Source organism: Melanaphis sacchari, unplaced genomic scaffold (genome assembly GCF_002803265.2).
Source record: "Melanaphis sacchari strain LSU unplaced genomic scaffold, SCAv2.0 Contig146_pilon_pilon, whole genome shotgun sequence".
Classification (NCBI taxonomy): domain Eukaryota; kingdom Metazoa; phylum Arthropoda; class Insecta; order Hemiptera; family Aphididae; genus Melanaphis; species Melanaphis sacchari.
Window position 1 is genome coordinate 328875 of NW_020270633.1, and position 72089 is coordinate 400963.

The window sequence follows — 72089 nt, forward strand, 5'->3', positions numbered from 1 at the left end:
AATTTATTGTTGTATATAAAAAACGATGTTGAGCAATTATAGATGGCCAGCCCATATTACGAGTACCTACTATAAGTGTAACTTATAATATATTATTTATATTTCTAAAAAAATAATTGATTTCACTTCCAGAAATAGAGAAGATTTAATAAATTTTTGTCAAAAATATAACATTAGAAAATATAATAGTATACGTTAACAATTTCATGTACCATGAATAATATTTATAAATTACAAAAAAAAAAATAACTAAAATCGTAATTCTTCGTTTAAAAATCTAATTTTATCCAACTTAAAATATTTATAAAATTAAACTAGGTTTGTATATTTTTAAAATGTTTTGGTTATAGTATAAATTACTTATGAAGAACTTTGTATTATATTTTCAAGCTATTTGATCCAGCAAAATCATTGTTATTGATATTTATAGAAAAGAAACCTAAAAAGATATCACATTTTAAATAACTATAAATAGTTTAAAATGAGTCAGAATATTTTATAAGTTATATCATATTTACAAAATGATAATACAAAAATGTTGTGAATATTTCAAGTATCTAAAGTTATTCATTTTTTGAATTACAAAAAATAAAACAAATTAAATATTTTTCAAATATTGATTTTGCTTAGAAATTTCTAGTTTTCTTAGAATAAAGTTTAACATTTTTCCAATCAATTTAAAAAATACTGGACGTTTTTACTTTTAACTCTTCCTAAACTATCAATTAAATCTAATTTGATATGAATTTTTCATTAATTTTTAAAATATTTGAAGTAGTTTTAAAAGGAAATTACAGACACTTGTATCGAAAATCAAATAAATAACCTTACATACATCGTTGTATAATCAATAGGTATATTCATTGCTCTTCTCAGAATTTAAAAAAGATAATATAAATAATTTTAATCAAGAACTAAAAAGTTTTACAGATAAATTCGTTTGATTATATAATGTATTGATTTAAAACTTTTTTGTTCTGAACTAAATACATTTTTTTTCGGAGAAACATTGGATTAAACAAAAGATTTTATGTGATTTTATAGGTAAACGAACACTTTATTCTATCTTTTGTTTAAGTCGCATACCGCGGACACTTTGTACGGTAAAAGTAAATTGGTAAAACGTAAAATCGATCGTGGACATTTTGAACGATATAAATAAACCGAGGAATATATTTTACAAGATAAGATAAAATTAAATTGCTCAAAACTTTAGATCGCGAATTGTGATCGTAATCAATATGAGACATGAGTTTGGTGACACAATAGAGTATATACATACACTCTAAAATAAACTATGTACCAAAACCAAACTACTAAACTAAATCCAAACATTTTTAAATATGATTATGAATATACTATTTTAAGAATAAATAAATCAAATGTTCGTTGGAAGTGTTCAAAAGTGACTTGTATGGATAAAGTTACTACAAACCTTTATGAACCGATATGTTATAACTGTTATAAGTTATAAATCATATAATATATCATAATATAACATCAGAATATTTTTTTTAAATACTTTTTCATGTTTATGTCATAGTTTGAACTGTTAATAAAATTAACTGATCAAGAACTAGAAAAAGATTGTTTTTCTCTCTCACTGTCTTTTAAAAATATTTTTTGTAATTTAAAAATTAAGTTTTTAAATTTGTTCGATTTAAAGTATTGAATTTTAACATTAAGTTATATTTATATTATGTTTTTAATTATTAATTATTATGTTTAAGCCAGTTTAGCGGTAATCAAATCTTCATATCTACAACACAGTTTGCATAAGATTACAGGAGGTAGCGGTTAATTAATTCTTTAGCTATTTTAATTTTGATCTTTAATACTCGTATATATGTTTTGTTATTGATCAATTTAAAAAAAAAAACACAATCCGAGTGATAAAAATACATTATTTAAGCTGAAAAATCTTGCACTAACTAATACGAAAAGCTGAGCTATTAATAGTAGAGAAACTGTTTACAATTTTTTTCTACCTGAATTAGTACCAACTGTCTGTGGTTTCAATTTTTATTTTTTTCTGTAGCCGTTCAAAATACGTGCCTTACAACTGATTTTATATACAAAATAATTTGGTGGTACTGTTATTTACAGAATTTTTTAATTTTTAATATTTATCATAGTAATAATTATTTTAATAGTATAGTAATTAATAATATTGTACTTTAATAATAATTGTTATTCTATGAATTTAAAATGTTCATTACAAAATGAATCAACATTTTGAATTTTATAATCCAAATTATGTTTTATTTTTGTTGTTATTATTTTCTCGTACAAATATACAATATTATATTATTTATTTACATTTTACATCGAGAAAGAGTGTTGTAATTTAAGGTATGCGTAAAAAATGTACTTACGTGTAAAAATATTCATAATAACGTTTGTGCTCACGCTGAAAAGTAGACGCCATTTTATACGCTCGTGAGAGTTGTCGACGACATAAATATAATGCATTGGGCGGGATTAAGGTAAAACAGTATAGCTCGTTTTGGTTGGCCTACCACAGAGTTGTATGTTACGGTCTGACGGTGGCTAATATCATATACGGTCTTAATATTTATGCATAATATAGACAGTGTACTATTATTTTATGTTGTACCTACTACTCACGTAGTATCGCATGTAGCCATTTTACTTTTTTTCCGCTTCGAGTAATCGAAATTCAAAAATATTGAAAACTACGCGCACATAATAGTACTAAATTATACATATATATACATACACACACAATAGATAAATGTATAATATTATATATATGATGCATATATATATATCAGTGACTATTATACATTACTTTTATATATGAGAGTGGGATGGTTAGAGGAAATCTAATCTATGAACGAAAACGATATTTTCATGTTTAGTTATTTATGATACTTTTAAAAATAAGTCATTATATTAATGTAGTCTATGAAAAATAAGTTTAGGTATGAGATTCAAGCCCTCCAAATTCAAAGACTTAGTTATGTCCATAAATGATGCATTTATTGATAATTTTACGATATTGTTATGTTAATAACAGTCACACGTTTCCAACTTTCATTGTTTACTAAAACTGTATGGTCCTAGCTGATATAATGTGATGGTTAGATCAGCGATTAGATGTAAATGTCTACAATAATATGTTGTTAATATAAACATTAATATATAAGTGAATAGGGTAATTCATTTATCTATAAACACTCTCATTATTTGAAAATTCATTACTGTTTTTATTTTTCTTGCATAATTTCTAGTCGAAATAAAACAATATATTTTTTAATACGTTTTATCACTATAAGTAAAAAAAAACTTTACTAAAATTTAATTTTTATAAATTAAAATCTCAGTAAAAAATGTATGCTAATAATTTGTAAACGAATTCAAGCCATTTTATTTGGTTATTTCTGCATATTTATCAATTATGAAACCTGCCAAATTTTTTTAGTCAATTGAATTTTATTATTTTTTTTTTTATAAATGCCAATGAAAGTTTTTACTATACAATTTAATCGAAGTAGGATATGGTAAAGTGAAGATCCTTTCAGTATGTTAATTTTTTAGTTATATAATAAATATAGCTCAGCGCAATTCAGACACACCAAAAATAAATATTATGTCATGCGACATAGTTGTTATGATTTTTAATTTTTATCTGTCGCACGCGATTCATGAATACATCGATTCAATAGTACGTAAATTGGTGGTTAAAAATATCGAATGTTGTATAATAAAATCCCTACTCGAATAATAAATTAGATAAAATGTTTTAACCTGGAAAAAACTACATTTTTTATGTACATGCATTATAATGTAGGTATAATAATTAAATAATATGTAGGTGTACACTGTTATATCATACTATATATAGATTACTGTGGTAACAGAATAGAAACGATATTTTTCCTATATTTATATTTATTATTTTATTTTTTTTAATGCATTATAGCTGGCTGAAGTTACTTTTTATTATTTTTAAACTTTCATACAGTGAATTCTATGCTAAAATTATTGAAATAACAATATATGTATTTTATTTTTTTACAAAACCATTTTATTTATGATAACATTATAATGTTTTACACAACAATATAGTTACACTGTATAGCATTTTTTACTCGTACAACTATACAGGTAATAGTAACTATAACTGTAACTATAACTTTTACTATAAAGGTAATAGTATTTATAGACATTGCAGTTGATAAACAATACTATTTTGTATTAAATGCGGCTATAGTGAAACACAACACGTTTTCCAACCTTTCGTCATCGGCGTCTCCATTTCCGCGTCTGGTTGATCAACTAGTATATCGATACGTATCTCGTTCCTTTGATCAGGCACCGCCGTTCCGTGACCTAAGACAGTTACTGGTACCATCGTTTCATCTCTAACTACATCCCCGTAAGACGAACTCAAAGAACTACAATAAGTCGACGTCCAATCACCGACTTGCTCGGACGACTGTTCGCCAAAGTTCGACGATGGATGGTTGAAGGTATTACGATGATAACTATTGCCGAACGGTCGCTGAAACTCAGGACAGCGGACACCGGATGGGCTGTTATCATTCTGATTGAAACGAAATATAGAGCGTGTCCGTCGTTTGTTCAATATTTTCGGTCTTGCGGTATCGAATACGTCACCGATTGTTGGTTTGTAGATTAACGAGTAGAACTCCACAAACCAATAAAAAAGAGCCAACAAAAAGAGGACCAATGAGAGCCCAATGGCTAACTTCTCTTGTATAATCCAGACTAGATCCTCTTGGCCGGCAAGATCGCGTACAGAATATGAATGCTGCATGATTATATCTATGTCTGTTGTTCGATTTTATTATTGTCGCAGAAAAAATAATTTGAAGAGACGTCCTAATTTTTACAATAATGATCATACCAAATAATACCTATAATAATACACACAGAAAAAACCTTGGTAACGCGCATATGTATATAAAAATATTAAAAATGACTACATATTAATGAATATTATAAATTTATAGCCATGTAACTAAATTTTATTTTCATTTTATTTTATTTTTTAAAGAAAAAGGTAAAACTATTTCACTAACATTTAATTGCAGTGTAATAGTTATAATTTATAAATAATTATAATTAAATATTATGACGTATAGTATAAAATATAAATTTATCTACTCAACTGCTATAATAGTTCTGAATTATTGTATGTTCAACATTTATTTTACTACAGATGATTACTAACGGTGTTTATTTATTTTTATATCAAATCAATTTATAATGAGAATAATATATTCAATCAAAAATATTGCCTATATTTACAGCCTGTAGGTTCATAGACACTTTTATAGCAGTATTATCCGCCAATGTATTAATGAAAAAAAAATACTGTATTTATCTATGAGAAATGTAACATACATATCGTATATAGATGTATAAAGTGAGTAGTGTTTTTAGGAGGAGGGGTGTATTGGGGATTAAAACTCCTTCCAATTTGATGAAAAATGACGTAATATTTTAAAACTGCTTTGAAAATTGAATAATGTATTATGTTTTCTTTAGAAAAGGCTAATTCAATTAGCCATGTTATCAATCAATCGGAAAGATTGCATTGAAAGTAATCAAGTATTGGACAAATCGGCAGTAAAAAAAAAAAAAATACGTTTACCTTTAATATTAAAAGATTAAAGTTTTTTTTTTTTTTTTGTTATGTATCTATAACAATTTACTAGTATATAAAATTAATTAAATTTATACGAGAAATTAATTAGTAAATTTAAGTGTTAAATTAGTTTTAATTTATTCAGTCAAATTGTTTATACTTAATTTTTGTTATAATTATAATACAAATTTAAGTAGCAATCTTAAAGATTTTTAATTTCCGCTCTTAAGGTTAATAATTAGGTATGGATCAATTATATAATGTCTAATATAATATATAATTTATGATATTTGTGGAGAAAAAATATTGTCAAGAGTCAAGACACCCTCCAAAAAAAAAAAAAAACTAAAAATACGCCACTGTATATAGTACTGGCGCATTGATGTCCTTTAGCAGTTTTAAAACGTAATTTTACTGTTTCACATCATGCGGATGGTGGTTCAAAGAGAATATAAATACGACCGCGTCGCATCTAGCAACGTATCATTATTTTAATATCATCATTATTATTACTATACGAAAAGGTTAAAACCGTTGTTGTTTTTTCATCCCTTCGTTAAAATATTTTTTTCAATGAAGTCGGCTAAGGGAAAGTGGGGATAAAATCACGCGTGCAAAATGAAATGGCAATGGAAATAAAAATAATACCATGCTGCAACTTTATTATTATAAACAATAATAAAAATAATGTATCGTTTGCTACGAGTATATAATTCTTTATTTTGGTCATTCATGTTATAATTTATGACATAAGTTTAGACTTATTGGGTGCCAATATGTTCCATTTGCATAAATTAAATAACCAACAGGTTTCGACGTAACCCAATAAAATATTTGAAAAATTGTTTTATACTTCCAAATTACGATTAAGTATATCAAACAACGAAATATTTATCAATAACGCTATGATAATGCACTATTATTAAAATCGATGTATTCAAATTTGTTCAAAATGTATTTTGATTTTAGTTTGAACAGGGCTTGCATTTGAAAAAAAAATTGTTATACGTTATTTACAATTAAAACGTTATACACATTTTGCGTTTATCGTTATTTAAAACTAAAATATTTATCATATTTTATAATTTATTAATTAAATAATTGAAATTAATTTTTTTTTAATGATATACTATACTCGTATATAACGTTTTACATTATATTTTATTTGATGACATATCATATATTTTGTTAATCGTTATGTTTTGTTTTGTGTTATTTAATTATTTATGATTATCGTTTTCCGTTATCATTACGCTTATAAATTTCAATCGTTTTTTGTCAAATATAACGTTATTATAACGTTTACAAGCCCTGAGTTTGAATAATTTTTATTATTATTTCTTATAATATATTTTATCCATTTCTGATAGTTAATCAGAAGTATATTATGTAGGTATATTGTAATAAATCAATAAACGAGGAAGAGTTGTAAATAAACACTCAATGATGTAGGTTTTTCAAAATCAAATCCCGGGAAATGAGAAGATAAATCAAAGTAAAATAAATAACAGACAAAACCACGATAATTAATTTACCATATCGTCAAATACGATCGCAATAATTATAACAATATGATTATCTTTATTATATATGCCTACATGACCAATCCGGATGGTGTAGACTACATAATAATCGTTCCGGTACAGTGCAGCGCCATAATATAGGTACACATTTCAAATTTGATATTATTACATAGTATACAATATTATACACGTCTATGCAAAAACAATGCGAACTAAATATTGTATTAATGTATTATTCACTCAGTGTGTAATAATAATACTGATAATAATAATAATAATACAGTGCGGCGACGACTGGCTCATGCTCGTTCGAGTTCATAATATTATAGGCATAACATAATAACATTAAGTGTATTAATGATTAACGCCTATTATAGGTATATACAGGATGATTTACGGAATGTAAATTTTCGTTAAAAATTGTTTATCCGAAGATTTTTTGAAAAAATTTATTTATGTTAATCAAGATCCTAAGGAGTTTAGGTTTTGAGTTATTTAATTTTTTGTACTAAGGATAAAAGTTCTACAATAATGAATTTGAAAGATAAAAAAATTATGTTTTAAATATTTTAGTACCTAATTAAATATTATATTTCTATGAACATATTTTAATAACCTATAAAAATGTATTGTCCTATAGTATAATAACATATTCTATGTCCAATATTACTTATAGAATTTTTTAATTCATATATATACCTATTTTAAATTATTGTTAAATCATTTTTAAAAGCAATTATCTTTAATATTTCAGAAACTAAATGTTTGAATTTCGATCTTATTATAATATTATAACATTTAAAAAAAAATCATCTGCTAATAAAGGTTTTCAGTATTAAAAAGGTTGGTTATTATTTTTAAGAACAAGTTTGTATTGCTACATAATATTCCTTAATTAGTATACAAATCCAAATAATTAAAAATATGATCCTTAAGTACCCTTTGAAGTATAAAAATTAAAATTTCTAATTAATACAGGAATAAATTGATTAGGTTGGTGAGTAAATTCGGTAGATTATCATTTATATGCACAGATTTTACATTATTTAAAAACAATATGTGTGGCGAGGGTGATGTATCAACATTTTTAATTATTAAAATGTGAAATTGTAATATATTATATTATATGTCATGACTCGCGGTGGAAATAATCGGCATGGCTGAATCTGCAGTGTGATAATATTTTTGACATTGTTTGGTTAAAAAAAAAAAAACAATTACATTTTAATTTATACTCAATTGTTACAGAATTCAAACAGATATTTTAAACGATATGCCCATACATCAAAATATTATACGTGATGTGTAAAAGTATACATGGTATGTAGTTTTTATAGTGACTAACAATAAACTAGATACTTTATACTAATACTAGAATATCAATTGTATGTAAATTGTCAAAGGATTATGATTTATCAAATTAAAAAAAAAAAATAAACTATTAATTTTGTTCGATTTAAATATTATTGCCATCCATCCACGTTTAATTTTAGTTGGTTTGATATATGCTCTACGATAGTTGTAAACGTATATTACGTATTTTTTATTTCATGATTCAATATCTGGACTTCTGCATATTATCCTTTGTCCGACGTTTGTACATCATGATAACAACAATAAAATCAGCAATACAGTGATAATGATTGGAACCACCTTTTAGTTTCAAGATCCAAAAACAAGAGAAATAGTAAAAAAAAAAGAAGAAAAATCATACTCACGTGTAAATGTCAAAAATAAATCCCATGTTTCCATTGTCAAAGGCCGTGAAAGCGGGTGAAGCACAGTAGGTACAGCGGCGATGAAAAGTCTGTCAATTATTATTTCAGTATTATACCTACGCGTGTCGCACCTTATATTATTATTATACACGTCGAGAAAAATAACGAGACGACAGTCACCCGCTTTCTCGTACACACGATAGTCGGGTCGTCCCGCGAGTATATATACGACCAACGATTCTGGAAAGATCAAACGAGCACGTCACACTAATATAATATTATGTGTAATAATAAAAAAACCTACCCACCTCGCCTACACCTGTCCCACCCTATCTACCTGTCTTTCGTTTGCCTCCTTTTATTTACCCTCGAGGGTTGTATTTTATAATGTATACACATCGTGCGTTTTCCGGAAACAAAAGCTCCGGCGGCGCGATCGCACGACTACATATAACAATACTGCAGTCAGTCGATTACCGAAATTCATTTGTTGAATTCGTTGACTCGTCGTTTCCGATTCTGGTCTTAAATTACAATAGTATAGTACAAGAAACGTGTACACCATTATAATATGTTATAGGTATCCTGAGAAGACAATCATACAATTTTATTGTTTTCAGATCGTTTGTAGAAGTTAAGCCAGTACTTCAATAAATACAAATAAAATATTTAAATGTGCTTGCAGAGTGATTCATTACACAAAGGGTGATTTCAAGTCAGCGACGACACTTTGATTATTGATCTGTCGTTACATCACAAAATAATTATGATTTTTAAAAACCGATTTTCATAAACCGTAATATTATGGTATGATAGAAAAGTATAAAAGACTTTTTTGACCCCGGTGTGCGTTTTTTTAAAATTTTTAGTATCATTTATTAAAATTATTTTAAAAAATATTTCATTCATTACCGTTAAGTTATAATCGGTAAATAATAGCGACTAATGACTAACAAAAATAATAATAATGTTTGTAAAAAAACAATTAATGTCGCTAGTAATAAATTCGATACCGGAAACACGGCATTATTCAAAGACAATGCGACGACGACTAAATTATATATTTATTTATGTAATAGTAAATTTCAGTTTAAAAGCTAATCCGTGGACGATGGGATTTTAAATTCGAATTGTTATGCATATATTTTATGCAAAACAATAAAATTGTCTCTAGAAATAGCGTTTTAGCCGTTTGCAGAAATTGCCTACACAGTTACATCGATATTGATCGCGAATGGTTTAAAATAATTGTTTTTGAACATTATACTACAATTCAATATATTATTTTAGGATATTTTATGCTTAGTTTATAAACTGTCTAATACATATTACAATATTATAACAATATAACAATATGCGTACGTAGGTAAATAATATCAAACGTTCAGCTCATTTTTTTTATCAAATTATATCATACTTAGAGGTACTTGAGACATATAATGTAAATATTATTTTAATATGTGTAGATCATTATATGAAATCAAAACAGTGTAGATAATATCCAAGTAACTGCAAGGTCTGACATAAAATATTATACCTAAAGATAACAGTGGAAGTGAATGAAACGTTCAAATACTGTTTATACAGTACCAAAATTATCCATATTTGAGTAAAAATTATTTATTTTAATGTGCAGCACATAGAATATTATTCTGCATCAATTTTTCAATGAATGGCGTCGATTTTCGTCCGGTTTATAATTAAAGGAACGCGCGTGGCTTTGACGTTTGGATTTTGGACAACAATATAATTTAATTATTAATATTTTCATTGATTTAAAATATGCCGTATACTATACATCATTACTAACAGTGAATTTATTATTTTAGTTGTGTCGATTAACATTTCAAAAGAAAGTAATTAAATTTATTTTCATATACTTTGCAATTAATATAATAAGAAATGTAGTCACGGTGGCAGGCAATTCGTTAGTTGTAGTAATAATAATATTGCAGTATTACCTATGTTTTATACAATTGTAAGGTGTAATATAATTATTAAAATGTAATGTCATCGAATTTTTAAATAAATATTACAGTCATATTTTATGATAAAAATATACTATGGCAATAATATAATATGACATTATAACGACTAGAATAATTTAAATTCTTTAAAATAAATATACATATACGATATTAAATCATAACAAAATACAGAATTATAATATACAAGCAATTTAAATAGAATATTATAACGATTTCATATTAAAGACGTTTGGTTTGGTGTATACGGTTATTTAATGTTTCAAGCAATAATTTAAAATGGATATAACACTGATCGAATTTAAATTAGTTTTAATGGAGTTGATATTTGATTTTTATAAAAAAAACCATTTGAACTTCTCACATAAACCTCTTAATTTCTTAACCATGCAGTGGTATGGAACGCTCAAAATTATTTATTAGTTTATTAAATATTATTATGGTTCTCCAGAGACTCCTCGCAATTTTTTGTCACTATCGTGTAGATTAAATTACACACGTACGGTTCTGAATACATTTGGTTTTTAGAATATAATTAAGATAATTGATACTTATACATGATTTTTTACGACAACATTATTATATTGTTATATAATATATTCACACGACTACACATAGTACACAGTATTATATAATATTGATAAATGTTTATAAAATGTATATTATTTATAGATAGTATATTGGGTCGGGGAAAGTTTGGAAACGCATTTCAATATTATTTGCACACATAGTTTTAAATTTGAATGCGTAGTTTTTCAAACTTTCTAGTCACAATAGATTATTTGTGTATCTATGTGCATTATATCTGTACACAAACGACGAACACGGCGCATTTAACGTCAGTCATTATAAAATATAATATAAAACTCTCCTGTATTTATTCCAAGAATTTATCGAATAATATGTTTTTATTTTGAACACGTAGGCAGTCAATAAATCAACCGATTCTAATTAGTTATAAAATTACAAACTTTTACAAAACTATTTTATTTGATTCTACTTATACAAATAATTACTGTTTCAAATATGCGCATATAGTTATTTTAAACAACAAAGATATTTTCATCCTAACTCTATTTCATAGTTTCATGTCACACGAAAATATTATCGAAAATATGACAAAATTATTGTCAATTTATTAGTAACCGATTTTTTTCGCCGCTCAAAACTCAAAATTTATTTAGCGAAAAATAATAGATGGGTAATTACAATAAGTAGTAATTAGGTATTGTATATCTATATTCGCATCAATAATAATATCTATATTGCAGTTTAATATCGGCACATATACCTAGATTTTATAGCTTCAAAATTGAGTTGTTGAAATGGAATGTACCGTTATCTTATGATTAAAATCGATTTTAAAAGGGTATTTATTGCAAAGAAATACGATATTATACGATTTACTTTACGACTGTTATCGTGAGAAGACATGGACATCTAATTATCATTTAGGTCATAAAGGTACATTAATATATTAGAGGCAATTATGATAATTTAAAAACTACAAATGGTTTTCAATTATAATGCACTTACTATCATATCATATATGTTCTACTACGCTAATTATCGTCTTGCAGGCATACTGACCATTATCGGACATATCGGACACCACAGTCGAATGACGATTTCAATACAGTTTGCTTACCGTTCTAAGTCAAATAAATGATAGTGAATATGTTTCTAGTACTATTGCGATCCGTACTATTCCTGTTTGCAGCGCACGCGGTCATCTGCACAGCTATTGCCGGTCGGAGCCATAATCGGCACGTGAGTTTTTTAGATTCGCTTCACTTGTTCCCACGACCAGCGTATTTACCGATTATGCCTTACTACGAGGTCGATATTCCACAACAGGAAGGAAAATTTTTCGGCGTAATGGCAGCCACTCGATATGAAACCGTGAGTATAACGTTTAAAGACTACAAATGGTCGGGTTGATCGTAGTGGTGTTTATTGACGTTCATATTAGACGGAGATATTCCATAGAACGCACTTCAAACAGTACTTGTATAAGTTGATAAAACAACGAAATATTATGATCATTATTGAGCTGGAATTACAACCGAAGTTTGAAATATAAATTGTTTCATTCCGATGATATGAAATTGTTCGTATATTGGATTTTTGAAGTTTGTGTAAATAAATATGATAAACAGTATATATTCATTAAACACACATTTGTAGTTTATTCGCAAACATGTTAGATATTGTATGCTTTTATGCATGAATTTCAAATTTTTTGAATAATTTTGCTTATGTTACTGTCTTGGAAACAGTATATAATAACATCAATGACAGTGCATGATTAATAAATATATCATATATTATAATATATACCTATTGTATTCTATATCGATTTCCGAGTGATCCATGTTACGGAAGACACTTATTATTTTAAAAACTATTGATGTTTTTGAAATTTTTTTTTACTTAATTTTAAATCATTAAAAAGAATATTTTTAATAAAAAATTTAGTATTATACCTTTTTTACACTAAACTACCGTCATTTTTTTGATAGTTAATAAATAAAAGAGTTTATTAGTTATGACCATTTAAAGTTTTTTATTTTACTGGGTATATCTGTTATACACTCCATTTGGCTCATCTTAATTTTAAATACTAATAATTCACAAACTATCAATCTTGAATTTAATTTTTAATACATCGAAGCACGTAAAAAAATAAATCTGTTATGTAAAAATGAATTAAAAATAAAAAAAATCATCAAAAAAATTTCTCTAAAAAATCATTTTTGTATAACAGATTATTTTTAGTGTACTTTGATATATAAAAATCAAATTGTAAATTGGTAGCTTGTGAATTATTAGTATTTAAAGTTTAAATAAGTGAAATAAAGAGATATAACAGATATACTCCGTAAAATGTTTAACTTAAAGTAATAATAACTAATATACTACTTTACTTTTTTATTATCAAAAAACTGACGATAATTCAGCGTACAAAAAGATATAATACAATTTTTTATGAAAATTTTATTTTTTTAACGACTTAGAACTATGAAAAATATAAATATTTTCAAAAAAGTAAGTATTTTTAGAAACAATGGATCACATGATATATATATATATATATATATATATATAGTACTATACAGTTTCAGTCGCGCTTTGAACACAAATTTGAAAATGACATGTCGTTATATTATTATGATTATTACCTGTAGTACTATATAATAACACTATACGGTTCCTGTCCGATTAGTCGCGGCGAGGGGCACGGGATGATTTCACTTTCGTGTCCAAGGATCAAGGCCGATCCGGTGGTGATCCACCGAAAATCAATAATCAAAAACGTGATCCGATCCAGTCACGGATCTTTAAAGCGGCCGTTACATAACCGCTTAATTCGTTTGTTGACACAACGATAATAATAACAATAATGAGCATTTCAGATTACTGTCAGAGAAACCGTGCGTCCGGTATGCTTGTATGTTGATGGGAACGTGCCGTCTTGCGATCACGTGATCCACAGCAATCATAAGAACCGCCCGCAGAAAGTTCCTGGACCAGCCAATTCTCGGCGTCCACCGGTCGTCGATTATGAGACGTATTTCATTGAACCTAGCAAACCGAATGCGAAAATCGAGTGAGTCTCTAACAAAATATCATCAATATCACGATAAATTAATTGTCCCTTAAAAAATATGTTCAGATTTCAAAATGATAAATTGTTTAATAAAGTAAAATAGTGAATATCATTACACTTTAAAGTTAAGTCAAGTACCAATCAAAACAGTAGATTATCACTTATCAATCAGATGTTTTTACATTAATTAATGTCTACGAATGTTCAATATGTCTCATTTATCCCCCGCCCAGCGATGATTATACGTCCGGAACGATAACCAAACTAGTGTCAGAGGTGATAGAAAAACTGTAGAAACTCATCTGGTTTATTTGACAACTGATAAACCATACTAACTACAACAAAAACCGATAATGATTTTTGAAACTCGGATATTTTTATTAAATACATTGTATTAATATACGTATAAAACATAAGGTGTTAATACACATTACATAAAATAACGATTATTAATTTAAACATATTGTTTCGCATGGTCTTGTATGATGTTGGGTTAAATAGTCGAAAACAAAAATACTAAATTGTATCATAATATAAAATAAAATAAATCCCCGTTTCTGCAGAACTATATGAAACGCAATTATAGTGGGCATAGGTATGCATACTATTGATTCGAGTTACGCAGTATTATATAGCTATAAGAATAAACCGAAACAAGAGTGATGGCTATTTATGGAATCGCGGCTAGAAGTACAGAGTGTACGTCCGATTCTAAGCGGAATTCAGTACATCCGATCTCGTAATTTACCGAAATAGCTGCTCGTATGGTACCAATAATGAGGCTATAATCGAGCTACATAATCCATCATATAGGTACGCTTTCACTTGTTATTACATTAAGAATGCCGTACAAGGACATGTTCAAACGTGATTTCATCAGAATTCTGAGGATTTAAATTGCCCCGAACTTATGAATAAAATAGGTGTACTTTATTCTTTGCGATATGTTAGTTTCTCTGTTAATTTACCAAGACTCAAGATTTCGACAGAGTTTTCATAAACTATTAAAGTCTTAAAAATTTTAAATTGTCTAACGAAAAACTCATTTCAATGCGCAATGGATAGCTAGGAAGTATTTCGTGCTTATAAACTGACCAAAGAGTATTACTAGTAATTAATAAATAATTACTTTTAGCCAGTAAAAGACGTTTTTGAAAAAAAATACTATATGACTTATTATTTATTAAAAAAAGAAAACCTATCAAATTTTAATGTATTTCATTCGAAAAAATAATGGTATAAATCAGCGGTTCTCAAACTTTTTATTTCGCGCACCATTTAAGTATATTATCAATCAGTCGCGTACCATTGATGATTAAAAATCCTACGACCATGCGGCCTTCCGCAGTTCCGCGTACCATCATGTAGTCTTTCGCGTACCACAGTTTGAGAACCGCTGGTATAAATAATTATCACCCATGAGTCTACCCTCTGATTATATTTGTTTTTTACCTGATATTGATACGAGTACGATATAAAAATAATTACAATACTGTATTTTAATATGAATCACACATAATGATATTATGTTTTTTTCTTTTTTTTTGGCAATAGTAGACTTTCAAGCTTGATATACTATGCCTATACTGTACTGCGCCTGTATTAAAATCGTTCAGTGTGTTGGCTCTTCTGTCCCACATCCAGCAACATAACTTTAATGTGTGAACAGTGTTCACTGAACACATAAATTTATTCGAGTACATTATTGTGATTATTTCATTTGTTGTGTTCACACGTTTACATAATACATTATATTATATGGTATCATATGTATTATTTAACAAAACGTATCGTTCTCTCCTGCTAGAGTAGATCGTATACGTGACGTTAACTTTTAATCAAAAAAGTTAAAAACGAATTAATGCGCGTAACGATAAAACTACATTATTACTACACACACGCACATATTATTATATAATATATAGATCAGGGGCACAGCTTGTGGGCGGACGTGATGTGTGCGAGTAAATTATTATCATTCACCATTTGCAGAGTGTACGCGGCAGACGAAGGGATGCCACCCTTATTTCTAATATTATACGAGCGCGAAAAACCGATAACGTCCGAAGCTATAACAGCGTTATCGTTATTTTAAAATAATATAACTTTCAGCGTAATCCGATACAGCTGGCCTTCATCGATACGTCATTACTGCTATTATAGATTATATACCGTTGTCCATCAATCGGGTGAAACGCGGTAGACATTTTTCTTACAGCCAAAGCTCAACAATTGTAAGGGGGAAGAAAAATATATAGATTTAAATAACCACTGCTTCGTACACATCAATGTAGTATACGAAATATACGTAACAGTATTATAATTATTTACATACGTTTTTGAATAACCGTTATACATTTTTGTGATTTACATACAATTTTACACATACAAGGGTCAAACGAGGACACCGTCGGGTCACCCACCCTTTGATTTACATGGTCGTGTATACTGTATAGTGTGTTGTATGATCCGTATATCATTTTAATTCGTAATACGATGGAAAATCATTTGAAAACAAATAAATAAAACAAGTTATAATGCGTATACAATTAGTAGACGTACTACAATTTTATGTCTGTAGAAATAGTTTTGAATATGTGCCATTTTTATTTGGTGAGACCAATTTAGACGGAAATGGTTCTCGGCTATTCGCATAAGTTATGTAATTGCACTATAAGATTATTGTATTGATACAAAAATGAGATGCTAGTGTACGCGTTCTTTTATTCAATAGTATAATATTATAAAATATCAACATTTTCATAAAATTGTTCATTTATTTTTCTTTTACTTTATTTTTGGGCGTAAAGTAAGAATTTTATTTAGAATAAATGTCATTATTGCTTTAAGTTGATTCGAGATCGATCGATGTATAGGTTATGTACAATTAGTTAAGTAATTATGTGATCAGCCATTTTTTAATTTTTGTGAATGAAGAGAATCTATTATCAATAGTTAGATCCCAGCTAAATTTTTCTTTAATTCGTAAAAATAGATATCGTTTTCAATTTTTCTTTTAAACTTTGAACAATAAAATTATATTAATCTGTATAATATATTCATGACTTGTAAATATAATTTTTTTTTTTAAACGCCCTGGGGCTTTATTATTTAAACGACCCGAAGGTCTTTATAAATATGTTTAACAATTATATATATTTTACATACTAGATATAAATTATATATACTTTACATTTTGATGGAGTAACTTCCAATGAAGTTGCTCTTGCCTTAATCTTAAATCTTAAACTAAGTCGTATGGTTTCAAACGCTTAAGGCGTCTGATGTCCTTGGAGTTATCTAATAATTGGATGGCCAATGGATTGACATGGTGATCTAGCCTCGTCTCGTGCTTGCGAGCAAACCTTTGGATTTCGTTTGCTATTGTAGGCAGCATCATATCACGGTGAATTCACGATTCGAACCATCACTGCAGCCTACCGGTTTGAAAGAAATATCATTTGACACACTATATATTATGCATACATGACTCGTATGGATTGTATGCGAGTTCTTTTGATTTTGAGTTTATGATGTATGAAAATACATCACATTATGAACAATGCAGGATTTTATTAAATTGTATCGATAAATTATGTTCGATAGACGACTGTCGTCCTTTACCTTAAGTTACTATTATTTCCTTTATTTATTTTTTTTTTACTGACACGCATACTATTTCATTGCGTCGTCAATAGTATTAAACATTAATCAAATACGCCTATAGCCATAAAAATGGTATATCCCATAATATCTTTAACGAAATCCGTTTCTGAATCGATACATTTTTAAAAATAGGTAAATAAAACGATCTGTCAGCGTAGTTACAAAACTACTCGCTTCACTACTCGTAGCGGTTTTATCAAGTACGGTTATATGTTGTACTTATAGTATATATATCGTAAGTGTATAATATATTATATGTATTACATTATTATATTATCAGACGTGAAATGCCATGACAGTAACTACCAATTCTGTAATAAAACGAAACCCACCCTTACGGAAACCTTAAAGTAGTATTGACATAATTTCAGCGAACGTGAGTGATATCGGTAACACTTAGAGGTTTCTCCGTGACAATACCTACCTATATATAGTGTAATACGTTTTATAAAACCGACGAAATCGACGTTTACAGGATAACCGAAATACCATACAGGGGCGCGTTCCTGTTGACGGACGCTACGGTGGAGGCGGACGGTCAACTTCAAGCAGCCGAAGAAGACGCGTCCGAGGCGGTGGGCCACGAGACGCCGGCGCTGCAGCAAGCCGTCCGGCCAGTGGCGGAGGACGTGCAGGAGCGGCGCACCGCCGCTGCCGCGCACGCGGACCGACGGCAGCTTCTGCAGAACGCGTTCGGAGCGGCCAGCGCGGCCGTCGCCGCCGGCGTGGCCAACGTGGGCGGCGTGGTCGGCATGGCCGGCGCGGTGGCCAACGCGGCCGTTGGCCGGCAGCAGGTCACCGTGTACGTGACGCGCGTGGACCGCGTGGTCGACGATCGGATCACGGCCACGCTGGTGCCCAAGAACTGCATGCCCGCCCGCGTGGACGCGTTGAGGCGGTGCAACGGCGCGGTCGATCCGTACTCGGCCGCGCTTCCGGAACCCGCGTACATGCTGCCGCAGCAGCCGGCGTACATGCAGGACGAGCCCGCCGTGGCCGTGGACATCGTGTCAAAGGTCGGCGGCCTCGTCCGGGACTTTGTCCACGCTCAGTCCGTCGCCACGGGCGGCGGCGGTGGCCTGCGCCGTTACCGGCGTGCTCCCGAAACCGACGTCATCGCTCGACAGCCACAATAATAATATAGCATATTAATGGTGGCGCGCCGCCGAAGCGGTTGTACACGCCGCGCGAATTTCACATTATTATTATAATATTTTATTTATTAAAGAAAACATAAAATTTTTTTCTAGACGATATAGTTATGGCGATTTAAAAATTTGTTGTCTCCGCGTCTTGCCGTCTCGTAGAGCACAAACTATTATAATATATGGCGCTGAGTTAATATAATATCTCTGGTGTCGCATAAGTATTGTTATGTCATATTATCATATTATATTATTAGTAAACAATAAACAGAATATCTACGATTACTATAATAATCATTATTGTTTTTAGGATGTGTTATTCGCCAAGCGTGCTCCTTGTCGTTATAATATAATATATTATGTTACTCGTATAATAAATAAAATAATATCCGTAGGCGGATGATTTTGTACGGCCGTACGACTTTCTGCATGCATCTCACAGGCCCAGCAATAATTCCAGCACCAATCACAACCCAGGATAGGCATGCACCACTTCGACAGAATCGTGGTGTATCAAAATATTGTATTATTATCCGGTTTTAGTGTCGACGTCCTTACTACCGCCCCCGTAGAGCGTTCGTCCGTTAGAAAAAACGAAAATGAAAAAATGAAAATAAAAACCTAAACCGAAACTCTTGGAAAGGGTTAGTGGAAGTCCATATTGTATACAACGACGATATAGGACAGGCTGCAGTATTTGCAGATCTATAGCAATAATATACGGTAGGTAGTACATCTGTCGTATACGATCGTTATGCTATATATATAACTTTTACATACAGCCACAGCAGCTCATTATATATTCACTCGGGCGAATACGACCCCGCCATCGAAAACTTTGTGAAATATACCCTATATCCTCCGATGTATATGAGTGGGTTGTCGGGGTGAAGGGAGTGGCCGTGGTTGTGGGAACAAAAAACAAATAATAATACCCGAAATTTCGATATATTTGTATATGGACAACTGAATGCTGAATTCAAAAACTCTCACACAGTTTCCCGGTACACCTATATATAATATAATATTTTTGCTTATACGTCTTATGTTCCGCGCATGGACCTCTAAATTATAATAAAAATGTTTCGTTGTAATGAATTGATATTACAGGGGAGGCTAAATCAAACGATCAACTGCGATCTCCTGCGTTCGATATAACGGTATAATATTATGTTGAAAACCAAATTTTTCGAAAACCCTAAGCAGATATTTGTATAAGCATTTTTTTCAATACCTAATTGTTCGACAAGGAATGTAATAAATAAAGAGAGTAAATATTGTTCGACGAAGAAGATTTATTTTATTTTTCTGAAATGTTATTTATACTCTTTAAACAAAATATTTATTTTTTTTTTTATCATAACAAAGATAATAATAATATGACGTCTGATCTTAGTTCATTTTTGATGGGAAATAAGCGGAGGTCGGACAAAAAATATGAAGAAGTCATTTATAGATACAAAATTATGTTATTTATTTCTAAGAAAACTCATTGAAATTTTAATGTTTGTTTAGTATTTTTCGACTTTATTAGAGGTACATCAAATAAATTTTTACTGGCTAGTCTTAGTACGGTTGCCAATCATAAGTTATTATATTTACTTTCTTGTACACGATAGTCGAAAGCACACAATAACTTCAAAAGTATTAACTAGTCATGTTGAAAGTCTGTGTTAATTTTTTACTATTAATATTGTTTTTTCTGTTTTAATATAAATGATTTTTTTTTTTTTTAATTAAAATTTTTTTTTTTATGAGTAGCAGACGATCATTATATTTTATGGTGAAAAACATTGTAAAATTGTTTATAGGCACTACATAAATTATAGCCTTTACTCTCTAACATTTCAATGTTAGAGAAATATTGTCAAGACGAATCTAATGTGCATTATTGTTTTATATTTTCATATTGTCTCTAATTATTGTATAGTATAATACTGTACTATTAGTACTTAATAAACATCACTTCATTGTGATAATGACATCTTCATCATCACACTATAAAGAGTATAGAGTACAATTGTACATGAATAAATGATACACGAGACGATTTTCACAAGTTACTTGATAATAAACAACGATACTTGCTGATATCGTATACGTATATACAGAAGCAATACACTGTTAAGTGTTGAAATTATAGACGATCGTGAAACAAATTTCACAGAGAATACCTAGATTAGTTTTAACTTTTAACTGCGGTCGTGTTTCAGTATACTATCACAATATTATGGGCATAACTAGGAAGTGGGCTTAAAGATCTATAGTATTTCCAGACTTAAAATTAGCACTTTCAATATTTTATACAAAGATATTAAATAGTAAACATTTTTTTTCCCGAATTTCAAATTTCAATTCAATATTTTAGCATTCATATTTTGAAATATTTATTATTTTAGAATAATTATAGAATGATTTTATAATAATAATGTTTACCACAGTTCATATTGTCAATTATTATTAAAAAACAACAAAAAAGACGGTCTTCTTACTTTTATAAATCATTTCAAACAAGGTTGTAACTGAAAAACATTTTGGAGGAAAGAGGGCATTATTTTTAAATACCCTTTTCTTTTAACGTACAAATATAAAACCTCTTTATTTTCGTTATTAAAAACATAACTCGTCATTCCAATAATGAATTTACAGTAAAATTAATAATTTATACATTACACATTTTGACTACTTAAATTAGTAAAATATTTCTATCTTTTTGAAGAACAATTTATTTAGTATTTCTTCTGGATTCACTTTAATACTTTCATAGACACTTAATAAGGCTAGGTCATTTAATTAGTTTTATCTAAAAACGTTGCATACAATTTTTTCGCTCGTTTCCACGTTGATAGTGTTCTATCAGACGTTGCAGTTGAAACTGGAAATAACTAGTATCTTGATTTCAACCTTAATAATTATTTATTCGTTTCCTGAATTTAACAATTATTTTATTTTCATTTTGATTCCAAATTTTTAGTTTGCATAATAGATAATAAATCTATATTTATTTGTTTTTGAACAGAGGTGATATTATCAATCTAAAATAAATAAAAAAATATTATTTAAGTGATATATAGTGTGATAATTATTAGGTAAAATAATGAATTTGTAATATTTCCATTTTATATATTAATAAATAGTACAATTTTAATTTATCTTTTGACGTTTCGTAAAATCATTTTGTATTTAAATTCTTTTACTAATTTTCAAAAATGTATGTTGATAAAATCAACAGTAAAATAAACGTTAGAAAAGAGTTCTTTAATACACTTTACAATACTACAATCGTTAGTCATAATTTTCTTAAATAATTTGATTTTTGTACCCAACCTTCATTTTTATAGGTTCAGATAATTGGCAATATCTGTGAAAATCACCTATTATTCTCTTTTGTATGTAATATTTTACTAACTTATATTTTATCTATTAATCCTAATCTAAAATTACGACGTCGAAATAATAAGATGAAATGTATCATTTTATACTATTTTTAGAATTTAATTAATATTTTAAGAATAATATAAAATTATTCTTAAATATAATTTATTCAATAAACTATATTAATTACTAAAATTTTTCTACTTTTAAAAAATTTCATGAGAAGAGGAGTCCGGGTGTTGATTTCAAATTACTATCATACGTGAGTACAGTTTTTTTAAACATGTTGTGAATTGGAAATTAGTTAAGGATGTGTATATTACAACAATGGTTTATCTATTTTAAATATTTAACAAAGTATTATAAGAATTTAAATATAATCTAAATTCAGTTAGTTTTAGACAAACACGTACACTTTAAAAATAAGAAAAATAGTAAAATATTAAATAATAGAAATTGGAATCTACATAATATATTTATTACTAATTTATTATGTTCTTTTTTATTACTATTTAATAGATTTATCAGTGTATATAATATGAATTTGTAATAAAGAGAAAGATATACCTATAGAAAAAAAAAATACTAATATACAAATAATATAATAAATACTGAATTTTTTTTGTAATTTATAGCTAGTTTTTTTTTTTTTTTTTTTTTTAAGGACCCTTGGGTAAAAGTTAATTGATTTGATCGGTATTTATTAGCTGTTGAAAATTTTAAAATAGTAAATCATTCATTTTTATAATGGTATTTACAATATTAAATGTATTAATAATAGCGCATAAATTAATAAATTATAAATAAGTTTAATATAAAAATGATAAGGTACAGTTTCATAACGCAATTGTAAACGGAAATCATAGATAAAGGTAGAAGTTAGTTACATAGTTTGTTTCAGTTTTGTTTATACATATATTTTATGTCATTAAAATATTAAATAATAAGAAAAAAAGTAAATTATAATTATAAAATGTTATTCTTTAAAATAAATTCAGTTAAAATAATTATAGTAATCATGTATTTTTATGTTTGTTGTGCATTTTAAATAATTATACTTATTATTTCTATATCTATGGCTACACAGTATAAAATATAATCTGATCGGTTTTCTCTTACAAATTATTTTATTTTATGCATTATATTATCTCTCAAGTTTTACTTATGGCATTACACATAGGTAAAATGGTTTGGCTGTAATTAGATATTTATTTTAGATATTGGTTTTTCTATATTATGGTGAATCATAAAAATATAATAAACAATATCAATAGAAATGAAAACTTTTTAAATTGTAACTTTTATTTGAAACAGAAAGAAAGAAATTAATAAATAAAATAAAACTTTACTTAATGTTTTTAGAAAAATAATCTAAGTCAATAATTATTATATGTTTATACAAGCCATAAAATATATTTATATATATGATGAACAATTTTAGTGTACATTTATTATTTTCTACTGACAAGCTACTAATGCAGTTAAACTGTACTTTTAAATGTTCTTTCGAATAAATAATAATGCAAGTAGTTTATGACTTTATTAGAAAATAATAAACGTTATTTTATAATATTTGTTTTAAAAATTGTACTGTATTATATTATATTTATGAACAACACTCATTTTTCAAAGATTGTTTTTATCATATAATTATCGGACGCTGTATCGCTGTCACTTATCACTTTGCAATTAATTAAAATTTTTTTTTAGTATAAGCTCGACGCTTACAATATTGTTATATTACTCATGCTACTATAACGGCTTGATTAAAAAGAAAGTAGGAAAAAATATTTCTAGAGTTAAAAATACAAAGGTAAAGAGAGAACAATTATTATTTTTTTTCTTTATATATATATATATGTATATATTTTGTTTGTGTAAAATTTCTGGTTAAATTATTATCAAATTTTTATTTCAACAGTTGAGTTCAGAGGAGGATTTAATACAAATTAATTTGTGCTTGTATTCTAAGCAATCTAAACGACCCTTACTACGATCCGAAAAGAATTTTTGTTATCTCAATTTTACTATGTTATTATACACCTACTATAATTCTATCGATTATAAAAAATAGTAGTTTAAAGTTAGTAATTTTTCAAAATTTCTAAAATAAATTATAGATTTTAAAATAAGAAATAAAATAAACTGTTATACAATCTAAGTAAAAAATCGTGTACGTATTTAGGGTCTTACTATAAAAGCACTATAATTATTACTCTATAGTAACTACATTTAAAATAGCCAATAATTGAATTCTAAGTAGATACAAAGAGATAACAAACTAAGATTTTATTTTAAAACATACAATTAAAAATATGATAACACTATCGTAACATATGAACTTATTATTTTTTTAAATTCTTAAAAAAAAAAAAATCATTTTAAATTCAAGTTAGTAGGAAAAGCATAGTTAATAATATTAATAAATAATAATAAATAAAAATATAATTAGTATTGTATAGAATGATTAAGTAATTATTTGATTGTGTCGTATGGAATATTGAATTTTGAAATCGATTGATGGTTAATTAATATTTCATCATGGAATTCACGTAAGCCTACCGAAGCAGAACCTATTTATTGTAAAGTCGCTAACAATCCTCGGTGACCCGTCTTTAATTATAATAGGTATGTAGGAATAAACAATATCACAAATGTATGTACGTACAAATGTTAACCTTAATCGAATGACGAGCTACAGAAATAATTATCGTAATCAGTCAAATTGACAGACATATAAGCGCACCATATATATATATATATAATAATGAATATATATCGTATGTGGTATATGAAGTGGTCACATTTGCGCAAATGTACTCACTATAAATTATGGTCGTACATAATGCACTGCAGTTGTGACGGTAAATGGAACGATAGGGTTAGGAAATGATTTACAAGTTTCATACATCGTTATAGTAACTTACAGGTCTGTCGTTACATAATATTACATGTAATACCAAGAGCAGTGAATTTGTTGCATAATATGCAACTTGTTTTCTACCTACCCAGATTTAATATCACCCGAATAAATTATATGAAAAAAATATTTGTTTCAGTCGACTGGTAATCAAAAATAATATGAGGATTTTTTTATTGTTACAATTTTATTGAATGCATAAATTAAACAAATACAAAGCAATTAAGCCGAGAATGATTAAAATAAGTTTGAAATTTAAATACTACTATATGCAGCAGCTAGTGAATGTTCGCTGTATCATCATCTCTATTTATATACACCGTAAGCAAATAACATTTTAGTACGTGAGCACGGTACCAGTCAAATGGATTTTCATTAAATTACAGTGCATTATCGTTATTATGAAATCGATATCGGAACAAAATCGTAATGTTTGTACTGTTCTTACTTTAGTTTTCAAAATTACAAATATTGTGCAAAATTATGATAATGACACATAATATTTTAATCTCGTATAAATGCGGTATTACAAATAATATCTGCAGTGGTTGAATAACACACTGAAGTTTTGTATAATTTTAAAAAATAACAATTTTTCAAAGAAGTTTTTATTTTAGAAAATTCTACGTATATTATCCAAAAGCATTTGAAATCTTCTTTATATTTTTAATCTAATATAGAGGAGCGTTACTTAATTAAAAATTCTTTGGTAGAAAAAAAAATATATGCAAATAATTTGTATTTTGTTTATTTTTTCAAAAGTTAAAAATTGTTTATGGTTTTGGTGATTAAAAAAAAATTGCAAAAACAACTCATCTATGAAAAAAAAAAATCGAAGTTATCAGTTGACAGTTATCACACTATCTCAGAATATACTTTTTTGTATTAATTAGTAAACAAGAATTAGAATGGTTTTTATCAAAATATTATTCACTATTTTTTGTAACTTTACCATATACTAAAAGTCATAACTTACGTCTTTAAAAATGAATCTTTTTCTTTAAGACTTGGAATGATAAATATAAAATAGGTAAAATTATTCCATTTTTAAATTTTAAGTATTTTTTTGTAGTAGTAAAACGATACTATTGTTATCACAAAAAAAAAAAAAAATGTATGGGTAACAAAAATGTATCTCTCAGTACTACTATATCTCTTTACTACTTAGTAATGCATAAGTTATGATCATTTGATAAAATCATTATCAAATCATACTATTAATGGAAACATTTTACATTTTTAATTTTATGACACGAAAAACAATATTTTTATTATTATTTCGATAAAAATATTTTGCACGAGTGAAATGTTTTTTTTTTTTACAAAGCGTTTCAATTTTTGATAAAATGATATATTGTGATATGAGCGATGTGCGATATCTGTACCTGACTTTTCTATAAACTTGAATGAGTATATGAATAAAATATTATAATTTAAATATTACGTAGTATAAAATATTTACTGTAATAAAAACTGAAAAGTAACAGAAAAATACCATACTATGTGATATTAGCTACTAAAAAATAGACAACAAATTGAAATGTGATTGACAATATTATAAATATAAGAATAAAATTATATTATTACATAAATCTTTGTATACTTCATAAAATATGAGCAATTTCTATAAAATATAATTATAAAATAGAGATATACGTTTTTCAGTAATTTTATATAAATATAAAAATATTATAACTTATTTTCTCACCATGGTTATCTACTATATTATCACCTATCATCATAATAGATAAAGTTACTTTAAAGTGTAGTTCAGTCTGTAGTATACACTCATACAAAGTTTAAATTCATCAATGTCCATACAATAATATACAAATACGATTGAATAATACGTAACTTGACAGTTGCTACTATGCTATAATATATTTTACTAGATGTTGATAAAAAAAAAAAAATATATATATATAATTTAAAATTATTTAAAAATGTATTTCTGATGTATTACTTTTTATGAAAGAATTCAAAACGTATGCATCTATCTATTTTTAATTATTATTTTTATAAACTTGAATCTATTATCAAAATCATCTGTTATACCGATGAGTTATTTATTATTCTACAAAAACTTGTAATTTTATTGAATTATTAAAAACTTGGTGTATTTTTTGTAATAAAACACCAAAGGCGACCCGAGGGTATTATAATAATATTAATATAATCTAGAGTTGACAATTTTTGATAATAAACGTCGTCCATTTTTATAAAATACTCCGTTCAGACGAGAAAAAATTCACCGACACTTTTAATAGTTAACGATTTTGCATGTTCAAAACGTTTGCGCTAGAATAATCGCGAGTCAAAGGTTTAGTCGGAAATCATTGTTCTCGAGTGATTGTATACACCACAGTGTAGTAATAACACGACACAGTCAGTAACGGTACCTCTGACGATTATTTCCTTCCGGCCCATGTCTCTATACTTTAAAGAGGGAATAGTAGGTCGGAAATAAAAAAAAAAAAACCACACAAAAAATTCTAAAAACTTTAGACGCGCGTCTTCGACAACAACGTTTTATGATCACAGAATACGTGTTTTTGCGTTTGTATACGAGTGGGCAGATGCGAGGGGTAGACGGAACAGAGGTGTGTGGAAGCGGCCAAAAGAAGCCTAAGCGCATTAATATTCCGTTGGTGGAAGCAGCGGTGGGTGGCAAAAACTTTCTACCCACACACACACACGCACATCGAGAAACGCGCTTTGCAGTGAGACGGTGGTGGTCCAGATGGCGATGATAATGCGAACCGATTTGCTCAACGAAATTGTTGTATGCAGTGTAACTATATCGAGTATGTATAGGGTAGACGAAGAGAAGCAAGAATGGATTTACAAAAAAAAAAAAAAAATCAAATAAAAAATGATGAAAAATATAACAATAATAAGACTAACCAGATCCTATGATTATAATATATACATAAATATATTATTAATAACAATAGTAATACCATAGTATTGTATATTATTTTTTTTTTTATGTTTGACATCGTATAATAACAGCGACAGCCTATATAAAATTGTGTATTATTATCCGTTACCCGTAACCCGTTCTGCATTCATTAACGACAGAATGAAAAGCTTCGTCATTATACCGACATAACATACTTGCGTATTATATATAAATATTAACGGGATCAATAATAATGTAATATTTTTAGAATAACTAATAAAGTATTATATCACGCGTGTCGATTTCTTCCAAACGATTTCATATTCACGTACGGCGATTTTTCGCATCGACCGATCTATATCGTATCACATTACCGGAAGTCCAACCAGATTTATACAATACAAAATTGGTCATTTTTGAGTTACACGTGTTTTCCGATACCTATACATAATATTATGACATGTGTATAACGCATACTAAAATCAACGCAATTATACAATTTTTTAGTATTGAATTATTCTGTATTCAGTATGTTTAAGTGCCAATGCAATAGTAATTTCCAAAATTATACAGCCATATATTTAAATATAATGAATTAAATATACTGTTAATATAATTAGAGCCACGACTGGAGATTTCCACGTTACAGAAGTTAATGGCGTTTTCCCAAAAAGACATTGATATGTAGAAGCTATTAAATGATTAGGTTATAACATATTAACATATTATATTATAAAGTTATGACAATTTTACATTCAATTTTTTTGTAAAAATAATGTATAATATGTCTGTTATGGCAGCGTTATCGTATTTACATTTCATATTAATGGTTGTAGGCTATTCAAATCAAAATATTCAGAAATTAAAGCGTAATACAATACGTAATGTACAACCAGAAATGTCTAGAGTTAATTTGGCGTTTAAATGTTTGAAGTAAAGTTTTAAAGATGTTAGATTAAAACTAAATATAAAATGGATACCGGATGATTAATATTGAATTTTATCTAAAGTATAAGTTATGATCGTTTTAACTACTTTGTTCTAAACATGTTAAATAGTAATAATTACTTATATATCTATAATAATTTTGTATTTGCATAATATTTTAAATTTTAATACGAAATTGATCGTGATTTCGGTCGATGTTTTCTCCGCACATGATCATTTCATTCTATCTACGAGTCGAGCAATGTAGTAAAAAGGTTATATGGAGAAAGTGTGCAGTCGTAATGCGATTTTCCGATTGGTAATTATGCGAGGACTTGCGCCAACCCTGCTGATCACTGTACTGTATAATATAAAGGCAGCCAGTGTTAATTTTCTGTGCAGGATGAAAACCACGTATCTCCGTTGGTTTTTGTTCCGAATATCTATACCTATATATATATGAATATTTATGCAGGATAGTAGTGTTATTCTCGCATGGTTGTTTTTTTCACTTCGTTTCACCCTCATGATTTTTTACGATCGTATCGGCGATTATCGCCTTCCCGTTTTACTATCGTTCCACAGTGGGTTTTCGCCGCAAAAGACGAGTATCCACCCGGGAAAAACGAAAAAGTTTTATTCTTGCAGACGATCTATATAAAATAGGTATATACTCGTACACAAGACCTTATATACATATAAAGTACATAAAGCTGACCGAGTCCTTGTCGTTATGTATATAGGTGTAATCGTACCCGGAGGAGCGAAATGTTATAATATATGCACACGGAAACGGTTAAAAATGTGTTTTACGAGAGAAAGAGATTCGATCATTCGGCTTGCGATTGGAACGGCTGCGTACCTACATAAAGTTTTAGTCAGAAATGAAAAAGGTCGTCATAACATTAAACTGCTGCAACGACTTCGAATTATACCGTATTCGGTCAATGATCGACGCATACTGTGCATCGTTTGAAAAAAAAAAAAAAAAAAAAAAAACTAAAATCCAGATTTCTTTAGGATGGAACGCGATCGAAAAACATATGTCTGTTGAAGCCAAACAATGGTAGAATCAGAAAAGAAATAGTAACTAGTAAGTATATAAAATGACACAAAAATGGATAACTAAGCAACATTTTTACAGAGTCCATAAATACATTCTTAATTTTTATCAGCAACTATGAGGGGGAAAAAGTAGCTTGTACCTAATTAAAATATTTTTAACGTAAAAAGAAGTATTCCATCGTCTCTAATCTAACTTAAATAGGTACTGTATTATTTTGGTACGATTCTCGGTAATACCATATTATAATATAATATCTAAACATTCACATGATTTATTACATTATGTGGTATTAAACCATGACAGTTATACGTGATTGTTGATATGAATAAAATAATTACTTTAAGTCTAAAAAAAATCTATTGCTCATCCACGACGAACATCATTAAAAGGCTGGAGATAAAAATACGACCTCTCCGAACTTCGGTGTGATAACTAGATAAATTTTCTGATTTATTAGTTTACTGTTGTGCAGCATTTTCCTACCAAAAAAATAAATACAAGTGTACAATTTTTTATTCATGTTTTAGATTCGTCTATTTAAAATAATTATATTTTAATACATCAAAAAAAAAAAATTATAAATATATGTAAGTTTATTGACTTATTGTATTGCGTATGGGAATATAATATAAACTTAATCGTTTGAGACTGCATTTTCAATTTTTACTTCTTTTTTTCCTCTTTGGAGATATATACATGTAGTATGTTTTCGATGTACATTCAATTTAATTATTTATGTATTAAAATGTTTAGTTATAACTTATAATAATTAAGATAAGTGCAATGCTTTACGAATGCTGTTTAGTCGCCGGCGGTGCGAGTAGTATAACATTGAATTTATTATAGAATGTATTAAGTTGTAGATTTTAAATTTTTATATTCATCGTCACGAAAATGTGAAAAGAGTATTAAAGAAACGACTTTTATTCAAATTATATGATATGATTATATAATATTTTTAATAATTATTATAGCCCATAGGTATATCATGCATCATTGGTCACCGCGATTGTTAACAATGATATCCGATATATTGGGTATAATAGCGGTGTACATTTCATTTCCGTGGTAAGGCTAGTTTTTTTAACACGGCCGAAAAAATGAAAATCCGTTTGCTTTGGGGGGTTAACGATAAAACAACGGTGCTTTGCGTTTACAGTATATAATAATAATATATACGCACACATATAAACCGTTGCGGAAAAGAGGCAAAATAATAAATATTTCCGAGCACGTAAAACCGGATTTTCGGTTCCCGCGGCGACAATTCACCCCTTCCTCGTATCCTCCCCATAACCCATCACAGCAAAGCCACCGTCACATCCGGGGCATTTTATTTTATTTTTTTAAATATCCCGCCGCACTCGTCCCGCATAAACGACCATACATAAACCGAATGGCCCTCCATATCCCGGGCAGGCGAGCTGCTGCGATCACGCGCCCCCCCGCCAACTGCTGCAGGTTGTTTTTCTTCTTCAACCCCATGGACAAGAATATGCGGGGTATTTGAGACGAGCAAACATTTATGGGGCTTGTACGCAAGTGTGTGCAGCGTGTATTTCTTTTTCGCGTTTCGCGCCCGACGGCAATCGCGCGCGCCGGAAGCGACTGTATATATCCCGGAACGTAGTGTGTACAAATAAAACGTTACATTTCCACCAGGAACCGTTTTATTATTGTTATTAGTTTTAGTAGCGGCGAAAGAGCGAGACATCATGCCCACCCTTCATTTCTTCTCACCCACACATCATCGCCGAGGACCTAATGTCTCGGAATGCGCGTCTCGCAAGGAGGTGACGCGTACGTGTATATAAATAAATTATAATATATATGTATGTATGTATATAAAATAAAATATATACTTATATACAAGTAAATACATACCTATAACAAACTATGTACATATACTTCCGTACACGTAGGTGAAGAGTGAATCTTATGTGGAAAAAAAAACTAGACCGGAGTAAAGTATGTTCATGCGAAAAAAAAAAATACTTTTCTGTGTTTACAAATTGAACAGGCAGCATTTTTTTATGTTATTTTTTTCTCTTCCAAAACACCTGTATATAATATTATATACATACGTATATATGGTGCGTTCGCGTCAAAGGCTTACGCTGGAAGTATTTAGCGAATAAAGTCAGCGAATCCGGAAACGGGCCAGAGGTGGATGGTAAATTGTGTTAGTGGCGTAAGAAGCGTATACGCTATGTAATGCGCACGATTCGGGATCGACGTGAAAACTTTGTAAGCGCCCCAGGGTAACGCATTAAATGCGCGTACGGTATACATACACACACGCACACAAATATCTATCTATCTATATTCTATATTATATATATATATATGTACGTATATAGTAGGTACATACTTTGTCTTACACAGCCCGGATTCTTGCATGTCGCCACTGCTATTATCGCACACGAATTATACACATAAAGATATTATTATCTTTATATTTACACTGTATAGACTTTTGAAAGCGAATAAACAACGACGCGCGTGCGGATGTGTGTGATTTTCTATACGCATTGCATATTATATTACGTATTGTGGACTTACCGTTATTAAATATTAAACTTTTATAATATACGAGGTGTATGCAGATACGAATATGTATAATGTATGTATATATGAATGAATTGATTTTTTTTTCAACGTAAGACACCCTTTTTCAACCATTTTTGCTCTACATTTTAATATTACACAATGTTAAAAAAGTATATTATATTTTATGTTTTATTATAATTGTTTAATTTGTAGATTTGTGGAGTAGTATAATTTCAAATAACTTAACCGCTACTGTAACATACTTGTACTTATAGTAGTCTAAAACATTCGATACTTAAAAAAATATTTAGATATTAAATATTACAAAATAATTAAAATACGACAAGAATTAGGTGTTAAAGTTGACGATCTCATTTAAAATGTTTACTTTTATGTCGACAATTTACAAACAATAAATTATGAGTGGCTATGTAAAAAAGTTATTACAAATTCTTCTATCAACAAAACTAATGAAATAGTTTTGTGAAAATTTCAAGCAGATGATCAAATTTTTAATTTCATTGAGAGTGTCGTGAATTCAGATAAGGCTGTCAATATTATCTTCGATAATTTTTAAATAGTTTGAAATGTTTGAATTTATCAGAAAATCTTCCTCATCAATTGATAATAAAAAAAGAAATTGTGTAATTATTTTATTGAAAAACATGAATCCACTAAGATTTTTAAGTGGTACCAGATTGCAAGTGAAAGGTTATAAAAATAATATTATGAAAACGAAAATTTAAACTGGCCCTGCGGCCGGCGAGGATGCACTAATACTACGAATTCTGATAATTCTGACAGATTACCATTCCAATTTGAAAGAATACAATTTCCATTAAAAAATTGTTTTGAAAAAACGATAAATAATGCTCAAAGGAAATCATTTAAATTCGTTGGAGTTAAATTGAAAAAGAGTTGTATTGTCTTTGCCAACTTTATGTTGCTTCATCTCAAGTCGGTAAAAAAAAAAAAAAAAATTATAATTCATTCTACTTTTGCCCGAAAAAAGAACAGCATATTATGTCATGTATTCAGAGGTTTTAATTTGATCTATTTTCACTAAACTAAAAAAAGTTGATTATATTAATTTATTTCGTTTTTCACGAAAATGTATAGAGTAATGTATAGTGTATACATAAGAAAAAATATGTATTATATAAGTAAATTTTTTATTAATCACAATTTCTAATTTATTTAAACTTTTTTTAAAACTAATTTTGTTTAATTATTATGTTACTTTTGAAGTAAACAATAGCGTTAAAGAGAGTAAAATAAAAATGCATTCCAATTTATATAAATAAAGTGAAAATGAGAATTTTTTTATACCGATGAACTCTTGAACCACTCATCTAATCGTCGCGTATTTTTTATTTAACGATAGAGTGAATTGCAGGAATATGGCATTTAATATTAATACATTGAACAGAGATGTGCTGTAATAAATCGCTTTTAATAGTTGTATCGTTTTTTGTAAATTTCAACCAGTCTCATATTGTTATATAACAATAATTGCTGCTATTACTCGTAAATTAAATTAAACTAATATTTGCCTTTGTGTTAAAATAAAAAACGCACCGTGAATATTTATATTTTGTATGAAAAAATCCAATGTTGATTAAAAGTTCATTTACGCTATCATAAATTAAATGAATAATGTAAAAGTGGTGATATATAGGTATATTGTAAATCAAGAATGTTAAAATAAATATTACACTTTTTAATTACAATATAAAATTGTTAAAAACATTTATCTTGTGTTAAAAATTTTCAAAATTAGATAAAATCTATAGTGTAGTGATATGATATAGGTATACTTCAAAATATCCTCGTAAAAATAAATAATAATAAAATATAGTTGTTAAACAAAAAACTTATTGGTATAAAATTATTAAAAATACTATATTACAATTTACAGTATTTAAAAATAAAATTATAAATAAATAATAAAATATGTTTTTTGTTAATTATTTTAAGATCTCAATTAAGTAATAAAAATACCAAATTATGTTAAATATATTTGATACATTTATTGTTTTTAGTTTAATTTTAACCTTTTACAACTGCATTTAATTATTTGTTAACATTCTTAGATTTTCACCTTTTTTTTTTTAATGAGATCCTCTAGCTGTCTGTTGTTCAAATTCACTTTTTGCAGACCTTGTTTTTAGTTTTAACACGTCGAAAAATTTTTACTCTGTTATTTGATTAGTCGTCAGTGTAAAATCAAATGATATGTCCTATCCCTCTATCTCTCTACTGAACTTTTTTATCATAGGTGAGCATTGTATCACTGCATTAAATATAATTTATCAGTTGATTATTCTATGATGAACTACTCATAATTATAAAAACAATTGAAATTTTTGAAATTTTTGTTTAACATAATAATTGTAAGAAATAAAAAACAAAAATATTGTATTTTTACTATTTTTTATCGTTTTATTTTTTTAAGTTAAGTAACTTATTTACACAATAAAATAAATTTTTAATTTCATATTTTGAAACAGAAAATTATTTGAAGTATTTACGCATGTGTAAATCAAATTTTGGAAAAGTAGTTATATATAACCTATTCAGCTATAGGTGTTTAAAGTTTAGATGAGCAGGATAAAGTGGCATAGGGGAACCCATAAATTATTAGTCCACTTTTCGACTCATCTTAACTATATTACCTGCATAAAAACACAAAGTTAAAATTTTTAATAATATTGCTTAAAAATATTTTTTTCACAAAAATTTTAATTTACATTTTATTTTTATTTACTTATTAAGCTACTTAAAAAAAGTTATCAGTTTCTTTGTTCTCTCGTTGTATGCGCTTTTTTATCGATGTATAAATTCTATACTATACACTGGCACTCGAGTCGGCCTTGTTTGTAATAAATCAATGCATAAACTTGCATAGATTCAATGTATAGTTTAAATATTTTGCCTGAATAACATGCGTAATGACGGAGATAATAATAATCAGCCATTAAAAAGGTGAATATAATATATTTAATAAACGTGTATTCATATAAAAGACTATTTTCTTCTGAGAACGAATGTTCTTCAGAGAGTTACAAATTCACATTTTACTATTATTTATTATGCGTAAAATTTACTATAGCTAAAACTCTAAAAACGGAATTATTTTTCTTACACTGAATAATGATTAAATAATTATCACCTTTTTACTATTACCCGTTACTTTGAAATATTACCCTTTATTTTTACACTTTAAAAATGTAACAAATTATTCTAATACACATCGGTTAATAATATTATAACCTGATGTGTATTATAAATTAAATTTACTATTTTTATGTGAACTAACAAAAATTTCTTAATCATCTAACTACCCTTATTTTAAATAAAATATTTCAGATGTTTAAATTATTTGTAAAAAAATGACAAATTATACAATTAAAATCAATTAAATAATATGAGCATTATTTTTTAGTTCAGTTAAATTTGAATTCGATATTTTGAAAAGTTTGAATATAGTACTTAAGTAAAATATTATTTAAAACTCAAATTATGTTTACTATATTTTCTAAAAAAGTGTTTGGTGTACATATATTTTGAAAATTTTATAAAATTGACATAAATACGAAGATTTTTGTAATGTATCGAATTGATATTATTCTGATTTGTTGATTTATATTAAAATGTAATCTATTTTTCCATTTATTTGAAGAAACTGCAATAAAAGTTGTCAATAAAATGCTATTAAATTAATAAAAATAATTGAACTGAAAAATAAACAAATTTTGATATTTATACTTTATTTAAATTTATAAACCGTATGAAATTATTATTTGTATTACGTAACAATTTTAAGATATAAATACAATTTGTTTTACTTATAGTCGATAAGTGTATTTTATATAGTTAGTTTATATAAAACACTCTCCAACTGATTAACATGAACAGTTCTTGTAAGTAGATTAAATTATTTTATAGGTTAAAGAAAGTAAGTTTCTTACAAATGTCATATACATATAACAAGTCAACAAGATAGTAATTGGTTAAATTTGATATATGTTTAAGTTGTTTAACGATTTAATATCCTTACAGACATTTAACATACTCATTTATTTTTATTTATTCTTTATTTTGAATTAAGCTAATTTAATTTTGTATAACTGGGTTTTATTGTTGAAATAATCTGGTTTATATTAATAATATCTTTAATCTTGATGTAAAAAATGAAATTATTTTGTTGTATAATTACATATTAGACGATAAAAATATGAAAAATAAATTAAATCGTTGTACAGATTTGTCTGTGTTTAAGAAAAAATACACTTTCCATACATGTAAAAAAGCAATTATTATCATTAAAATAAAATAGTTAAAATATAATGTTCACAAAAAGTTAAGTTAAGTTTGAATGACAAATAGTTTATTAAAAAAAAAAAAAAATTATTTTTAGATATTATTTTATTACTAATATTGTCAGATTTCTCATATCAATGTTTCTATCAATTTATTATAAACCGCAGAAAAATTCTAGAAGCTATACACAATTAATCTTTTTTTTTTATTAGATAAAATAGAATATTTAAAATCTGTAATACTATTAATCTAGGTGTATGAAGAAGCTAAAAAAAAATGGTAAGTATTACTATACAGAAAATACAATGTATTATCAATAACAATTTTGTAATAGTGATTCAAGTAAATCATTATTTTAGTATATATAAAATACAATATAACATATTAAGTGTATTTGGTTGTCATAAAAATAAAATAATAAACTTCATATTGCCTTAAGTAAAATTCAATTGAATATTTTCTTCCATAATATTTCAATTTTTAAATTCCTAAGGGGGATAGTAAATGTTTATTAAACAAAATAGTTAGGAAATTGTTCATAATATAAGCACTCGTTGGCGATTCTGGTTTGGATACTTTTTATTACAAATAAAAATACTCTTCAGTTCAAGAATTTAATAAAAGTTTAAATGAACTCAAATAATACTACCAAAATCGGTTTTTAAGCTAAATGATTATTTTTCTTGTATTAAAATGTCTATAGATTAAAATATTATTATCGAACACCATTATGCTAAATTAAAATTATTTCAAGACATTATTAGTGTGGCACATAATAATTATATAACCATATTAGTTATTAATATTTTATTAGGAAAAACAATTTTCCTGGGAACTGCTGCAATGTTAGGTATAAATATCCCCATAATACCCTATCGTTTGTCCTGGTCTCAAGCGTAACTATTGTTCAAGCCATTCGAGGTGAACGCCGTATTCTCAGTGCAAATGTCCAGTCATTTAAATTAATAACTGTACCTAGGTATCCATCGCCAACGTGCTAATTGGACAACGATGTCGTCCTGGGAGATCCAAAGGATCATTACTCACACTCATGTTTTATGCCCACCGCTAAGTCATGGCCAGGACGGTGTATTGTCAGGATTATATTATTATTAATAATGAGGATAAGAAACTCGGTGCGCAGGTATACCACGACAACGACGACGGTCGACTTAATGTTTAGCCCGCGTGACGATTGCGGTACGATGGTGGAAAAGGAATACGAGCCCGCCGGGAATTGTTTTTCGTTTCTTTTCTTACCCAATGGACGCATCGAAATGTTTTTCGGATTTTTTATTCTTTTAACTTGTGTAACCATTTTATATATTCGCGTGTTTTGTATAAATCGAAAAAAAAAACCGAACAAAGTTCTCGTTATATAGTTTACGAACGGTTATTGTGTATAGCAGTAATAAGTTGTGATCTACTCTTTTATATATAATATGTTCTGCAGTAATTTATTGCTAAGCACTGCAGTAGAGTGATCGGAGTTACCGTTCAATTAAAATATTATTCGATTTTATTCTTTAAGAAGTTTAAGACAAGATTTAAATTTGGAAAGTTTTATCAAATAATGAATTGATGGCTGATGGCTTATAAACGTCAAAGCCATCGAAAAAATTCAAAAATCTATTACACGAATAATACCCAAATTGGATTAACAAAAGAATGAAAAAAAAAAACAAAAAAATATTTGTATTGATTATACAACACAATATCGTTTGTCGGTTTTGTATTGCTCACAAAAACGTGTTACATTTTACCGTATCGATGTAATCGAACAGCACAACTGGAACTGAAATGACCTATATGTTTCTAAAGATTCGAAACTTTTATCTGACGCATACGTATAATATACAATACATAGGTATATAAGTATTTAAATATTAATATATTTAATATATACATATATTTACAAATGCATAAGATCTATATATTTTGTATACCTACTTATAAAACTATATGTTTACGAAGGAAAATACAAAAACATGGTATCTAACTTCTATTATAATACGAGTGTTGTTAAACTTAATATGAACTGTGAATCAAATATACAGTAGACATGTACTTACTAACTGCGTGGAATGGTATATGTATGTATGTGATTGTATAGTGTTTGATATTGTTGGCCGATGACAATAAAACGAAACGAGAGAGCGAGAGCTTCAAGAATAATAGATGAAGACTACGTGAGCTAGTCCGTAAAACTTGCTAATCCCAAGATATAGCTAAGGAATATGAAGCTTATACTTGTTTGTCAAGTACATTGAAGTCTGTTCTTTCCACTGTAGCAATCATCCGGCTCCTTATCCATATCGACGTGCATGTTGCAAATCGCATCCCGGGGATTCGTTATTGTCGGCATTATCGTCTGCTGCTGTAAATCTGACGTCAATTTATTCTGACATTTCCGGCATATATATTTTTACGCGGTGATGACGCTTTCAACAAATTCGTGTGCGATTATTTCCCGTGGTTATCATTGTAAAAAAAAAACCTGCATACACTCGATTTCGTGATGTATAATAATATCGATTTATTGCGGCGGGTCATACGTATTATACGTACCTATATATTATACAGCGAGGTACTTATAAATACACCAATCGGCTGTAATATATTTTATAGTCGGCGTACTGATGATAAGGATGGATTTGGAATTTATGTATTTACAAGTTTAAACCGTTAATTCGTTTACATTCTATATACTTACGAATATCTAATAATACATTACATATGTTATTCGAAACATTTTGTAAATGTTTAGTTAGAACGCGGCAATTACGATGTCGAGTGACAAACAGCGACAAAATACTTGATTAGATTGTTTTTCTTATCTGAAATTCCGCGAATATACCATTTTTAATTATTATGTTATAAAATGTCATAGATCTTATAATGATGTCTGTCATGATATTTTGGAGCAGTAAAAAATAATTCGATTTTTAGCTTATTCAACATATTTTCTGGTTTGAAGAGATTTAAAGTCAAACATTCTTAATAATTTTTAAAGTTCTGAAAAAAAAAAAAATGTAAGAAAAATAGAAATTTTCAGGGAAAATCAGGATAAGAATTAAATATTATATTTACTTAATACGTCATGTCCTTTAATGGATTTTTTAAACCAATTATGTTATATATAAAATACATTTTTAATATTTTACAGTATAATACAATATTAAAATTTAATAATAAGGGGATTATAATAATTAATAACTATTGAAGCATACTTGAAAATTAGTTATGCAATATATAATTGTATCTTTCCTCGACTTGGAATTTAATAATAAATTAAATTTAGTACCTTATTAATTTAAGCAAAAACATATTCTTCCATATATTTTTAAATTTTGTGTAGTTACAGTAAACAAAGTTCATATTTTGTAATGATTTTATTAACATAAATAAATATAAATTATGAATATTACCATATTCTTAAAATAAAATAAATATGTAACTACTTGTCACTTTTAAATATAAAATAAACAACTTTTTTTTTTTTATGTTGAAATACTTAAATTAGTAATAAACTACATCTTTAAAACTTCATTTTATACTGACTTTTGATGAAAGTTGAAGTAAAAAAAATGTAATTATCTATGTACATATTTTGCCATTTTATCAAGAAAGTTTTCAGGACAATATGGTTAAATGGCATTAATTTTAGTAATTTAGAATTTTATCATAAATTTTCAAAAACATCTTATATATAAAATATGTGCATTTAGATATTATTGCTTACCGTATAGGTAGTATTACATATTAACTCAAAATTTTACTGTTAAGTGTAAACATATTTTTAGCCACAATTATTACAGATTAATCAATGTTTTCTTAATGTCATTTTTGAATCCACTAATTCTTCCCTTGAATTCAAGCAGCTGTTGGATCGAAAGGGTACATTCTAATATGATTTAATCTGACAGTGTATCCCATTTTTTCCCGCTCTTTTGTACAATGCTTGAGGCCAACAAAAAGGTGCTCGTCAGTATGAGACGGTATAAAAATACGAGGAATAAAAATATAAAAAAAAAAAACTGGCATTTTGGCGTTTCCAATTTTGTTTGCAGCTTTGAATAATTCATAAGAGGTTTTTATTTTTTTTATTGTAATCAATTATAACCGGTATGCATGTTAATTAAATCCAAGTAATTTCAGCTTTTTTTTTTTTTGATGTTTTTGGCGTCATTTTGCAGACATTTGCCAATAAATTACGAGTCGAGGCTCGACGAAACTGCGGTCAAAAGCACCCGGAAGTCCGGTTTCTCGTATAAGTTATTGCCCTGTCAGGAATTTAAGCTCTAAACCACGGAAATTTTAATTTTCTCGTTTATATTATTTTCATGATTTTCATATGGGAAATTAAAAAAACAGTAAATATGTGTTTTGGAATTATAATATATGTATTATATTTAAGAATTAATCAAACGATGATATTTAACTAAAAATAAATATATAATAAACATAACTTGAAGTCATAAGTAATTAATATTAAAATCAATTCATTGTTAATAATCTATTAACTACTGCGCACTATTTTTTATTCTAAAAATAGCCTGTTTATTTCAAAAATCACTTGAAAAATCAGTTGAAATGTTCAAATTAAAAACTTAATTTTTCTTACAATCAATAATAATAACTTTATCTATACACAATGTTTAAATTCTATTGTTTATGATAATGATGTTCGACTACAAGTGTAGATATTTACCTTTTCAAGAAAAATTAACATGATTAGTAACAAAAATATATTATGCATAACTATTAGTATATTATATATTATATATATTGTACACATATGTTTATCTGTACATTTATTGAGCGGAAAAATTGCACAGTAATTTCATCTGTGATCGGAAAAAAGGATCACGGAGTGCAGAGTTTTTTCCTTTCAATTGAATCCCTTAAATTGATTTATTCGTGTGCAATTGTTGACGGAAACTCTTGAATTCAATACAAAATATATAAACATATATAGTAACGAAGACATCGATTTTATACCCTAGCAAACATGTACACACATATACCAATTTATAACGCGCAACGTGTACAGCCTGTGCTTGGTTGGAGGTGTGGGGACATCGTAATTCGTTTAAATTCGGATGGACATTTGAGGAGAACACCACATTCAGCACCCACACAAACATATAATAAATATATAATTAAGGGTGGTCGAAGAGAGGGAGAAGGTGTTACTGAAATCGTGGTCTGAATTGCGTTCACATTAGTTGATCATGTTTATTCATTACAACTGTAGCCACATGTAAAGATATAATAATACGGCCAGTTAATACAAATTGTGTATACGTTACATACGAGTATATGGCTACGTGAGCGAGAAAAAAAAGATTTATATTAATGAATACATAAAAAAGCATCCCATAGTACGCTCGAGAGGCAGTTATGGTGACGGCGAAGAACAAAAGGTGGGAGAACGTGTATACCTGATATAATATTAACAAATCACACAACCGCCGCATTATCTGTCCGTCTGGTTGTCGGTAAATGTTGTAGTTGTTGTTTATTTGTTGTTTTTTGTGTACACATCGTCGGAAGTACTCATTCTTGACTGATAAATATTTATACGAGTATATTATAAACATTTATATTAAAGACTATCGAGAGTATAATTATTATATTTTACTCTTTGATGGTCGTCAAGTGGTTATCGGCAGTGGTTTACTTCTCAATACCCTGTTAATTCGAAATGGGTAGTGGTCTATGCAGAAAGACAGACGAAAGACCAAGGGCTGTACAGGAGTTTAATGGATTATACCGGAAAATTGTTTTCAATTACGCCAAACAGGTAAAGTAGATTTTTTTGCACTATCAATACGTTGAGGTCGTGTATATTTAAAATAGGTTAAATGAATAAACAGTTAATTCGTTGTATCATAAATAAGTTAAAACCACATTTAATATTTAATTAATAACAGGTCATAAGACAATATGATTTATAATTTATTTAATTAAAACAAATTAATACTTAATATCTTAAAATATAATTACAATTGCCATTATTCATTATATTTTAACATCGCAATACATAAATAATATTATTAATTATAAGACTGTCTTACAATTTTTAATTTATTTTACATACACATTTGCACAGCTATATTATACTAACGTCAATATTTTGTATTTTATATTGTTAAAAATGCCAAAATTTACATATTTTATAAGGTAAAAGTATGAATAATAAAATTATCTACTTTGATAAATCTCAGCACATAAAATAAAAAAAAGTTTAGGCAGTGTATAGATAAACCTTAACGAATATTATTATTATTATTATTATTCACTGTTTTACAGAAGCAAAATGATAAATTTGAACATGTAAATAAGTTCAAGTGTTATTATGCATCATTCAGACTTTAATCTAAATGTTTTGCTAGAGCTAACAAATGTAGATATGCGTTTTATAAATCATATTTAAAAATTTTTCAAACTTATAAATTAAGTATACTATTTTTTTACAATAATATTATTAAATACCTATGTTGCTAATTAATTATGAAATATTTAAGTTACCTATAAGTTATAAATAGTATATTGAATGTAATTTGTTTCTGTACTTCTAATACAAAAAAATTCTGAGTAGTAAAATTATTCAGTTATATATTTAATATAATGTATTTGGTTCTAATTAAAATTTCTAGTGACAAAATATAAATAATTGCATTTAATAAAATAGGGATTCAATAAAAATGTGGAAAATTTAAATATAAACAATATCTATATGTGATAACACATAATAAGGGTCTGATATGATTGCCCGACACTCGAATGCCCGACACTTCAATTGCCCGATACCATTTGCCCGACAATACTTTTACCCGACATTACATTGGCCCGACACTACATTTGTCCGACAATACTTTTACCCGATATTACATTGGCCCGACACTACATTAATCCGATAATATATTTTACATATTTTTATTGTACGTAATACTAATATACAATATTTTATTATTATTTATTATTTATTAATATAGAATAATTCAAAAAAACCAAAATCAGACGAATATTTTATCATGGATAATATCGTTATATATAATATATATGTAATATAAAAGTAAGATAATAATTTCATTTATAAATAAACCGATAGGCGATAGACAGATAAAACGACAATAGGTTTTTGACGCGACGCGCGACGTTTTACAGTTCAGTACAGTACAGTTATAGCCGTATTATAGGTATACATTTAGTACAAATTCTACTTCTTTCTTTTAAAAATATTATAATTTTGATTTTTTTCCGTTAGGTTTTATTTTAATTATTTTTTTTAATATACATTGGAAGATGGCACAAATTTGTGAAACCGTTTCATCAAATAGAGGTGGTATAAAACTTGTTATTGATGGTTATATTATGACAAAAGACAAAAATAGAGATGATTTGTATTATTGGTGCTGCGAAAAGAGAAAAACTCTCAATTGTGGTGGTTATGCTTGTACCATTCTAATTAGTGGACAGCATAACTTACGAAATACAAAAGAGCATAACCATAGCCCCGATGCTACTAGAAAAGATATCATCACGGCTGTTCATAATTTGAAACGAAAGGCTCGTGAGACTAATGACACGCCTGCACAAATAATACAAGTTGAAACCAATGCTGTTTCTAGCCTAAGTCAACCATCGTTGCCAAATAATCATGCTCTACGTCAAATTATAAAAAGAGTACGCAGAAAAGATATACCTATGCAACCAACTTCCATTGACGATATAGATGTACCATTACCCCTTAGAACTATTAATGGACAAATTTTCCTAGCAAAAGATGCATCCTTTGACAATGAAAGAATACTTTTGTTTACAACTAAATCTAACGTTGAACATTTAAAAAAAAGTTCATATTGGATCATGGACGGTACTTTTAAAACTGTTCCGACACTTTTTCGACAATTATATACAATTCATGCTATGGTAGGAACAGGAGAAAATGCAAAAATATTGCCTCTCGTGTATGCTTTAATGACGAGTAAAACAGAAGAATGTTATACTCGCCTTTTTGAAAGTTTAAATGATTTTGCAGCTGAAAATGAGTTAGATTTAAATCCTCAATTTATTTTAACTGATTTTGAGCAAGCGGCTATAAATGCTTCAAAACGTGAATATCCAGACACTAATTGCATAGGTTGTCTTTTTCATCTAGGGCAAAGTGTATGGCGTCAAATTCAAACAAATTCTCTAAGTAAAAGATATGGAGAAGACGAAGAATTTAGTTTGAAACTACGTCAGATTATTGCACTTGCTTTTCTTCCACCTACCGAAATACCAGGTGCATTCGATGAATTGAAATCTACTATTCCTGAAGAAGCTTCTGAGATAATGCAGTGGTTTGAGAACAATTATGTGCATGGTAGAATTAGAAGGATAATGAGAGGAGGTAATGTAAGTCGTGCAGCTGCTTTATTTCCACCAAAATTTTGGTCCGTATTTGAGCGAATGGAATTAGGAGTTCCTAGAACTCAAAACCGCGTAGAGGGTTGGCACAGACGTTTTGAAACTCTCGTTGGAAAATGTCATGTTGGTGTTTACACAATTTTAGAGGAAATTAAAAAAGAACAAATTCAAACGGAACGAAGAGCCGAAGATATAATTCGTGGAAGGGCACATACTCCAACTCGTAGAGAATACGCTGAAAGAGAAAAACGTATTAGTGCAATTATAAATGATAGGGGAAATCGATCACAGTTATCATTTCTAAGGGGAATCGCTCATAACATTAAATTGTAAGTAGTATAATGTTTTTATTATAATTAATTTTTGACACATATTTATTTATAATACTTAACTTGATATGTCAGAGAAATATTTTATAATTAGTTGTATAATTTTATATATAAGATTAATTTGTAAATAACATAATAAAATATAATATTTTATTGAAATTTTAAATAATTTTTGACACAAATTTATTCATAATTTAATTTAATATTGTCGGGCAAACGTAGTATCGGGCAAACATAGTGTCGGGCAAATATAGTGTCGGGCAAATGTAGTGTCGGTTAAATGTATTGTCGGGAAAATGGTGTCGGGAAATTAAGGTGTCGGGCAATTGAATGTCGGGAAAATGTACTGATCCCACATAATAAACATTTGAATAAGTTAATAAATACCACGAGTACAAATTTAATAATTAACAAGTAATATTTGTATACTAAAATAATATATCAATAGGCAATATTTCATGCATTCATGAGAATATGTATATGATAAAATTTCCATTATTATTCATTTAAATGTAATAATTATATAAATTTTATTTCATTAAAAAAAATAGTGAAAGAAGAATATTATACTTGAAAATTATTAGGTACTATATTCATATTTTTATTATAATATGTTCACAAATTGTATACGTCATGTTGAATTATTTAAATTGGATACGCTTGTATAAAATTTTACAAGAATACAAAAAATTAATTTTACCGATTTTTGGTGATGAATAGTTACGAAAAAACCTTGAATCTTTTTAGATGGTCTTTTACGTGTGAATTTCCATTGAAAGAAACTCTTTCGAAGTTACTTACATACAATATACGTTTATTCATAAAATATTTTAATAAAATGTATGATTTTTTTTTTTGTAAACTTCTTGGTACGATTATTTAATATGGAACATCTGCCAAAAATAATTAATCCCCTGCTTAGATTCCTAATGACGCATAATCCAAGGTCAAATGATATTAATGCATTCATATAACAATGCAATATATTATTATGACATTATGCATATTACATAATATGTATATTATAATATAATGGTATAATAATAATTTGTCGAAATAATATATACTACTAAACTACCTACTATATTTTAATCCTATAAAATTTAACATATTATTATGACTTATGGTGTTCGATGTGACATATTCAGATATTTTTGTACAGTACCTGTATATTATAAAATATCTGGCATTGTAGTTGTATTAATATGCATTGCTAATTAATTCGTATAACAAATTATACGTTACACGAGTATGCGCTAAATATAGAAACCTGTGTAAAAAATTATATTAATTAAACAATAATAATATGTTAATTAACTAAAGAAAATAATCAATTGATTTTTATGTTCCTAATAAACGTTAGATAAATGATCGTTTAACGAAAAATAGAACTCTTTAATTAGCTCTTACAGTATTTATTATGTGTTTTTAATGTTATAATAGTATTATTAATCATATTTTCAGTGGACACGATATTCAGACAAACAAAAGAAGAGTGAAAAAAAAAATACAAAACAAAATAAGTAAGTCAAATATTATTATATGTGTGTTAACAATAATAAAGAGAATTATAAGTTTATTGCAAATTGCAAATTGCTTATTTGTACAATTTTGTAGAAAAACTGACAGGATCTATGTATAAAATTACGCAGAATTATATTGCAAATTTTGATGCTATTCAGAGGTTTATCAATGAATAAGCTTTAATTTTAGCTTTTAAAATACTCTTATTAAATAATTTAAAAACACATTTTTGAATGTTTAAGTTAAAAATTAATATTATAAAGTTTTTCACTCTTTTGCATGATAAATATATTTTTAATTTTAGAGTATTTCGATACATACGAATTGAATTTAAAATAAATAATTTAAGAAGTAATATCATAATGAGTATTTAAAGTTTAGACGATGAGCAGAATAGTGTTGGTGGTATAGGATACCTCTACAAAATGTTTGTACAATATTCCTCTGCCCGTAATTTCTTGTCCAAAATTTTATCAAGCTACGAATTAATGATATTTGAAATAAATTTAAAGCTCAATTAAATGTATACATTTTTATGAATTACACTTTATAATTGTGTTAAGTAGATTTTTTGATATTAGCACTACTTTTATCCTGGTTATGGTACATACGCAGTGATGAATTACATAATATTCTTATAAATTTTCATGTAATGGTATAAACTCTTAAGTATTCGTAAAATAAAACATTATTAAAAAAACATTGTTCGTACCTTTCATTATAATATTAATTGAAAAGATTTAAAATGATTTGTAGGTGTTCATGTAGATGTTCCAATATGTTCTTTTCCGCTTAAAATTTAAATTTTTAATAATGAATTAAATGAATATTTTTTTAGAAACATGCATCGATTTAAATTTTTACAGTTACGCCATCAGTCAAGTATTAATTTCTCTGTTATAACTTATAAAAATGTGTTCTGGCAATAAAGGAAGTCAAGAAATTTTTGTAACATTCTTAAAAACTTTTTTTTAAGAGTAATTTAGTTCGGTAAAGTTTTAAGAATACCTACTTCTTATATCCCAAAACGTGATAGTGAAACGCACACATCATTGTAATCGCCAAATAGATTCTGAGTGCTTCTCAAAATCTAAAATTGAACATGAACAAAGTTAAATGTAATCATAAAATCCATATTTTCGGAGAAACAAAATTCAGTAAGAAATCACTGTATATTATAACATTTTATATAACATCAAAATTAAACATTTAATGTATATAAAATGTTAGTATGAGCTGTGTCAGTATAGAAAAATAATAATATAAACATAATATTATTTTGTTATTTTGAAAAATATATTTACTATGAATGTTATTAAAATTGTAAACTTTAAAAAGATAAATTTATCTACAATTGTATCTGTTTCTCTTTTATTGTTTTACTATTTTCAACTAATATTTGTATACTTTGTAACTGTCGAACCTAATAGTATAACTAAGGTTTCAATAAAAAAAAAAAAAAAAGAAGAAGATAAATATGAAATAGCTTATAATATCTAATGATAATAATTATTTATGTTTGGGCAGCCATATAGAAAAAATAAATTCAAATTGTATGATCTCAAGTCTTGTGTGAGATAATGATATATACAAATTAACTGCTACTGCGTAGCATGTGTCATAAAAAAAAAAAAAATGAACGTATTTATAAACTATTAGCAAACAATCTTCATGATGTTATAACTTATATATAACAATATAAGTATATTGTTGAGGAAACAAGAAGTTCAATAAAATTAGATAGATGAAAATTATTTTAAAATCAATATAGTGAGCAAATCAAAAAAAAAAAAAAAAAAAATCTAGAACATAACAGTTTTATAGCAAAGTGTCTAATGAATAAGTAAGATATTATTTTTTTGGAATACGTCTAATTAAACACCAAACAGTGCAATACAAGAGTAATATTTTGTTATTTTCAACATGGATTACTGTCAAGTGTATAAATCACTTTGAACAGACGAGATGGTAATAAATATGTCTACAGAACGCAATACTATAGGTGTCGTGTGAAAACAACAAAATGAAATTCATAAAACAACGCACGACACCGTTAAATATATATATGTGTATATGACAAGACACGCTGTAGTCAATAAACTCCAAATCTTTCCGTAAAATTTTCGTCTACGCGTTTTATTAGACGATCGTTTCGAAAACTTTACGCAGGTATCTTAGGCTGTTTATTGGGGAATTAAAAAAAAAAAAAAAAAAAAAAAAAATAAACGTAAAACCACGCACTGACCATGTATATGTGTTTTCAGAGCTGTTAAAATGTATTAAAATGTTACAAAGGTATAACCTCGGCATAGTATCAGTGACGCGATAATAAACTTCATCATTATTATATGCTTTATGTTCCGTCGGTCATTCGCATTATGAAATAGAATACTCAGTGAAACACGGATATATGTGGCTTATTACAGTTAGTTAAAATTGGAAAATATCATGTTGTACTTTGTACCTATGTGAATATTAAATTTCCCGACAAAGGATAGAAATTTATTAGAGATGAATTCATAACGTCAAATTAATACGAATAGGTAGCAATATTTTCAAATATAATATGTTATAGTATCATAAAGTTGTATTTAACTTGTTTAACATAATATATTTTAATATAATCGTATTTATTTAATACTTAGATACTATGATGTACAATGATTGAATTATTACTTAAAACTTCATATTTTGAGAGTGTGTGACAATATAACTTTTGTACAGTGCCAATATTTTTTTTATTAATAGGATTTTAATGATTTCATATCATTGTTTGTTAACAATTAAAATCTTTTACCCTATAATATTATATGATTTAAAAAATAATTATAATAAATAATCATATTATTATACTATTTCATAATTTATCTTATCGTTTTACAGTGATGTATGTTTTATTTTAATTTTTTTTTTTTTGTGTCTAAAGACACTTTTTATAATAAATATAGAAATAAATATTTAACTTTCTTCTAAAAATTTGTTTTTTGTTAACAATTTGGATATAGTTGATATATTAGTAATTTAATTCATCTATAAATATAGTGATTTAACTAAAAAAAGTAAATATTTTAGGTACTCTTCTAAAAAAAAAAACATAAAAATTATAGGAAAATAGAAAATTTATGCTAGACTAGATTTTAAACCAAGATATATTTCATTATTTTGTTGAATTCAAAAATTAATTACAATAAATATTTCAAACTTTTATCTAATATATATTAAAATTTTTTAGACATGGTGTAATTTTTAAAATATTTTGACTTTTTTTGAGCTATAGATATTTAATATTTTTGACATACATATTTATACATTTGTTTTAAAACAAATACTAAAAACCAATGCTTTGCAAACAATGTTTATTATATACTGTTTTCACTGAAATAAAATAAAGTTTAGCATTAGGCTATGTTTATTTTTTATGAGCATTAATAGTTTATATTATATCAACATTAAATATTCAAACAAAAAATCACAATATTTTAGTTATTTTTTTTGTAATTAAATAATATTATTTTAAGGGACTTAAAACATTAATGAGAATTTTTTAAATATTTAGATTAAGGTTATATATTTTATTTAAGTTATTTAACACCTTTAAATAGGTATTCAAATAATAATTCTTTGGAACATCGATATTAATTTATTTAAAGTGCATTGTACTTCAAACAACAATTAACAATAGTATATTTATAACATAATAATAAATACATTTGTTTGATAATTGATAAGTAAATTAGAAAATAGTTCAAATATTTAATGACTTAATAAAAGTTAGTAATACTATATGATATATGTGATTGTTTTTTTTCAAAAAAAAATACTTAAACTTACTGTATTATATTAATGGAAAAATAATTTACTATAAAATATATAGTTATAAACATTCTTAGAAGTGTTGGATAACAATCCTTTTTTTACTTAATATTGTTTTCGTATAAAATTATTTTTATTCTATTCAAACTTAATGGCGTTGACGAGAAACTCTCAACACCTAAAATAAAGGTGAAACTGTACAGCACAGAAACTTCTCCAGCATTATTTTTTAGTTTCTAGTTTCTAAACTTTTTTATATAATTTAAATCTAATATATCTATACATTTAGAAAAAAATAAAATAGAACACTTAATTAGATTTTTAATCATAACCCTTAATAATTCTATTTAACTATGTTCTATATATTGAACAAAATATTTATACATATCTAATTCAAGTAATGGAAGTGTGGTGACTGTTGCAAATACCATATAAGATTGGGATTCAGAATAACAAATGATTTGTTCCGGAACGTGAAAATTTAATGTTCCTAAACGGAACTTTACTATAAACAGTTTCAATTATTTGTTCCGTTCCGGATCTTTACACTGTACTATTAACTTCGATTCGTTAAAAATCCAGGATAAATCACGTTTACCTACCTAACCTAATACGATACCTATATCGTAAAACCGTTGTTTAACATACATCGATAGTTCTGTTCCTAATCCCTATGCTTTATAATGTAAACATAATTTAACGTATATGGACATGGTATTATTATAATACAGTTAACATTGTATGCATTGCGTTCGTGTTTGCTCAAATCATGTCTGTTTGGTTGTATCACGTTTAGGAGCAAGAGGAAGAAACCCATCATCAGCGGACCGTTTCCGGCCGATCCGGACCGGCTGCACGGCGACAAATGGCAGTATGTGATACTAACTCAATTGGACACGGAACCGCCGCCCGAACGACCGCCGCGGACCAAACGACGCCACCGGCAAGATGATAATGTGTCGAGCAGTGGCGTCTACAGCGGCTTCGTCCGATGGGGATCGGAGCGGCGACAGTCGTTCGGACGCAGAAGACAACCGAAGCAGCAGTTACTCGTTGACGAGCTAACGGAATCGATGTCGGCCCGACGAGACTTTGGCGACTGCGGCAGAACCGGCCAAAGTGAGGAGGCAGCGGCGACGGCGGTTACTTTGAACGAAAAAGCCTCGTCGGCTTTCGACGTGTCCGTAAATAAGCCATCGCTGTGGGTAGTATTTTGGTCGGGCGCAGTCGTCGTCGGTCGGACGTACGCTGCCCGACGAAACGGTTTGCTGAAGTCTGTTGTCCGAGCCAATGCGATGGCCGACGATTTGCTGTCGTAACGGTAATAACGTCGTCGAAATTTATGTTATAACAAAGTGTTTTGAAATAATATTTTTATACTAATAATAATACTATTAACATTTTTTGACCACCCACCCACTTAACCATGTATTATAATTACAATAATAGGTATGCGTGTGACTTACGGTGTATTTTTTTCATCGATTTTTCCAAAATTCATTGCGGAAACATCTATTTTGTCTCATATATAGTCACAATGTTGTATGGTGATTGTCCAAAATCCGTTAGTTATTCTATTCATATTGCTAGCTATAAAATACACGTTGCATATTAAATCAGCATTTGAAAATACGTCCGATGTTAATTTGATTGTCTGTAGATAATCAGATATAATCACGGGTTATGCGAGGAATGCAGCATTACTAACAGTAGATAGGTATACATGGTAAGAATTAATAAATGCATTATACTTATATACCTACTTATCTCATTATATTTTGGTTTCGAATCTCAAACTAGGTTTGATATTCGAAAAAAAATATCTAATAAAAAATATTATGAATTACGATAATAACAAAAGGGAAACTGTATAACTCTCTTTTCACATTATAAAATCTCATCTTACCTAACGTGCCGATTTGATATCATACAAATACGCGCCGGAGGAGACATCTTACTATCGAGTTCAATTTAAGTGCACACTCGACGTATTTGAACGCCATAAAAACTGAACGCAAAACAGTTCAACGATTTATCCGGTAATAACATAGCGAAAGAAAAAAATATATAAATAAAGTGGTAATGTAATACCGAAAATCCTCCTAGCGCAGTGTTTATGACTTCCGCGGCTCGACGGATGATACTTCCGGTGAGTTAAAGCCAAGTCGCCTTGTCATCATTTCAGAAACAGGTCGTTCGATTCGAGCGAAAAGGCAAGAGAAGAGGGTGAAAATAAATATATTTAAAGGTTTGACGTTATGTAATGGCTCCATTCGATATGCGTATATAGTATATATAAATAACTTTTAATATATTATATATAGATCGTATATATTTGTTTCCCAATTTTATTCACCATTCTATATGTCACGTTATTATTACGACATCGATAAAAAATGGGGTTCGCACAATAATAATTAACAAGGTATACGGCTGCATACGAATTGCGTCTCGTGGCAACAATTCCTTCCGAATTGCGTCCCAAGTTTTTTTGGGGGTAATACTAATTGCGTCCCGGTTATTTTTTGTGGTCATACTAGTTGCGTCCCGATTTTTTTTAAGCGAGTGCTACGTTGTTTTATATAAATATCAGTTTGTAACCTCTTCAGAGTATTTATAAATTGAAAAATATTTGGATGGGCATTATAAAACATCGCGTTGAGTTTCGAATGAAAAGCTTCACAACTATTAGTATTAGAAATACTAAAATAATTTATAATAATCAATAATTTTGCCTTTTAGATATCACAGGTACTGGGGACGCAACTCAGCCGTGCTCGAGAAAAACCCGGGACGCAATTAGTATTATACCTTTTTATATCTTTTTATACGGGACGCAATTCGTACGCACCGAGGTATACACGATTTCCAAGAATTTTTTATAGATATTTACTCGTAAATAACTCTTTTCATACATCAACAATGTTTTATTTTTTTTTTTTGGAAAATTTCATAGAATTCCCTAAAGTTGTTCATAATTTAACGCCCATATTATCAAAACTTAAGATTATTATGGACATTTTAATTTATTGTTTTTTTCGTATCAAACTAAAATTAGATATTTTATTCAGTCAATCAATTTGTAATAAAATTGTACTTTTTTATGTTTTGTTTATCAAATTTGTAAAAGTAAAAGTAATTTGTAAAAGTGTCCTATAAAATACAACAATACCCTTAACAGAAATAATAAATTTAGAAATTATTGTAGAATACAATTTTAATTTAATTTCGTTTAATAAATGACTAATGGTTTATGCTGTATGTCTATACTTGAAGAACAGTTTTAATCTCAAATTGTACACTTATTTTATATTATACAAAATTTTAAATTTATTTCCCTTTGAATATTTTATAGTACATAAAATTAATATTATTTTATTCATTAATGTATATCTGTATTTAAAACTGTGTATATGCGCATCAGTGTGCTAGCTAAATATATGTAAATTTACTAATAATAATTAAATATAATTTTATATTATTAAAATTTAATAAATAGTATTAACTACAGAGTCAATAACTATGGTATTAAAATTATTAGTATAAAAATATAAGATAATAGAATACTTATAATTTTTATGTTTATTTCATTATAGCGTACATTCACATTCACATGTGTTCATTTGTAAAAATATATTATATTATAAATATATACTTTATTAAAATAAAAAAGATTAGATAATTTACTTCTCAAATGAAAGAATTAACAAATTACATACAAACGTATGTATTTTTTTCGCTTTTTTAGTAATATAAATATGTAATATATAATGCCAAAGTTATTTTTTTTTTACACAAATTAACGATTTTTACTAATTAAGCAAGGTTAAAATCAAGCGAATAACAGTTTTTATTTTACATAATTGTGAATTTAAGGTTTTTAATTATATAAGTTTGTAAACAAAATCAATCATACCAAAAAGCGATTTGCATTTATTATTTAGTACCTTATGTTAAATTTTAGACTCTGAGCAGAGTGAAAAAATATTGGTTTTATCTTGATATGTTTTTTTTTTTTTTTTTGTGTGTAAGAGTACATGATAAGTTGTCCATAAAATGCTTTAATTTTCAAAAACGAGGGTGGATATAAAATTAGACTTAATTTGTATTTCAAAAAGGTCAAACTTAAAAATTCTTAGTACTTCATTTATAGTTGGAAAATAAAAATAAGATTAAAGAAAATCGGGAATTTTCATGTAATCCAATTTCGGGTTTTTGATATAACTCGAAAATAAAAACTACAGAAACTTAAATTTTTCACCAAATATTAATACTTTCTTGGTTTTACATTTACAATAAAATTTTGAAAATATTTCAAATATTTTTTAAGTATTTTTATCAATGTTGACTAAAAATTATTTGCTGCGTAGAAATGTTTGAACATTTATTACAAGATTCCTGTTAAGTAGTTCATATTGGAACCATAAAATGTAAAAAAATATATAAAGATAAATGTTTTTCAAAGATGTTTTAAGTTTCAATTTAAAATAAATTACTTATTTAAATGACAAATAACGATATGTTAGTTATTTTGTTATAAATTGAAACATTTTTGGGAAATAATATAATTATGAACTTTATATTATTTTAAGTTTTATTATGTATTTAAAAAAAAAATTTTATTGAATTTTGAGTATTATAAGTTGAAATAATATTTTATAAATATATTTTACTGTATTAATTAAACACAATTAATATACGTAATAAATAACAAAAAAGAAAGACTACTTTAGTTCTTTAGTTTAATAAAAAAAAAAAAAAAAAAAATGACTTGAATTCGAATTAAACGCATCCATTACAGTGATCTTCTTGACATCAAACCACAGTCGTGATATTACACTCGAAATTAATTGTACAGTAGAACGATAGATCTCCAGAATTTTTGTTGGGTATTAACAATTTAAATTCAAACAATAAAACATATAGGGATGTACAATAAAAAAATAAATGATTGAATTAAATTCAAAGTTTTTTTCTCGTGCACACAAAAATATAATTTATATTATATTATAATGTGTTATAAGTTGTAACACAATAAACAAAAACAATTTTCATAACAATAACCAAACAGATAAACAACAACAAAAATACTTAATGACTGTTGTCACAGGGTAGATGCTCAAAAAAGAGGGAAAGACAACCGATGGAATTTGTTGAAAAGATATGGCCGCTGGTTATCTATATATTCACGTTACCACAGCCGGTCACAAGCGGTCAAGTTCAGTGTTGGACACAGAGGTTTGTGATGACTGTGACCGACTAGTGGTAATAGCGCGACTGCAAGAGCAACTCAAGCGATATTACGCACTTGGATGGTAAAGGCGGCGGCGGCAGACGATGATGGATATTCAGACAAGTATAACGGCTGGAAAGAATGGCGATTGACGGCCGGAGCTCGTACTCGGCTGACAAGATACCGGAGCGAAAATTCGGTGAACCAGTGTAGTTATTCGTATCCGATACGTCGACTTCGCCCCTATGCCCCATCGGTCGAGTAAAAACGGCCATATACTGGTGAAGCCCGGAAACGCTGCGGCTGGTTGCAAGCACGTCTTACAATCGATCGCAGCGTCAATCGCGTTACACCATTTCGTGAACATCCGTTCCGTTAAAAATTCATACCCGAATTTACACCACTGCTGTCGTTGCCATCTCTGCCATCCACAGATAACGGATAACGGTGAGCTGCGTCAATGCCAACATCCGATATCCGTGGCGCTGTCAGATTCTCGCGTCTGATGTGCCTACGACCAAAGCTGATCGGATGGTATTGATATAAATGTAATTATTCTGCACCACAGCCGATATCCACCATTACACGTCTACCTGAAAAACACGACCATGGAAAACGCAGTACCTATAGATAATAATATACAGTTTTATACGAGTCTGTACTTTCGGCCTCTTTCCCCTATTTTGTGTCCACCTATCCGAACATCTTTCAAGCTCGACTTCTCTTCAGCTTTTCGTCTAACCTTGATACCGGTAGCATAACGTCGCACAATATAGCATATGGTCCAAAAGACCCTCCAAAGACATCTCTGGAAGACAAAAAGGAACTGACGTCTGTTCTGCCGTACTTGTACGTGCACACATATAAATGGTACTGTAGTACCGTTGGTACACTTAAACATAATGGACATTTAGCTAATAATTGTTTTGATAGTTCGTCTATTACAGAGTATGAAAAAAAATAATGAATTAAAAATTGTCTCCATGATATATATTTTAAAGGATTTGGTCTCAACAACAAGCTTATAAATTTAATTTAACTAAAATTTAAAATACTGAACTTTTTTAAACTTAATAATTTATTGTTTTACGAATTTTGTTGAAGAAATGCTTTCTGTTATAAGATGTTGGATATCCATTCACCATATATTAACTATTTTTTCCCAAACAGTTTTAATTTTTTACTGATATTCAAAAAGAAATAATTGAAATTTTTACTAAGTATTTATATCCATGAAATAGTTTTTTTAAGCTATTTATAGCCCCATGAGAACTTTTTGATTTTTTTTCTCTATAAATATCAATAAAATAAACATTTGCTGGGTCAAAATTTTTGAAAATATAATCCAAGATTCCAAATAAATTGTTCTTATTTAAAAATAAACTTATAAAAAAACTAAAAATACGTAGGCACAATTGTTTTTTAAATGCGTTATATGTTAGAATTTTGACGAAATTCGTCAAAATCATAAAAGGTTATACACTATAATGAGATTAGGAATTTATAAACATTTTTCTTTATACATCTATGTTTTAGAAATTTAATATAAAATTAATCATAAGTCATAACTCATAACTAACATACATTTATACTGAAACCATAAAATATAAAAAAGTATATGAAGACAATAATTTTTTACAATATATTTTAAGCTCAGATTTGGACAAAATTACTTATGTAAATAATGAATAACAAAAAAATGTAGGTGTTAATATTATATATTTTGGAATAAGCAATGACATTTTTTATTTATTTAGACTATGAAATTTTTTTTTGCTGTTACACGGTATTTACTGAAACATGTTATTGCGTTTTGAGTTCAGTTGATATAATTTTTTCCAAAAATTGCATTTATTATATTACTGATATTTAAATAGTAAAATATATATTTAAACAATAATACATCATACTATAGTGCTAAAAATAAAAAAATTGACAAACATTATCACTTGGTAATATAGACTGATTGACCGTTTCCGCTCAGAATATTTTTTCGGTTACAATGATAAATCATATTACTCAAATTTAGGAAAATTATAATAGTGACCCGCTTGATACCTAGCGTACAGCAGAGAAGTATTCATTTACTTACATTTCTAAGTTAATAGATATACTCCTTGCAAAATAAATTTAACGTTAACATTATCTAGAGATGTGTTTGAAAAAAATTAAAACATGCATCATTTAAACTAATATATTATATTGATGACTACCAGCTACTATTACAATATATCTATTATCTACTAACTGGAAAAAATACCCATAATATTATTAAAATTTCTAGTTAAAAATTTTGCCTAGGTATATAGTTCGAAAACAATAAATTATGATGAAAATTTGATTTTAAAAGATAAACAAATATTATCTTGAAGAAGCAAAATAAAATACTTTGCAAATTAAAACTTATTATTATGATAGTCACAAAAATTTGCAATTGCTATTTGAAAAAAAAATATACCTATCGATTACATAAATATTATATTAATTTTCATAGCGTATAGGTAAGTAAAAGTTCTTTATTGATTTGTATTTATTTATTTTTTTTTTATTTTTTTTTAAATCTACGAATAAAATTATATGAATTATAATTATTGTAAATTAAAATGTTATCATAAATGATAATTTTTGTGTCCAAAAATATTAGTAATATTTTCATCTTTGGAACTTATTTTGAAATTTTGTAAAATTATGTATAATATTAAAAAAAAAAAAAATTCAAGGAATGTATACAAAGCATGCGAGAGAAAATGCACCAATGCTACATGAATTTTACAATTAAAATTAATTTATGTGAAATTAAAGAGTTGCTCATTTTTTTAGACTTATTAGTTGATAAATCATGAAAAAAAGTCCGATGTTTATATTACAATGTGGTGCGGCTGCACAAGTATAGATTTATTATTTTGAGTACATAAGTTTCAGTGAAAATATAAGGTTTTTTATGCTAGTTGTGAAAGGCAGCAGATAAGTTATGAAATATTAACAGGTACTAATTGGATATAGATGGTAAAGCTAACTATACGCTGATCAAGTATATCTACTTATAAATAATTTAATGATAACATTTGAATAACAGTTTAAGCAGTCAAAATATTGATAGCACTAGAAATTATTTTGAATTTTTTACACTATTATTATTTGTAACGTCACATTATTAAAAATTCTCATACTCGAAAAGACATATAAATTATAATTAGGAAAATATTTCATTTATTTTTTATTTTTGCAGATGTGTGCATTATAATATTATTATTAAACATAACACATAGCTATTGGTGTGATTTAAATGTGCTCGTTAGTATACACTTATATGTTGAAGAGTGCCGAGAATCGGAAGCGCTAAAATAATGGTGAAATAAAAAAAGAAATCAACCGACAAATAAATCAGTAAAAATAAACAAAAATAAGCGAATTCTACACATTGAATCGCGATTAGCATGTGTCACCACCACTGTTCTTAGATATGTGTCGCGCACGTGGAATTGTAAATATACGTGCCATGAATGTATTCGTGGATGTAATATATATGTGTATGCACAAGTAAAGATAATAAAAACTAAAGAGTATAAAGTCATCTCGCCTTGTTTAAAAAGGGTTAGTGGTATTTGAGTACAATGATATGGCAAAACGAGTGGTGACAATAAGACGAGTTTTGTCATCGTATATAAAAACCAATATCATTTTTTTCGTATCTGTGCAAAACCATGTATGACACGAAAGCGTTTTATGGTAGCCTATGCAGTACCGTTTTTATTGTCTAGAAACTTTGTCACCCGCGGGAATCATCGCGTATGGCTTTTACGCACCCAAAGAGCCGTTAAAATGTATTTAACGTTCGCAAAATACGACGTACCTATAAGGTAATGTTTCCAGTTTTTCAGTGAGAAACTTGACGTTGCATTTTTTAAGTCCATCATCGGACTTTAAAAAAAGTACATAATGTTTTACCTACATGATTGCAAAGTAAATATAACCTTAAATTTTCACAGTATCAAATTTCTCTAAATGTTTCTTAGAAAGTTTTCAGTTATTAATGAAATGATATTGTAAGGGAAATAAATTTGAGTATAAATTCAAATTTTCCATTTCATGTGAGGTACATAGAAAGTCACGAAAAAATGTATTTATTTTAACAAAATAAAAGTATTGTAAATATTTTTATTATATTTCCTAAAAAATGTAAAAACAGAAAATTAAATATACATATTATAACAGTATAAGTCTCTTGGTTAAAAAAAAACCTGTTTATGAGATATTGAAATCTAAAATGTTTACGGAGCTAGTTTAATGACATTTTCTTTGGTCTACTCGACAATATAATATAGTGCCAGCTGCAGCAACACTATATTATAGAGAAACGACAGAAACCGATATCCTAATAATAATATATAGGAGGTAGAAAGACAATCAGTGGGTTTTGCAGAGCTATCGCCTGTCGCCGCGGGTAATTAGTACTGATGGCGGAATCCATTTGGTGACTTCATAATAATTGGCAGTGTAATGGCAGGGCTATGAGAGACGCAAATTTTAGGGGTTAAACGAGCCGGCAAATTGAATTTATATCCCTATCGTTCTCTCATATACAAGAAGATATAATTTAACATATATAATATAGTGTATGCATATATATATATGTGTGTGTGAGTATTATGTTTATTATATTTATATATTATAATAAAGGAACATATTATTCTGTGCATATAGTTTAACTCGATTTTAATTTGCATACTACATAATAGCATCTTAATAAAATAATTCGCGAACTGTATGATAATATTATACTACCGCGTCGATTATGAACGACAACTTATTATGTGTTAGGATTAAGGATAATCGTTTAGAACTGGTTTGGAAAATATTTTTCCAATTATTATATTCATACAATAGTGAAAGCCACCGTCATATGAGAAGTTATCAAAAAGATTTTCAGTGTTTATGTTTTGATACCAAAAACAAAGTTCTTTAACTAATATTGTTTATGTAAAATTTTATAAAACTTACTAAATATTATGTATAATATAACACAACTCAGGAGACTTAATTGAATAATTACTTAAGTAACTTAATTATTATGTATTTACGTAGGTACTTATGCTTATAATATTGGGTTAAATACATTTTGAAAAATAAAACTATTAGGTTACTAATTTTTGTTATTATTTACCTATTTTATTTTATATATTTTTTTTAAATCTAAAATGTTTTAAAATGTTTATAACATTTATTTGATATATTTAGCATATTGTAAATTATTGATATATACCTACATAGGTTATACTTGATTTGATGTTACAAACAACAAAAGACTATTGTTTTATTAACAAAAAAAAAAAAAATGATTTTTATGTAAGTTAATTTTTAAAAATAATAAAATTTTCTATACCTTATAGAATTTGTGTTATAAGTAGTCTTGAAGATATTCTCATATTTGTCCATGTATTGAACAATAGAACATCAAAGAAATAATTGTAGTACTTTTTGAAGAGCTCCTCTATACATGAGTGATAAATTAGGTTTTCAAATTACCAGTCGTCAAGTTTCAAAGCATTTTATATTTTATATAAAAAGTATTTCCACCCATATAAATTCTTATAGCAAGCAACTATAGAATCTATTAAAAATAACACTTTAGTCCTATGGTAAAAAGTATTGTTGTAATTACCTCCATAAGTTTAAAGTTAAAATAAGTTTATAATTTATGTACCTGTATTCACCTTTAAATTATATTAATAAATAGAAAACTGCTTAAGAAAGCTTAAAATTACTCAAAAATGTTCAATAAAAAATAATAAGACTTTCTTCTTGTTTTAATAATATTTAAGAACACAATTTAAAAAAAAAAAAAAAAATGATATTTATGAAACTAAAATATATTAATCTTTATTTTACGGTCTTTATCAATGTAGTCTCTGATCATGAATGCTTCTTCTTTTATTTTGTTTGTTAACATAATTATTACGTTAACTAAAAATATGATTTTGAAATTAGGTATTCATTTTTTAATTATATAATATATTTATAAATAAAAATAATAATAAAAATAAAAATTCACTTTTTTTTTGTTTGTTTCTTACTATTTTATTACAATAGTGTTCCGTCAAACTATATAGTTATAAGCTTATAAGAAATACTCTGTGAGCATAAAAAGATTGAGAACCACTGACATATATGATAAATATAATAAAAAATAACAAAATATTTTGAAAACTATATCATGTTTGAAAAATGCTATTATTAATATTCATCGAAAATTTCAAGTTTTATTAAGTACAGTTATTTATTTTTGTATATAAATTCCTATTTATTCATTTTTTTTTTCTGAATTAGCTTGTTAAAATTTTTATTTTTAATAGTTTGACTCAAGTAATAATCGCTACTAAAAACTAACCTCAAAATGTAAAATAGAAATATTTTTACTGCTTCAATATTTGACGTCAGAAATAAAAAATGCACATAATTGTTAACCGCATTAAATAAAATATCCATAGTTCCACTTAAAATCTAAAATAAAAAATATACTAGGAAATAAAATTGGTAAGTACTATTTATTATAATTATACTTACATACGTCAAATGAATTGTAAATACAGAATCTATCAAAGGATTTACTGTGACAGTTAGTCTTACTAACGGCTTTTAAAGATGAAGACTTTATTTTGTAGTGATTATAGCTAGTTTGAATCTAATAAAATATTTCAAATAATTGTAAAAATCAGAAACAATGAAATTTAACTGATAAAAATATTATAATATTAACTTTTTCCAAATAGGATAATTTTTTTCCTGCTATTCATTAACTTCGATAATCTTAACCCCGAATTATAATAGTTTATTTTGCAATATAATTATGAATTACTCTAATAATAATTAGTAATTACAGTTATATTAACTCATAAAAAATCATATTATGCCAAAAATATATGTATTTTTTTACTTTTATTGTTTTATCAGAGGAATTTACCAATTATTGTAATAACCTGTGTTTGTTTTAATCGTTACATTGATATTTCTTATTTTATTCAACACGAAGCTGATTAAATCATTTTTTTTAAATTTTTATAAAATGTGTATTATTGTCATCACATCAAAATTTAAATAGTATTCAAAATACAAAACATTTTATTTTGTATAACATATTTTTGGTTATAGTATAATTTAAGACAATGTTCAATCATTTTATTTAAAATTATTATTATTATTATTGTTTATTTATTTTCCTCCTTTAAAAAAAAAAAATTCCATAATCTCAGTAAATGTATCTGAATATTTAGTCAAATCTAAATTCGACAAATGTAATTTCACTGCGATGCGACGCGTATTGTTAGACTTCCATGATATTACTTTTCATACACCACAACCACAGTACGCTATTCCATTCCGAAAATACAAAAGAAATCGTTTACCCAACCATTGTAAAAAAGTGTTTGCCTACATTGAGTTTTTATTTTATTGTATACTTTATTCTTATCACTTAAATATATTCAAGACATTGTCATAACTCCTATAAGATCATCCGTTGATAATATTTTGTTCAGTTTGTACTTTCTTGTGGTCTTAGTGGTTTGCTGTACATTTATCCATTAGAAAGCTCTAAAGGGCTGATGATCTTAACGTTATTAAAGTCTGGCAATATAAATGATACAGCTCTACGACTGGGAATGAGAAGATGAAGAGGGACCGCGTTGGCAGATACCGGATAATGATGATTGATACGGACAGATATTATTTGTCTCATGGTTCCAACGATACCATTTCGTCATAAAATTACGGATTAGACGGCCGTAAGAGTTTTGAAAAAAAGACAGTCCTTGAATGAAGAAAATGTTATTTATATATAGATGTTTTGATGCGGAATCTAACCTTAAAAATAATAGTGGAGGCGTTTTTTTCTTTTAATCAAATGTCTTGAAATTGTTTTATTAATTGTTGTTTATTTATCATTTTTTTTTCATTTCATTGGTTAAATTAAATTAAATTATTTAAGTTGATGCATATTTTTATTTTCAAGTTGTTTTAAAAAAAAAATAATAATATTAGAATACTTTAATATTGATTGAAATCTTAAATCTTAAAATGTCATATTAAAATATTTACCTACAAAACAACTTTGTTCTTTCTGAAATATTATAATGTATAATATATATTATATTTAATCCGTTAATAGTTGTTTTATTATTGAATATTTCAAGATAAAATTATTTTTAAGATATTTTAGTAATGTAGATAAAATATTAAATACAGATAAATATTTATTAAAAAACTATAACTAAAATAAAATTTCCATCTAAATACATTTTTGGTAGGTATATATCCATTTTTATTTTTATGAAATTATAACTACTATATTATGGTTTTAAACAAGTTTTAAATTAAAACTATAAAAAGAAAATTAATTTGTTAAAGAGAGGGAGAATATTAAAATTTGTAAATAACTTTTTATTTGTATTTTATAAAGCTTATACTGAATTAAGACATTACACTGTTAATTAACCAAAAATTGATAACATTTTAAAATGAGCTTTTTTGTTACACAAAAAAAAATCATACTGATATATAAACTTAATGACCTTTATAAGTCTAAAACTTTTTGACTTTTACACAAACTATATTATCAAACTATTTTAAGAAATTATTATAGATAATATAATGTTATAACTTTTACAATACAAAAAGTTTTTAAGACCTGTCTATGTAATTATTACATAAAAATTGTAATAAGCTACTTGAAATGATTCAATTTTATCACTACATATATTGTAGTCAGGATGATTAAAATATTTATAAAAAAGTTTGTTGAATTGGATTTTATTTTATATTTATACATTATAAAAATTTTAAATAACTAATTTTATATTTAATTAATGTAATACTATAATAAATTTTTTAAATTATGTAAATAAGAATTATTAATTTAAAAATAAATTTAAGTTAAAGTTTTGCCTATAGGCTATCTTCTAGATGTATATAATGGAATATTGTATTTTATTTGAATTATATTTTAATAATAGTGATGATTTTTCTTAAAACATAATTACAATTAATGGAGTTCTTTAATAAATTTAAAAAAATATTAAGTATAGGTAATCAAAAATATCGGGAGGTTTGGATTAATTGTACTTATATAAAATATATACCTACTGTATATTGCACGTTTGAATTTAAGCATATATTATACATTTTCTTTGAATCAATAAATGCAAACTTAAAGTATAATCTCTGTAAATATTTATGTCTCATTAAAAAAATCAATTTATGTTACAAATACATGATTATTTTTAGCACAGTATTTTTTTTTTTTTTTTTAATTGTTTTAAAAAATACTATGGATAAACAATTGAAATGTTGAAATATATAATGAAACTGATATCAAATTGGTTAATAAAATATTGAAAATGTTCATATTAAGTTAAAATTACAGATTTGCAATTATAGTCATGTACCTACAATACATTCAACATTGATAATTATCTAGGCACTCCATGACTATTATATTTAGTACCTTTTTCATACAATTTGGAAGTTAAGGTTGTACATATATTTAAACATCTATTAATACATTTATAACCAAATAAAGTTGGGGTTCCAGAGAAAAACCCAAGTCTTAAATTTGATAATCCGTTCTAGAGTATATTTTAATATTAATTTAATTTAATTTAAATAACACATAACTAATAATTTATATATTACTTGATAATATTAAGTAAAGCAGTATATTATGGTTAAGTTCAGTTTTGAATTACAATTGATAACAATAATATGTTAATTGAACTTGATAACAAACACCGGCAACATATAAACAAATGTATGTAATCGGTTAAATTATTAAAAAAAAAAAAAATAGATAACAAATACTATTTTGAGTCATTTGATATTAATATAGATACCTATTAGTAGCAATATTATTTTAAATGCTTAACGTGTTCATAATTTTTTTTACTCAAAGCGGGACACCTGTAAATTATAAACCATAACATTTTTAACTTCAATTATTTAGGTACCTACTTATTTTTGTATCATTTTAGTTACGGTCTCAGTTAGGGAGGGTTACAGTTTGTAATATAGAGAGTATATTAGTGTACAGTACCACTGTACCAACATAGTCTTTTGTTATTGGTTGTGATGAATAAATACGTGTTTTTTTTAGTGGAATAAAATGCTATAGATCACATTTTTTTAAAGCGGGACATTTTTGGGTTATTTTAAACAACGGGATACAAAGCTTGAAAGCGGAATGTAAGGTCACGTTATGGATACTATAATGTCATAATATATTTTATATGTACAAGTAAATATCTAGTAAATTGGTAAACGAAAAACATCGTATTGTCTTATACCGACTATTATTGACTGTACTAAGTCATGCTGTACAACATTTTTATAAATAATTTTTAAAACTATTCGAAATTGGGAAATTTGTTTATCCAATATCCATACAAGTATATTGCGCATCAATACCCTACGAGTAATATCGATAATAATAATACATTTCATTGTAGTATACCTTTTATAATACCATTAAAGTTATGTTTAGTATTCGCGGTACATACTATCTAAACAATAAAAATATCTATACAAATAAAATGATGCGAATAAAAATCTTTCCATCACAGTGCATTAACGAGACAATTTTAACAAGGATTTACTTGGATTTTACATACTTGCATTGAAGTACAGAGAACCGGTATAATGGTATTATGCTTTTAAAATCTTGTGGAAGAAGTATGTTTATATTTTATGCAATTATACAATATTACAGCGTTAACTACTTATTTAAAATTTTGAATATTATAACGAAATTATTGAAGATAAACAAAATATTTTTAGTTAATATACATATGATTTTTACTCATTAATAAATCATGATAAACTTTAATGTCCTAAAACTAGCGTTGTTAAAAGTTAATGGTTTATTGCATATTTTTATTTTTACCTTAATATAACTGTCTAAGTTTTTTTTACATCATTGATCATTTCCTTTGCTCTGTCATTTAAAAATATACGTCTACGTCATAACTGCATGTGCACCTAAAAATAATAATATTAAAAAAAAAAAATTGTTTTCTTAAAAGATGTATAACTAGTTTTATTGTTGAATGAAATTTATGTTCCGAAAAAAAAAATGGCAACATGTTAGTGCTGGTAGGTAATTTCTTTGTCTTTCGTAAGTTCCGACTTCAGGGGTAATCAAAAACGTAATGTTTTACTTCGCAAAGCCTATGATCTACGAGAGGCTTTACCATCGACCAAATACTCACGAATTTTGTTACACTGTAATATTATTACAACACGTATAGAAAACAGTCGATTAAAGTAATATTTTTCGTAGATAATAATTTCTTATAAAACTAAAATTAGTCAGTCACATAATTATCAGACTAATTTAAAACGATTAAACTGCACTTTTCGGAGAAAACAGCCGTACCAAGAAACATTATCGTTATTAACCTCCTTTGGGATAACCATAGTGGTATTAACCGGTCGTACGTTTCGGACTGAACGACTGACGGTCGGGTCCTGATTGGCTCGGCCCTCGATCGGTCGGTTGTCCTACGGTCATTAGAATTGCTGTTGTCTCTTCGCTATAGTTTGATTCCGATTTCCGCCGCCACCGTACAAGTTCACAGATGGTAGTTAGATTCGCGTTCCGTTGCAGTCGGCCGACCGTGCGCGCACGCGTTCGCCCGCCACCGGGTTGGCATGACTGGGCCGGCGCGCCGCGCCGCCGCGAATCCGTAACGGTCCGCTAGGTCGTGATGCTGTCGCGTCCATCAGTCCGCCTGCAAACCACCGACCGGCAACTTGTGATGCACCGGCGGCCGCGGCGTCGTCCAATACACGCGCCGCGCACCGCACATGACCACGTCGACGAAAAGGCAAGTACTTAATATTATTGTAAAAAATGGTAATTTTAGTAATTAAATAAGTAAATAATATTAATATCGTTTGTCGAGTAGGACGATTCAAGTCTGATATTCTGAATCGAATTATAACCGTTCTAAGGTGATGACTGATATTTTTTTTTAGTCGCTTCCATTATTTATACAACCGAATTGAATATAAATATGTTATCACTTATAAGGTATTTATAATAATATTATCAGAATTTAATTTGACATAGGACATTGAAACCGAATTCTCCGGGCCAGATTTTTTGAGAGGCTTTACAAAGTAACCTTTGGTTTTTTTTACCAATAGATTTCAAAAAATATTAAATCTATTTAAATGTATTATGATTGCAACGCCATAGAAAGAAAACCACTTGTTTTATTTATTTATAACCAATGACAATCAATGTAAAGATGTGATTTTTTTTAAATATTTTACTATAGCATGAAAGCAATTTGATTAATTAGGGTAGGAACAATTTATTAGATCTAGGGATCTACAATATGTCCTCCCCTTAGCCCTAAAAATTCCAAGTTGTACCCTAGATATTATGATGATAATTTAATTAGGCTGTATTCTGTGTTTGTAGCTTAAACATTTTTTTTCCGTTAAAATTATTTATGATACTTAGTACTTAGGTAATGTAAAATATTATAATGTATATCAATTAAATTAATAAAGGTCGAATCAGACATTGTATTCGGTAATAACGATTTTCATAGTTTATGAAATTTTTATAAGTTATCGGTTTTCGTAGAGTAATTAAAAAAAATATATACACATTCCTTTATAGGAAATCTCTGTAGGGAAATAATAAATATATCTGGTCGAAATACATATTCGGTAATGTTATTAAATAAATAAAATATGTCTTGAATAACAATGTTTTACTCAGATCTCAAGTATGTACATATTTTTATTACTCAGATGATAATTGTTTAATTATTTTACGTTGAGATGAATTTCAATGCATTAGGTATTATTGTTTTTTTTCGATTCTACTTCTTAAAAATTTAGTGGATTAATGTTACATTGTTCTCATGATTATAATAAATTACTAGATAAATAACGCTTTGCGTTGCTATGGAACTACGTAATTGTTATGTCGTTTTGCTTACTGCAGCAAACTGAGTGCTTAAGACCAAACACAATTCAATTTCATGGGGCAAAAAACTTGTTTGGCACAATTTATACATATAAATTAATTCGTTTAGCGCGCGCTAATATTTTTCCCGCGGATCGGACTTACGATGAAAACGGTGATGGCATGCGTTTTATTTTAGGCTTTCAACCGATGGCGTGAAAAAATAAATACCAAAATGTTTTTAAGAAGGGAAGTAAATTATAAATGCGACAACGATTTGTAACATTATAATTATATACTATTATATTGACGTTAAAGTTGGTCGTATACCTAATGTACGTTTAATAATTATTCTTATTAAAATAATAGAGATAATACTCTGTCATAAATTCGTCTTATTTTTATAATTTATAAGTGTAACGCAAAATGTGTACTTTAGGTGGTGGTTATATTGCAAGATATTAATATTGAATTAATCTAATACTAAATAATAATAGTGTTGACTAAGTTTCAATTTAGGAATTTAATGACTAATATAATATATCATACACATTAATATTTATTATTAATAAATCATAATATATTATTTTAATCAATGATTACATAATCAACCACAGTTTTAACTAAACTTGTCGCTACACTAGCTTTTTATCATTCATTGATGTTATCAGCATTCGTAATAACTTAATAAGATAGAAAGGATAAATATTAGAAATACCGTATTTATACCATAAATGCCAGCATTTTAATTTCAAATACCACCAGATCTCAACATTACAGCTATATACACTATAGCTGTAGAGAAAACATTGGCATCTGGTGTATGTTTTTCGCTTCGAAGAGTCGTTTGAAAATTTAACTGGGAAAAAAATGTCGCATCATCTCGGCGATAAGAGAACTCTGTCGCAGCCGTCACCCGAGTATATATATATATACATAAGTATTATGATATTAAATATACGCGCGACATATTATAAACTATGCATAATCCCGTCCGCTGGATGGTTTCGGTGAAATTCTTCCTTTTTTGAGTTTTTATTTATCTTTTTATTAGCCTTTTTTTCGCACGCTGTTGAAATTTATCTCTGTGAAAGGGCGGCGGCGGAAGTAAAGTGCTGATACAGTAAAAAGAACAAGTATACAAATATATATAGCGTGTTATTAGAAATCCCTTCGTTTTATTTTCGGGACCTTCATCCGTATAGGGCCATATACAATTACAATCGGTTGTTGTAAATAGAATAAATACGCAAGTCTGCGCTCTTATAATCATATCGAGCTAATATTATGTATTATTATATATAGGATGACTAAGCGATAGTCGGTATAAAGTTGGTGATTTTTGGTATGAAATGAGTATCATTTACATTTATTATACAAGCTATAGTAAAAATATATAGTAGAAGGGTAGTGAATCTTTCCAATGGACTAAAATTTAAATGCGCGGTAGATGATCGAGATCGTTACATAGTAATATTATGAATGGAAGTCGCGAAATAAATTTGATAAATCCAGCCTTGATATATTCTATCCGATCGTTAAATGCTTTGGTTTACGACTGGAATAGATATGATTACGTGAAACATATTATTTATTTATGTCGGTACCTATTTTAAAATTTTAAGCGCGTTTACTTACAGTTTTCTATGATATCGTGTCTATTAGTGGATCGAAATTGTTGAGTACGACGCTAGGTGACATAAAGTTTTTTTGAGAAATTGATAAAAAGGAGATGTACAATACTCGGCAACTCACCCTATTCATTAGTAAATAATAATATACTCGACCATTTTGTTAATAAAAACCGGCCAGTTCGAACCGAAACATGTGGTTTGTACGCATACATATATTTTATTATACTATTTTACTGTTGGATATACACACACACACACACACACACACACACACACACACACACATGATATATTATACTATAGTATGTGTTTATACGTTGTGGTCGGTTAAGGGTGGGCGAAAAGAGGGGCGCCACAGCAGCGGCGGCGTCTGGGCGATCTGCCGCGACGACCGGTGCGGTGGGCAGGCGGTATATTGATTAAGAGTCGGTGGCGGCGGCGGCGGCAGTGGCGACGTCTTTTAAACACGCCGCCACCGGATTCGGCCGATCGTTGGCCTTCGCCTCAGCCACGCGGTTCTATAGTTCTATAAAAACGTATCTCGCGGGACTTTTGTCGCATACACCGCACACACTGTTTGCGTCGATTACCGATGCTGCACTATGGCAGTAAGCGACGGCCGGCGGCTAGGGGGGAGTAGTAACAGAGACGCCCAAAGGTCCACTGTCGCTACACTCGACGCAAAGTCCGCAACGTTATTATATTCAACGTGTATACCTCTATAATACAATATTATATAAATATATATGTAACGACGTGCTCGGCTGTGCATGTGTCGCAGTCGGTGACGAGATCGATAAGGAAGAGGGTGTGCGCGAGT

At 27.6% G+C, this 72089-nt stretch overlaps 2 protein-coding genes across 2 annotated transcripts; both read left to right on the forward strand.

Annotated features, from left to right (window-relative positions):
* Positions 1–12634: 12634 nt before the first annotated feature.
* Positions 12635–19276, forward strand: LOC112591898. The gene is made up of 3 exons (XM_025335841.1): positions 12635–12766; positions 14281–14474; positions 18616–19276. The coding sequence occupies exons 1-3, from the start codon at positions 12689–12691 to the stop codon at positions 19274–19276; spliced, it is 933 nt and encodes a 310-aa protein (XP_025191626.1). The 5' UTR covers positions 12635–12688.
* Positions 19277–42844: 23568 nt separating this feature from the next.
* On the forward strand, positions 42845–52845 carry LOC112591901. The gene is made up of 3 exons (XM_025335843.1): positions 42845–43154; positions 47560–47618; positions 52229–52845. The coding sequence occupies exons 1-3, from the start codon at positions 43056–43058 to the stop codon at positions 52749–52751; spliced, it is 681 nt and encodes a 226-aa protein (XP_025191628.1). The 5' UTR covers positions 42845–43055; the 3' UTR covers positions 52752–52845.
* Positions 52846–72089: the final 19244 nt, after the last annotated feature.

Bases quoted from the DNA above. Each gene is read 5' to 3' on its own strand.
- LOC112591901 (XM_025335843.1), top strand. From the start codon at position 43,056: ATGGGTAGTGGTCTATGCAGAAAGACAGACGAAAGACCAAGGGCTGTA. The intron at 43,155-47,559 runs GTAAAGTAGATT...TCATATTTTCAG, and splicing joins TTTTCAATTACGCCAAACAG to TGGACACGATATTCAGACAA. The intron at 47,619-52,228 runs GTAAGTCAAATA...TATCACGTTTAG, and splicing joins AAAAATACAAAACAAAATAA to GAGCAAGAGGAAGAAACCCA.
- LOC112591898 (XM_025335841.1), top strand. From the start codon at position 12,689: ATGCCTTACTACGAGGTCGATATTCCACAACAGGAAGGAAAATTTTTC. The intron at 12,767-14,280 runs GTGAGTATAACG...TGAGCATTTCAG, and splicing joins CAGCCACTCGATATGAAACC to ATTACTGTCAGAGAAACCGT. The intron at 14,475-18,615 runs GTGAGTCTCTAA...CGACGTTTACAG, and splicing joins AAACCGAATGCGAAAATCGA to GATAACCGAAATACCATACA.